This window comes from Mytilus galloprovincialis, chromosome 4, assembly GCF_965363235.1.
Source record: "Mytilus galloprovincialis chromosome 4, xbMytGall1.hap1.1, whole genome shotgun sequence".
NCBI classification, from domain to species: Eukaryota; Metazoa; Mollusca; class Bivalvia; order Mytilida; family Mytilidae; genus Mytilus; species Mytilus galloprovincialis.
The window spans coordinates 88675383-88747471 of NC_134841.1; the positions used below are offsets into that span (position 1 = coordinate 88675383).

At 31.9% G+C, this 72089-nt stretch overlaps 2 protein-coding genes and 2 long non-coding RNA genes across 4 annotated transcripts; all 4 read right to left on the reverse strand.

Annotated features, from left to right (window-relative positions):
- Window positions 1–734: 734 nt before the first annotated feature.
- LOC143070828 (uncharacterized) lies at window positions 735–5620 on the reverse strand. The gene is made up of 3 exons (XR_012976728.1): window positions 5553–5620; window positions 3906–3977; window positions 735–1166 (listed from the first exon to the last, which is right to left on the reverse strand). It is a non-coding gene; the product is annotated as an uncharacterized LOC143070828 (long non-coding RNA).
- Window positions 5621–15772: 10152 nt separating this feature from the next.
- Window positions 15773–21383, reverse strand: LOC143070827 (uncharacterized). The gene is made up of 2 exons (XM_076244952.1): window positions 20813–21383; window positions 15773–16525 (listed from the first exon to the last, which is right to left on the reverse strand). Exons 1-2 carry the CDS (start codon window positions 21336–21338, stop codon window positions 16140–16142), a joined length of 912 nt encoding a protein of 303 aa, XP_076101067.1. The 5' UTR covers window positions 21339–21383; the 3' UTR covers window positions 15773–16139.
- An 11326-nt stretch (window positions 21384–32709) lies between these two features.
- LOC143070829 (uncharacterized) lies at window positions 32710–38654 on the reverse strand. Its single transcript, XR_012976729.1, has 3 exons — window positions 38544–38654; window positions 34584–34655; window positions 32710–33132 (listed from the first exon to the last, which is right to left on the reverse strand). It is a non-coding gene; the product is annotated as an uncharacterized LOC143070829 (long non-coding RNA).
- A 17883-nt stretch (window positions 38655–56537) lies between these two features.
- Window positions 56538–58501, reverse strand: LOC143070830 (complement C1q-like protein 3). The gene is made up of 3 exons (XM_076244953.1): window positions 58417–58501; window positions 57393–57461; window positions 56538–56966 (listed from the first exon to the last, which is right to left on the reverse strand). The coding sequence occupies exons 1-3, from the start codon at window positions 58475–58477 to the stop codon at window positions 56581–56583; spliced, it is 516 nt and encodes a 171-aa protein (XP_076101068.1). The 5' UTR covers window positions 58478–58501; the 3' UTR covers window positions 56538–56580.
- Between the last annotated feature and the right edge of the window lie 13588 nt (window positions 58502–72089).

The window sequence follows — 72089 nt, forward strand, 5'->3', positions numbered from 1 at the left end:
TACAGAAACCACAACAGAAAAATAAAAAATAAATACATAAATTTTGGATGCATAAAATAACGAGTCGGGTCGTAGAGCCATGCAAATGCACACTAGGTAAAACAGTAATTTTCGGAAATAGGTCGTGCTCGGTACTTAGCATGATCGGTTGTGTGCTGACCATTGTCTTTCTGGAATTACTTTTTTTTGTTACCTTTGTCTTTTTAATGTCTTTTTGCTAATGTTTGTACATGTGATTGATTATGATTATAATTAATTGTGAACTGACGTTTGTCTTTGTGATTAAACGTGTGATTGCCAGAAATCTAGGTGAATCATGTATGCTGAAACTTGAACGTTTAAAAACAACCGTTATAATATTATTATATCAAGTATTATGCATGAGTCAGAAATTCTTGATTTTGATAGGTTTTTCATCATATTTTGAAAAATTACTACAAGCTACATATACTAGTATGCTTGAAGGTCATGAACAAAATCGTAAATTCGACTATTTGTTTAAACATTACTTGACGGATAATAGTCTTTGACAAGTTTTTCTTGTTCTTGTTCTTGTTTAGTTTTAGTTAGTATTTTCATATTTTGAGACAAACGTTGACTTTTACTGAGATAGCTGCAATGCTTATTGACCCTTTGGACATTTGAAATCAACCGATGAATAAAAAGAAATCTAAATAATTTGATAACAGCACAGCAGTACGAAACCAACAAAAGAACAAAGAACAACAAGCATCTTAAGATCTTAAATGTTATTTACTAATATTAAAGTAAGACTTTTTAAGCAATGAAATAACCAGAAAACATCGACCAATCACGTCCAAGCATAGATTCTCCACTGCGATGATTTTCCTTCAGTATGAAAACCCTGTCTCCTTTCCTCAATTTTAAGACAGCGTTGGCAGTTCCTGTCGAGGAATTGGTTCCAACGAGTTTTTCTATAACAGCATCATTGACCCGTAGCTCACAATGCAAGTATTGTCCACCGTTTGACCTTATTGTAGCTGATATCATATAAAGTCCGTCCCTTGGTGGCGTAAATATTCCAGTACTAGATGAGTAATGTCCACCAACATTTGTCTTCACGGAGTCAAACTTTATGATTTTATTGAGAGGCGGAGTAAAATCCTTCGATAAAGTCGCAGTAAAAGCTGTTATAGACGTTGGACCTGAGATTAAAGAATAAAGACAAAAGTCATGATAGTTTAATTAGTATATTCTCTTAGTGTGCGATGATTCCCCTATGAAAACACGTCTTAAACTTCAATGAAAATGGTGAAAATAATTTTTTATAGCTCCAAATTCTCGATAAATAAATGAGGGAAAGGTGTTTTTAATGGATATTGTATTCGTGGTTTTGACAAGTTTTGCAAAGAAACCTATAGATAATTTGGTCTTCATTAAAAACAAAAATTAATACATTGTTATAAATTCTGCATGCAGATGTACGAAGATAAAGAGGTGTTATTGATGTGCTCATGAGAAAGCAAGTGAGTGACACAAACAAAGCAAGAGGTCAACACACATTTTCTTCAGACAAGTGTTTATCATTCCTGGTAAAACGTTTTAAAATATATCTTTTAATCAATATATCACGCCAGCAGCATGGATGGTACTTTTTAAGCAATTAAACGTAATTTGAAACCGTAACACTACTCAAGCAAATAGTTCAAATCTTTCAAATATTCGTTTTGAGCGTTGCCGATATAGGTTTACCCAAAAAAGCGCTGCGGACGCATATTATTCATTTTCAAAGTAATGCGAAAAGAAAACATATATGGCCAAACTGCATTCGATGCAAGTGAAAGAAATAAGATAAGATTAAACTTAACATATGCTTCAAACGTTACAAATTTACTAGAAGTTCAAAATGCATATATAATAAAACTGAATGAATAAACCAGTTTAAAGATTGTATTCGAGATGTTTCGTGCCTTTTATAAATAGTATATACAGATCTCATTAGTGAAGTCATTTGAAATTATATTAACATACACATATACCCATGTTTTTGAAGTTGTGTTTAATATTTAAAATCACTACTAACCTGGTGACCGATGTTTATAATCATTTATTCGCACTACAATTTGACAATATTAGATCAAAGATATTCACTAACTTACTATTTTAAGGTTTTTTAATTGAAACCAAACTATAAGGGACCGTTCAATATTTATCAGATGGATAGGCCGGTGAAAATAGGGACGGGGCAAGCACTATTTTTGTGGCAATATTTGGATTGGCGAGAACTATTTTTAATATGTATAGTGGATGGGCCAGAACTTATTTATAGGAAAAAAAATCAATTTTATCTGTGTGTAGGAAATCAACTTTTTCATAAAACTCTACTGTAACAGCTATCTCATTTATATATTCATCTTACAGAATGCCAGGTTGTTTGGTAGTTTAATGTATTGCTGTCATTTTTATGAATTTAATAAATAGGCAAAAAAAAAAGCTAAAATTTTTAGTTTAGGCTGAATAAAGATAGTCATCTTTAATATTTTCTTGTATAACTTTTTCAAATCACCTTAGATTTTCATATAAATCTACAGCTATCTCATTTTTATATTGATCTAACATAATGCCAGGTTGTTTGGTATTTTGGTTTATTGCTGTAATATTTGTTTATGGATTTACATAATAGGTAAACAAAAAACTACTATTTTCAGTCTAGGCTAAATTTAGTTACCCTTAAAATCTTAGATTTTCATATAACTCAACAACGTGTCTGCCTAAATTTCTTTTAAATAAAGACCATAATTTCTTTTTGAAAAGTAGAATGTATAAAGGAACATTGCATGTTTGAAATATAAACATGGTCTATTATTAAGACAATTGTTGGTAATTCAGCATATGCTATTATGTTTAGTTGTCAAAGAGTTATTGTCCCTTAATTCAAATTATTCCTTTTATTTTAGATCAATAGGATGTTTTGAAAATTGTATACAAATTGGATATTTAGTTATTTTTTTTTTCATTATTAACAGTAGTTTGAAAAAATCTTCATTTCCTATGGTCACAAAAGTGGAAAAAAGTGGTGACCCTCAATTTAATAGAACAAAGACGTAAAAAGAGATACATTAAATTGTTTCAAATTTAAAATGAGCTCAGATTTCAGAAAAAATATAACCTTAGAACATTTAATAGTATGTTTAATATTCCTTCATTCGTTTAATGACTTGCATGAATATTGTTAGCACTTCTTAAGCCTCTATGAAAGGCTGGCCGATATAGTATGCTATTACTTAGTATGTCTTGTGATTTAATTGTGATATTGTATCTGAAGCTGCACATATAAAATCAAATCTATACATATATATTCATACTATTTTAAAAAACAATAAAATGTATGTTTCTTATACACTCAAAGATAAATATATAGAATTAACTAGTACATTTTGAATATTGTATTTACACACCAAAGTCTATTAGTCTATTTGATTTTCAGACATAAACATGCAAACATTAAAATAGAAAAAGAACCTAAATCACTTTTATCGTCTTTAAGTTTAAGAGGGGCAAGGACCTTTTTTGTAGATCTTTTTAGATGGGCAAGTACTTTTTTGTAATTTTTTTTAGTTTGCCAAGGACGTTTTTTGTAGATTTTTTTAGATGGGCAAGGACTTTTTTGTAGATTTTTTTAGATGGGCAAGGACGTTTTTTGCAGAATTTCAAAGGATGGGCATCAACATTTTTCATGAAACAATATTAAGAATGCACCGGCCAATCCATCTGGTAAATATTGAACGGCACCTAAGAAGATAATTAAATCTTTTATTATACACATAGACATAATACATAGGCCAAGCATATTTTCCATCTAGCTCAAATTAATTTTTTATTACTTTAATGATTCTCTCTGTATTGTGTAGAACAATGATACTGATAAATGTACAACAAATTACCTGGTCCAAAGTCGTCTCCACTTTTCTTTATTTTATAGATAATGTTTTTTAGATCTTCAATAATCTCTTGTCCTGTTGGATAGGAAAAAAATCGCAACATTTAATGGCGTAATAAGAGGAGAAAATTATTAATTAAAAAATTCAACAAAAAAATTACAATACTGTATCAACCCGTTTGCCAATCTTATCATGGAAGAAAGAAAGAATCAAACAAATAACATAGATGTTAGTTTAGCAAAAATGTATAGCGATTTTCCTTATAATATAAAATAAGAAATCGCAGCTTATTGGCGTATTAAGAAGGAGAAAGTTTTTAATTAATACATTCGACAAATAATGACATTACTGTGTAAACGTGTTCGGCAATCTTATCATAGCAGAAACAAACAAACAAGAAAACAAGATAAATGTAAAATTCAACAAAGAAGGAATCGATTTTGCTTAATTTCGTAGAATACGGAGATTTGGTATGATTGCCTATTAGACAAATATCTACCAAAGTTCACATGAAGTGAATATCAGCATAGATAGCCAGCCGTACGGTCTTCGACAATTAGAAAAACGCATACCCTATAGTCATCTAGTAAAGACCGTTTATAAATTCATAAATTCATAAATTGAGCCAAAGTTGATAGTAGTGATATTTCTGCCGTATTTTTAGTCTTTGCTGTTATATTCGTATGTTTGAACTTTATATCAATGTAAAAGAAACGATCTATAGTGATTTAGGAAATGCGAGAATTAACAAGACATTGACCGTGCAATAAACATTACGTCAGCTGTTAAGTAGCATTCTACGACACTATTTCATAAAATCATTATTCATATGTTGGCCATCTTGCTTATCTGGATAGCTTTCAGTATAAAAAGTTACATAGCCCAACACGACGTACACAATAATATCGATATTGCATGTTTGATTCCGTTGTAATAGTTATGCTTGTTACTATAAAGAGACGTCAACATGACAAACAATTGACGAAAAAAGACATGAAAAAGTAAAATAACAAAAATAACAAGTTCCAAGGAAAATCCGCAATCAGAACGGAACAAGTACAATCCCTGTACACAACAGATTAACCCTGTTTTAAATTGTCTGTCGCCAGTTAAGACGACACTGTGTCTTTTACCTTTTGTAAGTTGACAGTAAGCACCGTTCCAATCTGAATAGAGACCTTATCAATAGTTTGTTCATAAATTGTGATTTTTCGTTACTGTCAAAGGTTCGGTGAATAATAAGCGCTCGAAGACAAGTTTAACATTGGAATAATATGTATGTTCATGTCCACAGCCGAGAGCCTTTGATTCAGTGAAAATCGTTGATTACTGTTTGTCATATGTGCTATATAATAAATGAAGCTGTTGTTTTTATTTTGTTTTACATTGAGTCATGTCGATGCATTTCGTGGCTAACTGTACGGTACGGGGTTTGCTCATTGTTGAAGACCAGAATGGAACTCTTACATCCACATATTGGGTCCAGGATGGGTTGTTCTAAAAGGCAATCAAACCACAGTATCACCTTTTTTACATTGTTTGCTTATACTGACATTTGAAAATACATTGACGCGTAGAACACTTTCTAATATTTGTATCTGTCTTTTTTTTATAATTTGACTGTTAAAATAAAAATCGATCTTAACTTACTATTGCTTTGAACAAGATTTCCATTCCAAATCAAACATGCAATGAGAACACCAAAATTCATATCTGCAGTCAGCTCAGTCAACAAAACATAGACCCTTTTACTAACCACGAAACAATCTATTTGAGGTATAGAATTGGAGCAGCTGTTACGGAATATAATATGATTGCATGTTTACTTATGGACGTTGCGTGATGCAGAAAATGTCAAATTATCAGCCGGGTTTTATTCAACGTTTTGTTAAAATATCTGTCCGACGGGAAAATAGCGTACAACTAAACCAAATCTGAAGCATTTGCTAGATTGGTTTAAATTTTCAACTTTCATATCAAATTGTGCATGAAATAGATTTTAATATCTTTTAAAATATGCAATGTTATCTTGTCAAAATGTATGCATCTTAATCAGATGGTATATGTTTTTTTTTAATTTTACAAATCCGAAAATGTATAAGTACTGAAATCGTTGAAGAGCTATATGCCGAAAATACCTAAAATAAATAGCCAAATTCATCTAAAGCCAACTTTGCCTGAGAGAGTTGAAACCTTAGTTTCTTAATAATTTCAATATCTATAAACGGACAATTTTAGTAACGTTTGTTAAATCATGTCAGTACCAAAGTACTGACTACTGAGATGATGATACCCTCGGGGACTGATAGTCCACCAGCAGAGGTATCGACCCAGTGATGTAAAAAGAAATGAAAACAACACGTTTAATAATTTCTTGATTCGGAAGTACTTTGCTGGACTTACCTTCATCAGGAACGCTCAAAGCCAAACATTTGAAATCCGACGATATATAAGTACCGAAATCGTTGAAGAGCTATATGCCAAAAATACCTAAAATAAATAGCCAAATTCATCTAAAGCCAACTTTGCCTGAGGGAGTTGAAATCTTAGTTTCTTAATAATTTCAAAATCTATAAACGGACAATTTTAGTAAAGTTTGTTAAATCATGTCAGTACCAAAGTACAGACTACTGAGCTGATGATACCCTCGGGGACTGATAGTCTACCAGCAGAGGTATCGACCCAGTGATGTGAAAAATTGAAAACAACACGTTTAATAATTTCTTGCGTTCGAAGCGCTTTTCTAGATTTACCTTCATCAGGAACGCTCAAAGCCAAACATTTGAAATCGGACGATGTATAAGTACCGAAATCGTTGAAGAGCTATATGCCAAAAATACCTAAAATAAATAGCCAAATTCATCTAAAGCCAACTTTGCCTGAGGGAGTTGAAATCTTAGTTTCTTAATAATTTCAAAATCTATAAACGGACAATTTTAGTAAAGTTTGTTAAATCATGTCAGTACCAAAATACTGATTACTGAGCTGATGATACCCTCGGGGACTGATAGTCCACAAGCAGAGGTATCGACCCAGTGATGTAAAAAATTCAAAACAACACCTTTAATAATTTATTGCGTCCGAAGTGCTTTTCTGGATTTACCTTCATCAGGAACGTTCCAAGCCAAACATTTGAAATCTGAAGATGTATAAGTACCGAAACCGTTGAAGAGCTATACGTCAAAAATACCTAAAATAAATAGCTAAGTGTTATGTAACACCATTTAAAGTAACAGACTTCGTACAATCGTTCACAGTAGGTACAAGGATAATTAAGTACTTCACTTTAAGATGTAAAATCTTGTAAAATGTTGATGATACGAGAAATAAAAATACTACTGATTATCGGGGGAATGGGAAATTTGATCAATTTACAGTAGAATTTTCAAAGAAAGGAACCCTCGTCTTACGACATCAATTTCTCTGACTGTTTTTTTTTTTTTTTTGTAATGTAGCATATTTTTTTACCAAGTGCTTTCGAATTTTAAGAAGTATTGTATGTATACATTGATGAAGTGCTCCAAGCGATAAGTGTTGACATTTTGAGATACATTATATTATAAAAAAATACGTATTCTTTAGTTTTATTAAATTTTTTTATACAAGTATTCCAATAAATAAAACAAAAAGTTATTATGTTGGACTTGAAATTAAAACCCCGATATTGAAATATTTCAACATTGCATGTCATACTTTGGGCTAATTATTTATACTCAAAGTTACAGACTTTTGATTAATGTATACGCACTTGAGAACCCCTGACAAGGGAGAAATCCATACCCGCATAAGTTGCATCTGACAAGGTTTATATTGTAACTATTTATTGTGTGTACCTCAGGAAAATATACGAAATTATATACGGCATTCTTGAGTCATTTTCGGTAGATATTCTGTGTTATTTCATATATAAGGTCTCGATTAAAAGTAAGAGTTGAAAAAAAGCAAAGGAGCAACAAAATTAAAAGAAACGTAAAAAAAAACCAGATCAGCAAATAAATGAAAAGAAAGTAAAATATAAGCTTTTTTTCTAAAGTTATTTCAAAGCTATTTAGTAATGGAATGTGGGAAGATGTAGATGTACGACTGGATAGAATTATTCGTTCTTACACTGATAATGGAGGTTGAAAGATACCAGACGAACAGTCAATATACCTATCAACATGATAACTGTATACAAAGTAGTGAAATCACCATTGAGAATCAAAATGAACAAAATCTAGCACAAATGAGTCAATGTTCCTAATACTTCATGTTCAATAGATATTTAACTGGAGTAAGAATTAAAGACACCCCAGCTGGCAACGCAAATCAAAAGCAAAAGATATACAAACTATACAAAGGACAAACGAATAGAACAACATTACAAAAAACTAAAGATTTAGCAACACTATTCTAGGTCATAGCGAACACATATGCTCCAGAATGTAAGTGTAATGTTATCTATCTTTGTTTGCTTAAAAGGAGTTCGTGATACACTTGTCGTAGTTTTCAATATTGTTCAATATGCATTTTAATTTTGCAATGTTTGAGGTGTTTCTATTGATAACAATCTTGCATATCCTAAAACATGTTTCTATTTTAAAATTTAATGTTTGGTCAAGTTTTAGCGTAAAGGTTTAACATAACCGAATTCTATGATTCTTAGGGTCGGATACATAGAGAATAATACATGGCAAAATCCTTATCATATGTCGTATCATCCCGAGACATCAATATCAGAACAAGGGCCTTTGCCATGTATTATTCTCTATTTATGATATATGCAAAACTACTGTTTTTACTACTAAACATATGATAAAAGTCAATTACCAATCCGCGATAGCGTAATACTTATGTCTTGATATAACTTATATCTTATACTTAAGAATAACACGGCGGATATCACTAGTGATATAAGGAACGGCTGTCCCTTCAAGAGCACCCAAAATTCAGGGTTTTTTTTCTGTGGGGGTTCATGCTGCTTAGTTCAAATTTCTTGATTGTTTTTGTTGTCATGTTTGTCGTTTCGTCGTTTTATTGTGTTTTCCTTCGTATGGCTATGACAGATTCTCAAATTATCAATGTTTGATGCAGTCTTCTTATCTTCTGCCATTTTTCTATGTTCTTCTGGAACTCAAATCATGAAGATGAGAATGTGTTTCATTGTTTTTCTTTGATATAAGCAGAATGTATCTACTTAAAATGCTATTTAACCAACAAAAAACCTGAATAATTGCTTTTCGTTTACTTCAATAGCCAACTGACGGACTGTGTATATATAGACAAGAAATTGTAGATATCGCGGGTTTCTTGTAAAATAGATGAAATCATTTAGATATTTCAATGTTTATACATGTGATTGTTTTAATTTATTTTCAATATGTCATGGTCTTATTTATCCCATGATGCAAATCTACAAGGAGAGTCATTCAATTAGTTAAAGTTGAATTAATTTTTGTTGTTTTGTTTCTGTTTTATTAAGCAATCAATTGATTCTAATCAATTTCACATATAGAATTTTAACGGACGAAATAATTGCTGTTCTATGATAAAGAAAAATGTTCTAGTTTAAACTGGGCACTTAATTTTTTTGCGTTCAAAGAGCATCTGTAGATTTGCCTATACCAGGACACCCGAAAATAATCAATTCGAAAGCATAGTTAAAAACGAATTCCTTCGTCGTGCAGTTTTGTAATCGACTTCAACTTTATCACACGCGACATTCAGAAAAAAAATCCTGACATTTTTTGTATCTTTTGAATATGCTTTTCCCTGGAATAGTTTTTTCAAATCTACATGTGTATTTCTGAGTATTTTCAAATCATGACTCTCTTTGAATAACAAATGTATCTAGCCTTAAGATGTGTTACAAAATTCCAACGTCAACATCAATTTGCTAATTACAAAATACAACTAATTAGATCAGTAAGATGAATAACATATGCACAATAATTTTATAAAATAGTGTCGTACAAAGCTATATTACAACTGACTTATGTGTAGTGTTTTTAAACTGTATTGTAGGGTGAATGGTTGTATATTCCACATTTCCTTTATAACTATAGATCGTGTCTTGTACATTGATAAAAAGTCAACAAGTCTTCTTCACTTCATCAATATCCGCTGATATATATAGATTCTACCACTGCATCGAGTGTAATACGATATTTATCCACTCGAGACAGTTAAATTTTCATATTTAAAACGCAAGGCTTGACCGAGCGTTTTAAATATTTAAAATTTAACTGTCGAGAATGGATAAATATCGTATTATACGAGATTTGGTGGTGGAATCTGTTTCTATAATGATTTTCTAACATTATGCAGGCAAACTTATTCCTTCTTTTCGAATGATCTCCAAAAAGATGTGTTCTTTCTATATGACGTCATCAGGCATGGTCGCCTTTTTTGTAACGTTACCTGCTGACAGTTAATATTCATCAATTGTTCCCTGCGTTGCATTTTTTTTTTTTAGTTTTTGTTCCAAAATTGAGTCAATCGAAACAGGATATATGCTCTCGCTCCAAATGAATTCGTAACTCTAACAAAATTATAATTATAAAATACACTCACATCCATTTTTAAAGTAACTTATTTCTGTTGCTACTAATTTCTATTATTAATCAGATTAATTTCCATTAACTACACAGGAAAGTTTGTAAAGTTTACCATGGAAAAGTACATTGAGAACCATCATGTTCACACCTTAATATTTTGGACAAGATTTCATTATTATGATACGTTCTCCGTTTCTTTAAGTTATTACTAAAATACTAGCTATTTCAAGGCATTAAGGAAATACTCATGTGAATGATATCATATAAAAGATTTACAATATTGAGTGATTTTCAAAATATCAAGACCGAAGTTGCATAGTATCAGTTTAACAAAGAAACGAATTTTATATGATTATTCACAATATGTAGCCTAAAAGAAAAAGGGACCTCTTAATTGGCCCTTTTATATATGAATTACAATTAAAATTACACAACCATTAACAAAAACTTTAAAGATAATAAAAAATAAAAGTCTAAATCAAATACATTTGTGATAAATTTCAATTTGATAACTTGTTTAAAAGAATAACACGGTAGTTGTGTTTCGAGATATGTTTGAATGGCGTTACTTTCTGTCGTCATAACCTTTAATTAGCATCTCAATGTTGAAGAAATACCAGATTTATTAGTTTATAATGTCAAAAGCCTTGGTCATGTCAATCTAGCATGCTATTTAAAGTTAGGTTGATAACAATTGCTACATTCCTGTCTATCTTTATTCAATCAACTTAACTATAGGCATACCCTCTACTCCATTTGAAATTTGGTGGATAAATGACTCATTGGCAAACATACCACATGTTTACCTTAATTTTGTATACAAAGGCAATGTTGAATTTGGTTACTTTTTTGAAGTCCCTTTCAGTCATACAACTTACATTTTGAAGTAAGCATAAATCCATGACTTTTAAATCTTTGGTTTGAGTAATCCTGAAGGAGGTTTATCAGGAACGCAATTTAAAAAGCTTGATTTATTTCCATTGGAGTAGCTTTCAGTATCTATGATTACTAAGACTGTCCTTTGTCTTCGTGTTTGATATTCTTTTGTGCTGCGTGCAATTTTTATGGGGAACGCCTTTCAAAAAGGAGGTGGAACATACAAAGGGTCTATCAGATTTCAAATGTCATTAAGAGAGAGAGAGAGAGAGAGAGAGAGAGAGAGAGAGAGAGAGAGAGATGATGAATCTTCAAAACACTTCATAATAAACTTCAGATTGAGAAACAAAATAAGCCAACAAAACCCAGAGGTGAAAGTAATAAACCTGAGAATGGAAATGGGGAACGTGTCAAAGAGATAACAACCGGAATAAAGAGCAGACAACAGCCGAAAACCACCAAAGGGTCGTCAATGCAGCGAGAAACTCCCGCACCAGAAGGAGTTCTTCAGCTGGCCCCTTAACAAAAATGTATACTAGTATAGTTATAATGGACTCCGACATTTACACAAGAAACTAAAATTAAAAATCATACAAGACTAACAAAGGCCAGAGGCTCCTGACTTGGGACAAGCGCAAACATGCGGCGGGGTTAAACATGTTTTTTTTCATATTTCAACCCTCCCCTATACCTCTAGCCAATGTAGAAAAACAAACACACAATAATACGCACAGTAAAACTCAGTTCAAAAGTTGTCCGAGTCCGATGTCAGAAAAGGTAACAAAAGAAACTAAACAAAATGACAATGATACATAAATTAACAAAGGACTAGTTGCAGTTACTGACATGCCAGCTCCAGACCTCATTTAAACTGTTTGAAAGACTATATCTTCATCATATGAATACCAAGTACAATCAATCCCTCTCGTTATGGGTTTAGCATTATACCATCATAAAATATATGAGAAGAACATCAGCCGTATCTAGCCACCAAATGGTGCACATCCTGCTACACAAGACAAACCCGTCATGCTTGAAATGGCTACAACATATTTGATGACAAAAGCTCATTAGGTGACGTAATAAGCACGGGGAAGGGACTAGTTAGTGTTTTTGTCTTTTTTTCGAATTAATTTTTATTTTGCACTTATTTCGTGAAGTTACAACAGTGACCAATGAAACGAGTTTGTTGAAAACTCAAAAAATATGTTTTAAACAATCTATATTCTTGATGTGTCTGTCAAAAATTATCTGCTACCTGCAGAGTTTTTATACAATTTTGCAGCATACATCAGATTTTTCGGAGAACGGTTGGTAATGTTTGAAATGAAGAAACCTCTGATTGGAGATAGATACCTCGTCTGTAAATTCGGGTCAAATAGACTGGTATTCAAATTGTTATTTGCCCATACATGATCAGAAAAAGCTAATTATTTTGTTTGACAAATATCAAAATAATATAGTCAAATTCCACATTTTGCTGGATAAAGTGTTATAATTATGCAAAAAAAATGCCTCTCATAGGAACTTGAACTTTTTTTCAGTGTATATATGTAGGACTCTAAAGTGCGATGGTATACGTTAAAGTGCGATGCCTCCATACGCTAAAGTCCGATGGTCCGCGAAAGTATAGACGTAAGAAACGTAGTTGGATTATGACGTTAACAGTCGTTTATACGAACTTAAAATGAACACGCCGGAAGACAAATAACAAATATTTGATTAATAAGAACTGTACATCCAAATGTCAATGACTTAATTAATTAACACCTACCTGGCTTTGTCGACTGAAGCAAATGTGTATTTGTGTCGGGTGATGGAAGAAGAACTTGTATCCTGCTGTCGATCGTTTTACTAAAGGTCCTATAGATACAAGTAGTATTCTGATAGATGTCTTTACCCTGCTTTTATTGGAAGCGAGCGGATGCATTTAAATCATTGCTTATGTTGAAGTTTATTGTGCGGTCCCGTTTAAAATTAAATTAAACAAATAAATGTTTCATATTTACAATAATCAAATTTTGTATCTGTAATGTAAAAAGGACGATTATAGGAGGATGTGTTCCCATTAGTTATAGACTACAACGTTTGAACGTTAAGCTACACCAATCATCACAATATTTAATACGCCCGAATTGTCAAAAATTCATTTACAAGAAATATAGTATTCTGTGACACCCAAATTACTTTTCAGCAATTATTTCGTGGTCGGTCTTTTAGAATCATCCACTTTAGACTACGGTTAAATTATAATGCCTTTCACATATGGTATACCTTATAATACTAGATTATACAAAAGGACTATTTTTACATTAAGTGTTCTTTAACATTTTTTATAAAGCCCTCGAACCTTACCCTATTGGTCCATCGCACTTTAGCGTGATAACACCATCGTACTTTAGTGTAGACCATCGCACTTAAGCGTGACAATCGCACTTTAGAGCACCATCGCACTTTTTAGAGTCCTACATATATAGTTATATTATAAATGTGACCGGATAAATGATCTCTGTAGCATTGCAGATCGGTAAAATTTAGACCTGTCTCCAATTTCATGTTTCATATTTTCGTTATAATTGTATGATCGAATGAAGAAATAAAAAAACAAACGTAATCTACTATTGTGATGTTACAGAAATCTAACAATATTTTCTGTTTTTGCCTGAGGTCCGTGTTGATTATTTGTCGTTTTGTTGACTGCTGTTTGTCGATTTGTTTTTATGAGATAATGTTGACGGTTTCTCTAAGACTTATTAGTTTTGATTCTCCTTTTGGTATCTTCCACCTTCTATAATACATAGTGTAGTAATCATTTAAAAATATTAGCACTGGCAGATAGACCTTTTTGTAAATTCTATTTATATTTTCAACACTTTCCAGTATAAGTTAATCCAATTAACGCCAGGTTACTTACCCTTTTCTCTTGATATTAATTCAATTCTATAAGCTTTGATACAACAAATTCTGAACTTATTTATATGAAATGTTTAAAGGTTTCCTCCTCAGCCTAAGCATTTTTATAGTTTCACCAATTAATGACGATGAAAGATGGAAATCAATCTTATAATCACGAAATGGTCATGATCGTGAAGGTAGTTCATTAAAGTTAATATAATTTGTAACTTCAGATTATACATTTTGTTTTTTATTTTCATATTTATATGAGAATAACATCAGCCGTATCTAGCCAACAAATGGTAGCACATCCTGCTAAAAAAAGCCAAATGGCTGCATCATATTTGATGACAAAAGCTTATTCAGTGACCTAATAAGCACGGGAAAAGGACGAGATAGTGATTATGTCAATTGAAACAAATCTTGTATCTTGTCATCTATATCCTTTTTCGTCTTCTTGTAAATATTTAAAGTCCAATATATAAAATATTTATTTAAATTTCTACAAAACAAAGATTTATTGTATCTTGATGGAGTTCCCCTGGAATTTGATAAATACATCATGATAAAAAATAAAAGAGCTAGCATCTATAAGATGACATTTTCGAGGCAAATAATTCTTTAAAACATTAAAAAAAAAAAACAATTTCAAAATACTTGTTTTTCTTGATCGGTCAAATTAATATTAACGTTATCAATTTAATGCACCAGATGCGATATTCGGCAATGAATGTCTCTTTGACCGATACCAAGTCACGAATATGGAAGTTGCTATGTATGTTGGCGTTTGTCTTTGTTGCATTTCAGTGTTTCTATTTTTCCTTTTTTTTCCTATTATAGTTAATGTTCTTCTCTCGATTTTAGTTTGTAACCATATTTGTTTTGAAATTTTGAAAACTGAAAAATGTTTGTCAGACATTTTCAAATGTCATTTGTATGATGCATTTCGAATTCTAACTACGTTTTGTATACTTTTTTAATGTATAAACATTGATAATCAAAATATGTTGATTTACTAAATACTTTAATACAAAGCTATTCATGATGTGATATTTTACTTTCAGGAAATATATGAGATTCTTTAATAACTTTGCTCTTTATAGTTTTACTCTGAAATATCTTGGCCATGATCATTACTAAAGATATATTTTCGTAGAAATGCGCATTTGGTGCAGAAAAATTTGACATTTTAATGTAATTACTATCACTAGTACAGGGTCGACACCTCTGCTGATGAAATGTTAGTCCCCAATAGTATTTCCAGCTTTGGATCTAGTACTTTGGAACAAGAATGAAAATACGCATTTCGTCTTCTAAAATCAAAATTTGCTGTTACAAACATTTTGGAAATTTGTTTAAATTAAGGAAACATATCTCTCTCATGAAAAGCTCTGATTCCTTGTCAAATGTTTGGGTAAACTTTTTGTCCATTCAATTTTATACGCTGTTCTTGTTTTTAAAAAACTTAATATTTTCAAATATTTTGGCATCGAGTATCAAGAAAGAGATATTTCACGTCGACATACTGATCTGGTGTAGAGCAATTGGTACTGAAATGTTATATTTCTTCTTGTTCTGAATAACATTTTTTCATTAAATAATGTAATGATTTAGATCATTTTGTATCATATAGGCTTCTGAACATTTAAATTCAGGTGTGTTTTGATAACTTTCTAATTACGAACAAATGCAGAAGAAAATGTTCATTTTGTCTAGCAACAATATCATACTTAGCAGTAAAGCAGCATATCGATTTCAAGGTCTTTTGTTTGACTCAGTTGGTATCGAAACCCACGACATCCCTGACTCCAGGAGAACACAGTTTGCTTGTCATAAGTGCTTTTGATTGCATTTTTATATTTTTATTAAGCACTAGATATAATGGGACAGATAGTGCATACATCTCTGTAAGTCATAGTAAGTCATTTTTTTAAGCGATGAAATAACCAGAAAACATTGACCATTCACGTCCAATTATATATTCTCCACTACTTTGGTCCTTCTTTATGGAAACCTTGTCTCCTGTCTTTAATTGTAAGACGGCGTTTATCGTTCCAGTCGAGTAATTTGTGCCAAAAGTCTTTACTTTCATACTTTCATTTACCCATAGCTCACAATGCAAATGCTTTGAAGCAGTTGACCTCATAGTTGCAGATATCATATATAGGCCATTTCTAGGTGATGTAAATACTCCAGTACTAGGAGAATAATGTCCACCAACATTTGTCTTTACGGAGTCAAATATTATGATCTGATTGACTGGCGGAGTTGAATCCTTCGACAAAGTAGCAGTAAAAGCTGGGATGGACGTATGATCTGTGAATATTAGATGAAAAAACAATTATGGACATTGAAAGACCAGGGGGTCTCATACTCATTTAAGCGGTATCAGGTAGGTTTTCACTATATATTTTGAATATCCAACTGGCACTTTGGGCGCTCTGTAAACATGAAAGACAGGAAGTGTACCCGAATTCCTTTTAGTCACGTTTGTATCTACCTGTTGACTAAATGTCTGCTTAATATAAGGCAGATTGGGAGATCAGGGGGCTATCACCATTGTCCTGCGCCCTTTGTCCTAAAATTTTGATAATTTTTAGCTGAAAAGTGACAATATAAGCCCTCCATAGATATCGATTATTACATTATTCTGGGAAATCCTTCTAATACAATCTTTATATATACAGAGTCTATGATTTACTTAAATTTTATGGACATTGAAAGACCCGGGGGTCTTACACTCATTTAAGCGGTCTCAGGTAGGTTTTACTATATATTTTGAATATCCAACTGGTACTTTTGGCGCTCCGTAAACATGAAAGACAGTAAGTCTACCCAAATTACTTTTAGTCGCGTTTGTATCTACCTATTGACTAAATGTCTGCTTACTATAAGGCAGATTTGGAGATTAGGGGGCTATTACCATTGGCCTGTGCCCTTTGTCCTAATATTTTGATATTTTTAGCTGAAAAGTGACAACATAAGCCCTTCACAGATATCGAATATGACATTATTCTCGGAAATCCTTCTAATACAACCTTTATATATACAGAGTCTATCATTTACTTAAATTTTATGGACATTGAAAGACCAGGGAGTCTAACCCTTATTTAAGCGGTCTCAGGTAGGTTTTCACTATATATTTTGAATATCCAACTGGCACTTTAGGCGCTCCGTAAACATGAAAGACAGTAAGTGTACCCAAATTTCTTTTAGTCACGTTTGTATCTACCTATTGACTAAATGTCTGCTTAATATTAGGCAGATATTGAGATTATGGGGCTATCACTATTGTCCTGTGCCCTTTGTCCTAAAATTTTGATAATTTTTAGCTGAAATGTGACAATATAAGCCCTCCATAGATATATAATATGACATTATCCTGGGAAATCCTTCTAATACAACCTTTATATATACAGAGTCTATGATTTCCTTAAATGTTATGGACATTGAAAGACCAGGGGGGTCTCACCCTCATTCAAGCGGTATCAGGTAGGTTTTTACTATATATTTTGAATATCCAACTGGCACTTTGGGCGTTCCGTAAACATGATAGACAAGAAAAAACCCCAATTCCTTTTAGTTACGTTTGTATCTACCTATTGACTAAATGTCTGCAAAATATTAGAAAGATTAAGAGATCAGGGGGCTCTCACCATTGCCCTGTGCCCTATGCCCTAAAATTTTGATAATTTTTAGCTGAAAAGTGACAATATAAGCCCTCCATAGATATCGAATATGACATTATTCTTGGAAATCCTTCTAATACAACCTTTATATATACAGAGTCTATGATTTACCTAACTTTTATGGACATTGAAAGACCAGAGGGTCTCACACTCATTTAAGCGGTCTCAGGTAGGTTTTCACGATATATTTTGAATATCCAACTGGCACTTTGTGCGCTCTGTAAACATGAAAGACAGGAAGTGTACCCAAATTCCTTTTAGTCACGTATGTATCTACCTATGGACTTAATGTCTGCTTAATATTAGGTAGATATGGAGATAAGGGGGCTATCACCATTGTCCTGTGCTCTTTGTCCTAAAATTTTCATGATTTTTAGCTGAAAAGTGACAATATAAGCCCTCCATAGATATATAATATGACATTATTCTGGGACATCCTTCTAATACAACCTTTATATATACAGAGTCTATGATTTACTTAAATGTTATGGACATTAAAAGACCAGGGGGGTCTCACACTCATTCAAGCGGTATCAGCTGGTAGGTTTTTTACTATATATTTTGAATATCCAACTGGCACTTTGGGCGCTCCGTAAACATGATAGACAGGAAGTGAACCCAAATTCCTTTTAGTCACGTTTGTATCTACCTATTGACTAAATGTCTGCATAATATTAGAAAGATTAAGAGATCAGGGGGCTCTCACCATTGCCCTGTGCCCTTTGCCCTAAAATTTTGATAATTTTTAGCTGAAAAGTGACAATATAAGCCCTCCATAGATATCGAATATGACATTATTCTTGGAAATCCTTCTAATACAACCTTTATATATACAGAGTCTATGATTTACCTAAATTTTATGGACATTGAAAGACCAGAGGATCTCACACTCATTTAAGCGGTCTCAGGTAGGTTTTCACGATATATTTTGAATATCCAACTGGCACTTTGTGCGCTCCGTAAACATGAAAGACAGGAAGTGTACTCAAATTCCTTTTAGTCACGTTTGTATCTACCTATGGACTTAATGTCTGTTTAATATTAGGTAGATATGGAGATAAGGGGGCTATCACCATTGTCCTGTGCTCTTTGTCCTAAAATTTTCATGATTTTTAGCTGAAAAGTGACAATATAAGCCCTCCATAGATATATAATATGACATTATTCTGGGACTTCATTCTAATACAACCTTTATATATACAGATTCTATGATTTACTTAAATGTTATGGACATTAAAAGACCAGGGGGGTCTCACACTCATTCAAGCGGTATCAGCTGGTAGGTTTTATACTATATATTTTGAATATCCAACTGGCACTTTGGGCGCTCCGTAAACATGATAGACAGGAAGTGAACCCAAATTCCTTTAAGTCACGTTTGTATCTACCTATTGACTAAATGTCTGCTTAACATTAAGAAGATTAGGAGATCAGGGGGCTATCACCATTGCCCTGTGCCCTTTGTCCTAAAATTTTGATAATTTTTAGCTGAAAAGTGACAATATAAGCCCTCCATAGATATCGAATATGACATTATTCTGGGAAATCCTTCTAATACAACCTTTATATATACAGAGTCTATCATTTACTTAAATTTTATGGACATTGAAAGACCAGGGGGGTCTCACCCTCATTTAAGCGGTCTCAGGTAGGTTTTCACGATATATTTTGAATATCCAACTGGCACTTTGTGCGCTCCGTAAACATGAAAGACAGGAAGTGTACCCAAATTCCTTTTAGTCACGTTTGTATCTACCTATTGACTAAATGTCTGCTTAATATAAAGAAGATTGGGAAATCAGGGGGCTATCACCATAGTCCTGTACCCTTTGTTCTAAAATTTTGATAATTTTTAGCTGAAAAGTTACAATATAAGCCCTCCATAGATAAATTGAGAATCAGATCTCGAGAAGATCATAACTTTTTTGTGAACTCTCTCTCTCTCTCTCTCTCTCTCTCTCTCTCTCTCTCTCTCTCTCTCTCTCTCTCTCTCTCTCTCTCTCCAAACACAAGAAACGGTTTGATTTTATAAGTTCATGTCTGCATAGAAGATTGTGTTTTCTTTGTTCATGGTCACTTCATGAATTTGTATGATTTTGTTGATTTCAAATGTATACTGATTATAATTGTAAATTCAGTAGATGAAATTGACATAGATGACACTCCATTTACAAAGATCACTGACAGTTTCGGAAAAGCAAATAAACAAATAGTTTAAACACATAAAACCGTTGAAACCAAATAGGAGGTATAACAAATGATGGTATCTATATACACCACTGGTTCGATGCCACTGCTGGTTGACGTTTGAAAATTACAAAGAAATTGTCCAACATTGACTACGAAGGACAAACAATCCTTCAGGAGTCATTTGATTTATTTGTAGATCCTACTTCGCTGAACAATTTTGCTATTTACAGTTTTCTCTATCTATTATGACATTCAAGATAATAACCAAAAAATGTAAAATGTCCTTAAACTTAAACCAATTACGAGGTTGTCTGATGCGTCCGAAAATTTCAGGGCAGATATGAGTTGACCTAATGAACATTTTCATACCTTTAGATTTGCTTTATATGCTTTAGTTTCAGAGCTATAAGCCAAATACTGCATTTTACCCCGATGTACTATTTTTAGCCATGGCGACCATCTTGGTTGATGAGGTGGGTTATCAGATACTTTTTTCAAACAAGTAACCATAAGTATGATTTAGGCCAAGTTTGGTTCAGTTTGGCAAAGGTGTTTCAGAGGAGAATATTTTTTTCTAAAAGTTAACGGACGATGACGGACGACGGAGTCCAAGTAATTATAAAAGCTCAATTGGCCCTTTCAGGCCAGGTGAGCTAAAAAGAACATTTGCCAATACTAGTATCATGGTATAGCTGAAATATGGTCTTGGCTTGTGTTTATTTACCTGTTATAATCTTATCTAATTCTACTTTCACTAGTTTAACTGCCTTTTTGGTCGATTCCATTTCTATTTGCACTTGTTTATCTTCCTTTTTCGTCGATTCCAATTCCACTTTTACTTGTTTTACTTCCCTTTTCGTCGATTCCAATTCTACTTTCACTTGTTGAAGTTCATTTCTCGTCGATTTTAATTCTACTTGCGCTTCTTTTACTTCTGTTTTCGTCGATTCCAATTCGACTTGTGCTTGTTTAAGTTCCTTTTTCGTAGATTCAAATTCTACTTGCACTTGTTTAAGTTCCTGTCTCGTAGATTCCAATTCGACTTTCACTTGTATAAGTGCCTTGTTGGTCAATTCAAATTCTACTTTCACTTGTGTAAGTTCCTTTCTCGTCGATTCTAATGTTATTTCATATCCGTGTTGAAGTAACTCGTCTTTTATTTTGATTATTTTTTGTTCCCCTATAGTTACATATAATGCACCAAGCAGAACAAATACAGACAGTATTATAACAACTAAATAATTCTCCATTACTGTTATGTTTATATTACAACATACAATGTCCTTATTAGTAACATTCACGGATGACTGACATGTTTAAATATTGTTTCAATAAAGAAGTTTAAAGTCCATTAGGTCTGGCTTGTTGGGTCTTCAGTTCGTTATTCTTTAAATGTTAACTACTTTTACTCTTTTCTTTATTTTCACCATTATTTATTTTATGTTTGAGCAAACTATTACGCTCTATTCATTATTTATATTGTCCTATTTGTCTATATTCTTTTATTTTTAATTCATTATTCTTTATTCTGTAAACTGCATCCACACATTTTCATGGTATGGCTAATACACCTGATTTTTTTCTTTAAATACTGGGTGAAGGTGTGTCACATGTTTAATGATTTTGAAAAAAAAAAACCATGAATTCAAAATAATTGGAGTCACCGACTTCGTAATGTCACTATAGCAACCTCAATTTCGTGTTTTCCCCAAAATTAACAATAATTGGTTTTAATTTGAAATTTCGTATAATATAATAATATCGAGCATACAACCATAATTCTTTTTTCACGTTGAACACACGATTTGTACCTACCAACTTAAGATTCAAGAATTTATGACTTTTGGGTGTTGATCCTTAAAAATATGATTTCATCATGTTGCAAAAAATGATATGCAGGACTGATGTATGCTACCATCACATCAAAAAACGAATCCTTGCAATGTTTGAGTCTACAACTGTAATAATTATTCTAAAGTTACTGAATAAAAATCCCTCTTAATTCAGCCAAACATCATCTGGGCGTGTTCGTACAATTTCAGTTCATAAATAATTGAATTGATGCACTGAAATTGTGGTGTTAACTTTTATAAATTATAAACACTTTATAATAGTAACTATGCAACGATACAAAAGATATACAACGGGTAATTTTTGCGGTAAATCTATTTCGCATATTTTGGCGGATAAATGAAATTTGCAAAAATAAATTCTTCAACAATTTATGCATACGTTCGGTGCAGAGACTATTATACTATCTAATAGCTCTCGCGTTTTGTGAACGATATATTTCTTTTTACAGCTGACAGGTATATGTTAGTTTCAACAAAACTGTATATCCTTATTCATTAATGTCAAATTATATAACATGCACAGGGGTTGTACGTCACTCTTGATTTTATGATATAATTACTAAATCAATTTATTAACTTATCCACCTTAACATTTATAAAAAGTATGTGCTCATGTGACAAATATCAAAATTACCGGTATTCTATTGATCACCTATCTCAGAACATAGTCGATATATTAAACTCAATTCAAAACATGTGTTTTACATTGTTTTACCTCAAATTGCTTTTAATTATTCGTATGCATTTCGTTTTAAATTTTGGTCTTTGTATAGAGCTTCTGCAAATATTTGTTGTAATGTTTTCTTTCTGTCAAATGTTTTATACTTTTTAACTGCAACTATTTTGTAGCCGCCAATATAGGATCTATATAGATTGAATGTTGATTGATGCTACTTTTAGATCTTAGATATGTATGATGGGATGCTATGTACAAGTGTGTATAAATGTCTTAACATGTTAGGTGTGTGGTAAATTATCTAGTTCGTCTCTTGAGAGATGACTCACAAATTAAGTACCTGTGTACAGAAGAATTTGAGGGTGATTTTTTTTAACATTCTTTTGTTAATTTATGATAATTGTGATTTGATCATCGTTGTACCTTTACTACATTTATACCATGTAAAAAGATAAGATATGTAAGTTGTCGGCATCTATGAATAGAATGTACATCTTTGTCTACATTATCGTCTGCAGCTGGTTGAAATCAAAGTAATGAAGATCCTGAATCAAATCAAATACAGTGTATATTTAAAAGAAAAAATGCTCATTAAAAACTGTCGTTATGTGTACTGGATTTGATGTAGTGTAGCATCTTTCTTTTGGTAAACGGACAGAAAGTCACAGGACAAAAAGTCACAGGTCATAAAGTCACAAATTTGATAGGACAAAAAGTCACAAATTTGGTAGGACAAAAAGTCACAAATAATATGTTGACAATTGTTTGAATATGTACGAGAAATATCTTGAAATATATCCTTGTTAATACATATATTCATATTAAAGTTTAGGAAATGTGTCATTATACTTGAAAAATAAAGATTTATTTAGTTTTAATCGTGCAAAAGAAAGATTTCTTGGCACCATGAAGCCATTTAAGTGCCAAGCCACTTTGACATTTTGTTTTTTTAACAAACATTTAATCATCTTTGATATTTTTTTGATACATTTTGTTTACAAAGTTGGTTTAAATACAACAGTTCACGATAAATATAAAAATATTTTTGTAGAAATAAGCGTTTTTTATTCAAAGAAAATAATCAGAAAAAATGAATTGTGACTTTTTGTCCTGTGACTTTTTGTCCGTGACTTTTTGTCTGTGACTTTTTGTCAGTGACTTTCTGTCCTACATTCTTTCTTTTACATGCTTAGTGTTTGGTCGTCGAAAGATGCAAAAAAAAGTTTGTTAGCTCTTTTATCGGGAGATGATTTAAAAATCGAATCAGTGTTAACACATGCAGTTGCGTTTGGTAGTGTGACTTTGTTCTGTTTGTCTACTAGGTCAATATATATATATATATATATAATAATATTTTTAAATTTGCAAACTACATTTCACATCAAATAATAACAGTTCGTTAAAATATTGTCACTAGCGCTTTCATGCCTTCTGGCAATCTTCAGGCGACGTTTTAACAATGTCCTTGACGACACTGCCGTTAGTAACGTTTATTAAAATCGGAATGGAAGCGATTCTTAGACGACTGTTTTATCATTTTAAACAAACTTACAATTTAGAGAAGTTTCATAGTCTGATGAACACATTACATCCTTCGATTAAATTTACCATCGAATCTAGCGAACAAAGACTGCCATTTCTAGATATTTTAATATTAAAGAATGGAACAACCTTAACCACAGATATATATTATAAGAAGACGGACACCCAGCAATACCTGAATTTTCATTCATGTCATCCTTCACATACGAAAAGAAACATCCCGTTTTGTCTAGCACGACGTGTATGTACAATTGTGAGTGATGATTTCACGAAGGAATTACGTTTGAATGAACTAAAGGTGTTTTTGAAAGAACAAAACTATCCAAACCCACTAATAGAAAAGGGAATAGAAAAGGCAAAAGCAATACCAATGACGGAACTCAGGTCCACAGCACGTAAAGAGAGTAATACAGAACTTATCTCGTTTGTTAGCACTCATAACCCGTACAATCCTGACATATTCAACGTCATAAAAGCAAATTTGCCAGTTTTACAAAAAACGAAAAAATTAAAAAAGCTTTTCCCTACAGAAAAATTCCTGAAAAGTAAAAGACAGCCTTTAAATCTTAAAAAGATTTTAACAAGGGCTAAGTTTTATGACCCAAATGGAATACAATACAACGTTTCAAAATGTAATGACCCTAGATGTGGTCTTTGTGAATATATGGCAACCGGCCCGCAAATAACATTGAAAAACGGCCAAACCATTGTTGCAAATGCAGACATGAATTGCAAAACTGTAAACCTTATTTACTGTATTGTATGCATCACTTGCAAGGAATGGTACATCGGACAGACTGGTAATTCAATCTGTCAAAGAGTTCGTGTTCACAGACAACAGATACGAGATCCATCCACACGAATGCAAGATGTGAGCGAACATTTCGAAACGTGCAGTAGTGGAAAATTTACCGTATATCAGTTCTATAAAATGAACGAATCAAACAAATATAAAAGACTGGCAAAGGAAGCACACTTTATAAAGGACTTTCAGCCAAAATTAAACGGATCTACGTAAACACGTTTGATTTATCTCCCCTTACAGTTATTGTAACGTAATAAACGTTACCAACGGCAGTGTCGTCAAGGGCATTGTTAAAACGTCGCCTAAAGATTGCCAGAAGGCATGAAAGCGCTAGTGACAATATTTTAACGAACTGTTATTATTTGATGTGAAATGTAGTTTGCAAATTTAAAAATATTATTATATACATTCTGTACACCGTGTTTATTTACTTTTGCTATATATATATATATATATATATATATATATATATATATATATATATATATATAAGTACGTCTGAGTCAGTGACAACTCTACAACAGATGTATCCATCGGATTGCCATCAATGATGGTGATACATGACTGTGTACATAATGTGTATACAACTCGTCTAAACATCAACCCAACAATGTTAGATCTGTAAATTTGCTTTCGCAAATTTTTGGTTCTTCTCTCGCCGGGATTCGAACCCATGCTACTGTGATATCGTGACACCAAATCGCCTGCACTGCAGCCGTCCCGCTAGACCACACGACCCAGGTGGTCGTGTGGTCTAGCGGGATGGCTGCAGTGCAGGCGATTTGGTGCCATTAATTCTGAAAGTGTTTAGAGAGATATAATGTTAAGAACTCTGAATGATGAGTAGACTAGACAGACAACATTTTTTTAAATGTGTTCCAGAACGTTTAGCAAAAAAAGGTTGATTATACATTTTAAATAATTGCTGTTAACAGAGCGAATTGAGTATTACTTATACTAATACATGTAACTTTCTATCGTATTTCAATAACTTTAAATTGATATAAAGTTAAAACAATGTATGTATTGCTTTGACATATGTCATATTTTCAAAACATTTATCTCCTCTTCATGGCATCCTTCAAGCTTAAACATTTTAAATTAGATTCAATATTTCCTGATAGTATTCCTTCTTTGCTTTGTCTAGTTTTGACGAGTGTTCTTGTAATAAATTTATGTCTATTTTTTCCATGTCATGAAGTCTTCCGAAACAGCGGATCAATATTATCAGTTGTAAACTGATGGTTTAATTATCAATAGAGGTGTTGTTTTCCATTTTTTTCTAAAAGTACGAAAAATTCAATTTTATTCTCTTGTCTATTAATTCTATATGCAGGTAGAATCCTCCTTGATATATATCGAAAATGTTGTGCATGTTCATCAATTATACTGTTCATAAGCAGAGTTACTATAGACTTTTGATGAATAAACAAATCAATTTTCAATTTGCTTAACCATTGGAGAAAAATAATTTGTAACGGCTCATGTACAAAAAAATGACTATTGAGATATAATGAAATCCGATAAAAATATGTACAATGTATGTATTTTGTTGACATTTTTCACTCTTTCAAAATATTTATCTCCCTTTGTTTGGCTTCCATATTTTAAAAAATATACACAATTTCCTGATCGTATTCTTTCTTTGCACTGTCCAGCTTGGACGAGATATCTTGTTACAAAAATGTATTTGAATGAGCTTCCTCATTTGTACATATGTCTTCAAAAAAAGCGAATGAAAATCAGCAGCGATGTTAGTTTTCGAATGCTATTATACCTCAGTATGTTTTTTCTATATAAAAAATAATGAAATGGTTGTGCTATTTCATTCCACAGACTTTTTGAGAGTCAATAGTTTCAAAGATTATTACCCCGGTTAAAGAGATAACAACCCGACTTAAGAGCAGACAACAGCCGAAGACCACCAAAGGGTCTTCAATGCAGCGAGAAACTCCCGCACCAGAAAGCGTGCTTCAGCTGGCCGCTTAACAAAAATATATACTACTTCAGTTATAATGAATCCCGACATTTACACAAGAAACTAAAATACAAAATCATACAAGACTAACAAAGGCCAGAGGCTCCTGACGTGGGACAGGTGCAAAAATGCAGCGGGGGTTGAACATGTTTTTTGTTATCTCAACCGTCCCCTTTACCTCTAGCCAATGTAGAAAAACAAACACACAATAATACGCACAGTAAATCTCAGTTCAAAAGTTGTCCGAGTCCGATGACAGAAAAGGTAAAAAAAGAAACTAAACAAAATGACAATGATACATAAATTAACAAAAGAAACTAAACAAAATGACAATGATACATAAATTAACAAAAGAAACTAAACAAAATGACAATGATACATAAATTAACAAAAGAAACTAAACAAAATGACAATGATACATAAATTAACAAAAGAAACTAAACAAAATTACAATGATACATAACTTAACAAAAGAAACTAAACAAAATGACAATGATACATAAATTAACAAAAGAAACTAAACAAAATGACAATGATACATAAATTAACAAAGGACAACTAGCAGTTATTGACATGCCAGCTCCAGACCTCGTTTAAACTGTTTGAAAGATTATATCTTCATCATATGAATACCAAGTACAATCCCTCTTGTTATGGGTGTAGTATTAAACCATCATAAAATATATGAGAAGAACATCAGCCGTATCTAGCCACCAAATGGTAGCACATCCTGCTAAACAAGACAAACCCGTCATGTTTGACATGGCTACAACATATTTGATGACAAAAGCTTATTCGGTGACGTAATAAGCACGGTAAAAGAACGAGATAGTGGCTATGTCAATTGAAACAAATCTTTTTTTCAAAATAATGTTTACAGTTTGCACTTATTTCGTGAAGTTACTACAGTGACCAATGTGGAACCCTGTTGAATATGACAGAACTTGTCCATTCGTTTTTAATGTGTTTTGTTATTTGATTTTGCCATGTGATTATGGACTTTCCGATTAGATTTTCCTCTGAGTTCAGTATTTTTGTGATTTTACTATTTGAAATTTCAAAAATCTGTTTTAAGCAATCTATATCTAAATAATTCAAGTTTACTTTCCCTCTTCGTTTATTTCACTTTAATTCTTTAAGCTTTGATACTACCAATTTTGAACTTATTTATTTTGTTTTAAATAAAATGTTTAAAGGTTTCCTCTTCAGCCTTAGCATATTTATAGTTTCACCAATTGATGACGATAATAAGATGGAAATCAATCTTATAATCATGGAATGGTCATGATCATGAAGTAGTTTATTAAAATAACTATCATTTGGTACTTAAGATTATACATTTTTTGTTTCTATTTTCATATTGTATTTGTATCGTGGGATTCGTGTCATATGTATCCCCTTTCGTCTTTTGTTAATATTTATTTCTATCTTTTTAGAAATATGAATTTATTTGAAACATTGAAATTCAGTGACATTATGATATTCTTCTTCTTTGTTTGGTACTTTCGGGTTTCTATTAGATGACATTTTCGATGCAACGAATTCTCTAAAACCTTCAAAGAAAACATTTACAAAATTCTTGTCGTTATCAATGTAATTGCACCAGATGCGCCATTCAACAATGAATGTCTCTTTGTCCTGTAACAAGTCAGGAATATGACAGTTGCTATCAAATAGACCGTGTCTATGTATTTTGGCGTTTCATTTTGTTAAGTGTTGCTGTTGTTCCGGTTTTTTCTTTCTCTTATAGTTTCTTGTGTTTCACTCGGTTAACGTTTGTCATCCGGATTTGCTTTTGCTTAATTGAATTATGTCTATTGTACAGCGGTATTCTACTGTTGCCTTTATTCATCAGTGAAACTTGAGCGCAATAGATTTAAATATCCAAAATTTATTAAAACGCAAAAGAGACGTTAAAATAAAAAAGAAAAAGAAAGGAAAACCAAACCAGTACAAGAAATCAGAGCTATGCATACCTTATTTCTATAAGATATATCTATTTGGTAGCAAAAGACTGAAATGTCTCACTTGTCGACTCTTTTTTTTTTATTTTGAAGTTTTTAAAACTTAAATGTTTGTCGGTCATCTTTGAATGCCATTTGTATGATAAATTTTGAATTGTAACTACGTTACGAATACTTCTTTTTGCAATAAAAAAGTTGATGTGATAATTCAAACTTGTTAATTTACACAAAAATAAAAAGTGATTCCTGACGTGATATTTTACTTTTAGAAATTATATGACACTCTTTATTAATGGATTTACTCTTAATAGTTTTATTAGACTGTGGAATTTCAAACACTTGACCTTGAGCATCACTGAAAAGACATTTTTGTATAAATACGCATTTGGTGCAAACAAATTGGCACTGTAAAGTGGTGATTATCACTTGTACTTGAGTTATTTTTACCATTTGTTTAGGGACTTTTCTTGGAACAGTATTTTTTTTATTTTACTTTATGCAGTTTCAATCAAAATCACTCTTTTATTTATTACTTTTTTTATCGTGGTTATTCCACTGGATGAAACGAAATAATCATTTACGAAATCTGAATGTTATTTGAATACAGCGCGAGTCACATTATTTAGCCAATGATCTATGCTGGACAACAGTTAGGTGTTAATGGTGTCTATAATGGACGAACGTATATCTGTTATTGTATGATCATGCAATTTCCAAACTTCTGACATCAGATACGTGTAGATGTTTCAAATGTTTAAACTAGATTTACTGCAAGCAAAGCTGACAAAATGACACATCGCTTCTTGCAAAGTCCATGATTTTCGTGTGGAAACCATAAAAAAGCATTCAGATAATGTAATCAAACATGAGGCGAAAAAGAATATCATGAGAGTAAAATTCAGTTGAAGTTTTGACACAATTCTGTCGAGCGGTTCAGGAGCAGTTATAAAGTAAGGATAAGAAGAACGAAAAGACGTGCAATTCAAGCACTCTATAAACCACCGTTAAAAAAAGAAGATACTTCCCAACTATGAAGGGAACCGATGGCTTTTAACAAAACAACTACTGATGGCAAATTGTATTTTTAGTAATAAAGGCTCGACACCGGGAAAACAATTAGGAGGAAGGAGTGGTCATTTAAGTTGATTGGATGCAAGTCTTTCGGTTATGTTTTATTTTTTTCTATTATTAAAAACTGTCTATGTCTTTGTGATTAATTGTGTGTTGAGCATTGTTTTTAATATGATGAACTAAGTGTTGAATTTGATTAAATTCCGGCTGAAGTCTGTCTCTGTGATCAACGCCAAGCACGTCAGTTTGTCTTTCTAATTAATTGTTTATTGACGTTTGTCCTTGTGATAAACTTTGGATTGGCATGTGTCTTTATTACGAACTGTGTGCTGACATTTGAATTTGGGATTTATTTTTTACTGACTTTTATCTTTCTATTGAATAGTGTATAGACGTTTGTATTTGTCACAAACTTTCACTTATTTTTTTCTGTGATTCACGTAATGGTGACGATTTTCTTTTTAAGTCATGTGTTGACGTTTTTCTTTGTGATAAGATTTGCGCTTACGTCATTCATCATTAACCTTGTGCTGACGTTTGTCTGTACTATGAGTTTTGTGTTGATTATTGGTTTGTAATTTTTTAGTTCTGGCGGTTGTCTGTATGATACACTTTGTGATGCCGTTTTCTTTGTGTTTAGGTACAATGGCCCGTGTATCAATATGAGTAACTTTGTGATGATGTTTGATTTTTTTTAAATTATCTTTGTGCGATACAATAAGGAGATGTGGTATTATTCCCAATGAGACAAATATCGACCAAAGTAAAATATGTTAGCAATTATAGGTAACCATATAGCCTCTAACAGAGAGAAAACCCATACCGTATAGACGAGTATAAAACGCCCTGACATGAAAAGTAAAGGCAACAGTAAAATGCCCCATATCAAAAGTCATAAATCAATTGAGATATATGAAACCGATGAAAACATCAACTATAAGAGGAAATCAACGGTATAACAAGAAACAAAACAAATGCTAACATACATAGAAAAGAAGTATTTGATAACAACTTTCATATCAAACAATGACTTGGTACAGGAAATTTTAAAAATATGGTGGGTTGAACCTAGTAATATGGCTGGCGAAACCTCCCACTTATCTGGCAATGTTAACAAATTTCGCTATAATGAAAACACTACGTGACAGAAAAACAGCACACACACATGCAGGAACACTCATCACAGAGAAACGCACAAATAATATAATGGTCGACACAACATGCAAACCGCAGAACAACAACGAAAACATTCCATCAACGACAGACAGCACAGGACATCACAATCAGTGACGCACTTACGTAACGATTATGAAATCTTGACTTCATATAATTATTTTCACAATATCATTCAATAAATTATCATGACAAGCTATTTTTTTAAAGATTGGGACTACAGACGATAAGACATATTACATTATCCTACCGAAACCACAACAGAAAATCAAAAATAAATACCTGAATTTTGGATGTAAAAAATACCGAGACGGGTCGTAGAGCGACGCAAATTCACACTCGGTAAAACAGTAATTTTCGGGAATATGTCGTGTTCGGTACTAAGCATGATGGCTTTTGTGCTGACGTTTGTCTTTCTGGTATAACTTTTTTTTTTATCTTTGTCTTTTTTAATGTCTTTGTGCTAATGTTTGTATTTGTAATTAATTGTAATAAATTGTAAACTGACGTTTGTCTTTTTGATTACCCGTATGAAGCGAGAACTCTGGGTGAATCATGTATGCTGACACTTGAACTTTTGAAAACAATCGTTATACTATTAATCTATCAAAGATTATTTCCACGAGTCAGGAAGTCTTGATTTTGATAGGTTTTTAATTATGTTTTAAGATGCATATACTAGTATGCTGTTCAACACGCTTCAAAGGTCATGAAAAAAGTTCATAAATTCTACTATTTGTTTAAACACTACTTGACAGAGAATAGTCTTTGGCCAGTTTGTCTTGTTCATGTACTTGTTTAGTTTTAGTAAGTATTTTCATATTTTAAGACAAACGTTGTCTCTTTCTATCATAGGCGGCAATGATTATTGACAATTTATACATTTGAGATCTACCGATTAATTAAGAAATAACTTATGCAAGCTGTACTTGATTGTAGTTTTAACATGGGTAGGCATTATATTCGTGTTTTTATTTGCCCGAGCGAAAGTAAGAGCGAAAATAACACGAATGTAATGCCTACCTATTTTAAAACTACAATAAAGTATAGATTGTATCAATGATTTCGATTCTGATTAGGATAATTTAGGTAATTTCTAAATCCGATGTGTAAAAGTGTAGAGCGTTTGTGTAGGCTCTTCCGTGAACCTCCCTTTTTGTTTGTAAAGAAGCAAAAAGCTGGCACTGTGATGTTTCAAAGGGAGGAGTTTTTGAACAGTCAACATGAACGGTTGCCTTATCTATGTTAAATATGTCAATTTCGGAATGCAACACATTACAGTCATAATAAATGAATTAGTAACAACATGTGCATCATTTAAGAGTTTGGGAGTTTTTAAAGTTAATGAAATATATATTATATGCATGCCAATTTGATAAAATTCATTATTCTGAAGTAGTCAATCTACGCATTTGCAAACAAATTTGATTGGATTTAGAGCTTGGGTTTATTCACAAAGCGATAGAAGCACCTCATATTAGAAATACATCACATTAATATGAGAGCAGCTCAACAGCACAAAAACAGAAAAAGAAAAAATAACAACAAGCATCTAAAGATCAACAATGATATTTAATTATGCTAAAGTTAGACTTTTTATGCAATGAAATAACCAGAAAACATCGACCAACCACGTCCAAGCATATATTCTCCACTTCGTTGGTCTTTCTTTATGAAAACCCTGTCTCCTTTATTCAGTTTTAAGACGGCGTTGACAGTTCCTGTTGTGTAATTTGTGCCAAAGAGTTTTTCTTTTATAGCATCATTGACCCATAGCGCACAATGCAAATGTTGTCCACCTGTTGACCTTATTGTAGCCGATATCATATAAATTCCGTCCCTCGGTGGCGTAAATACTCCAGTACTAGACGAGTAATGTCCACCAACATTTGTATTCACGGAGTCAAATTTTATAATTTGATTGGCTAGTGGAGTCAAATCCTTCGACAAAATTGCAGTGAAAGCTGGAATAGACGCTGAACCTGAGAGCATAGAATAAAGCCAAAAGTTTTGTTAGTTTTATTAGTATATTATCTTATCGTATGATGCGTTCTCTGTAAAAAAAAATCAAATATATCAGGCTTAAACTGCAATGTGAATTCCTCAAAATCATTTATTTTTCTGACCACCAATTTCGAGAATTGAGAATGAATACTATTTTGTGCTTTTGACAAGCATATATAGGTTATTTGCTTTCTGTTGAAATTTAAAAAAAAATCAAAAAATCACTGAAGTTAAATCTGCATGACGATGTATAAATATTAAGAGGTGTTAAAAATGTTCTCAAGAGAAAGAAGTATACGACACAAACAAAGCAAATATTCAAATAGAGCAATGGTCGATCGAATCAAGCAACATTTATACCTTTTGTCTTTTTAAGATGTTTTTTGTTTTATATACAATATTAATCAGTTAAGCCATTTCATTTGGATTTTAACAGTCACTGTTACACAGATATCCAAGTTGTTAGGTTTAACCCGCACAATCACTTCTTTTCTTATGTGTAATGTTTATGATCATTTTGAATTACGTTCTTTAATTTGACGATCTAAGATCACAACGATTTACTTTTATTTTTATTATAAGGTTATTTCTATCGAATCATCATAGTTATATATTTTTAAAATCAGAATAATCATTTTACAAACCCAGTTGTCAGCGCTTCTGTGTTGACATGAATTATCATTGATATGTTTTTGATTATAAATTAACTGTTTACAAAACTTTAACTTTTTATATTAAAAAGGCTTTTGTACCTCAGAATAGATAACCTTGGCTGTATGGGCCAAATTTTTGGTCTTTTTCTCTTCAACTTCTTCTTTATTTGGCCATTTCAACATTATTCGGGCGTCACTGATGAGTCGTTTATGGACGACACGCGCGTCTGACGCAAATATAAAATATAATTCCTGGTATCTATGATGAGTTTATTTACAAGCACCTTATCGATGCCACTTCTGATGGAGTTTTAATTCCCCGAGGGTGTCACAAGCCCAGTAGTCAGCACGCCTGTGTTGGTATTGATTATCATTGATATGAATTTTGATGATAAATTTACTGTTTACAAAACTTTGAATTTTGAAATACTTAGGATTTTTTATTCAGGAATAGATTACCTTTGCCGTATTTGGCAAAACATTCAGGAATGTTTGGTCTTCCATGCTCTTCCTGCTTTATTTGGTCATTTTAACAATTTTTTATTCAAACGTCACTGATTAGTCTTTTGTAGACGAAACGCGCGTCTGTTGGAAATATGAAATTTCAATCTTGGTATAAATGATGAGTTTATTTTCTATACACAAGGAAATAATCCAAAGGCCATTTTTCGATATTCTTCAGATATATGCCATCTTAAAAAAAAATTCTTTATTACTTTAAATATTCTTTCTGTATTGCATAGAACAATGAAACTATTAAATTTAAGACAAATTACCTGGTCGAAAATCGTCTACACTATTCTTTATTTTGTAGATAATGTTTTTTAGATCTTCAATTATCTCTTGTTCTATTTTAAAAAGAGAAATCACAGATAAAAATGCATATGAAGAGGAAGAAAGTGTTTAAATAATTCATTCTACATGAAATAAAAATGCTGTATGAACGTGTTTGCAAATCTTATTATGGAAGAAACACACACATAAGATAGATGTTGATTTAACAAAAAGGAGAAAGTTATTCATTTATACATTCGACAAAAAATGACAATACTGTGTAAACGTGTTCGCAAATCTTATCATGACAGAAACAAACAAACAAGAAAACAAGGGGAATGTAATATTAAACAATTAAAGTATATCGATCTTGCTTAATTTCGTAGAATGAGAAGATGTGGTAGGATTACCTATAAGACAAATATCTACCAACGTTCAGATGAAGAGGATGTAAGAATATACAGCCAACCGTACGGTCTTCGACAATTATAAAAACACATACCCTATAGTCATCTATAAAAGGCCGTTTATAAATTCATAAATTCATAAATTCATAAATTGAGCAAAACTTGATAGTAGTGATATTTCTGACGTATGTTTAGTCTTTACTGTTAGATTCGTATGTTGGAACTCTTTATCAATGTAAAAGAAACGATATATAGTGATTAAGGAAATGCGAGGTATACAAGACATTAACCTTACAATTTCAACAATTAGACATACTGTAAACCAACTTATTTTCTCGGATACTTTATTTCGCGTTTAGCTCTTTCTATTCCACTTCACGTCGATTTAATATCACGATATTCTTAACTATTTTATGTAGTTCTATAAGGAAAGATCCAAGATTTACAAATTTACGACGATTATATTCGCGTTATTTTTCTACTTGCGAAAGACGCGAAAATAAATCGCTCGCGAAAATAAACCGCTGGCGAAAATTAGTTGGTTTACAGTATATTAGTTTTCATGTAGCATTCTACCACACTATTTTATAAAATTATTATTCCTATGTTAGCCATCAAGCTAATCTGGATAGTTTTCAGTATATGAAAAACATTTGCATAGCCCAACATTAAGAGACGTCATCATGACTAACAATTGATGAAAAAAAGACACGAAAAAGTAAAATAACAAAAATAACGAGTTCCAATGAATCTCCGTAAGCAGAAGGGAACTAGTACAATCCCTGTACATAAGAGATTAACTCTGTTTTAAATTGTCTTCAGTCAGCTAAGACAACAATGTGTCTTTTATCTTTTGTTAGCTCATACACTACAAACCAGTACAAGTCTGAAATAGCCTATATCTGTACTCGACTGTACTGATTTTTACCCGACCAGTCTGTATTGGTCTGAATTTTACATTACATTACTAAACCATACTCGACTGAACTGATTTGTACCCTTATCTTTGCCCTTGAAAATAGTCTGAAGTATTGCTCGACCAGTCTAATACAGTCTTAACCCATTCTCGACCTATATTCTCAGTGTAAACCATACTTGACCAAAGGTCTGAACCATACTCGACCAGTCTGAACCAATCTTGACCAAATAACCTATACTATTTTTTTTAAATGTTAACTGTTAAAATAAATATATTTATATATAACCTTATATTAGAAATATATCTATTATTATAATTCGGGTTAGAGGTAGATTCTGGGATATATGATATATAATATATGTCAAAAAGGGACAACAATGAAAGAAATTTAAAAAAAATGTTCTTCTGATTAGTGGAAAGTATAAAGTAATACCTCCTCCTGCTTGGAGCAAACTCAATAAAAAGATCACATCTGGTCATAGAGTATTAACTTCTAAATAACAATCAATCAAAATTGCAACATCCTGTTTAACTTAAATCGCAAGGCCTTTTGAATTTACTAGATAAGTTATACACGAGTTTAGAAAAAAAAATGGCTTTATATTTACCTGTAAAACACACATGTACTGAGGTATATAAACCTTGTTAAAATGCTTCTTGAATGCCAATTCTTTAATTTTTACACAAAAGTTAATTAAAACAAAATTTTCTGTAACTTTGGAACACATTTCTTTTTTCAAAAGTTAGCATGGATTGCTATGGAAGTTCAATTATCATGATAATATAGAATTCTTGGTTAATATCAAACAATTTTTTTTTAATTTATTAAGTTACTTTTTATAATATTTTATATTTATTTTGATAAAAAAAAAGTTCACTGCATTATTAACTACACTCAACTGACACCATTAGTCTATCATAGGCTTAAGTTAATGATAATGGTAAAAAAAATGTCCAGGAACCATACAATACATTTTTTGTATATCTGAGACATAAAAAAATTTGTGAAAAACAATTCAGTTTTGAGATTATTTAATCATGTTTGATTTGAATTTTAAAGTTGATATATATAGAGAATATCATATGGCTTTTTCAATATCGCATCCGTATCAACCCGAGACACCAATATAATCCCAAGAGCTCTGCTCGAGGTATTATATTGGTTGAGGGTTGATATGGTGTGTGATATTGAAAAAGCCATATCATATACACTTTATTATATACCAATGTAATCATAAACTATGTTTCAATATTATTTTACAAATATTTTATCATATTCCATCCAAAATAAAAGGCTGATTTTTCAAGTTTTAAAAAATCAAGGTGTTGCAATACTTTTTTCCATGTGTATTCATATACCTCAAGTAGATGTTTTTTATGTAACATGACGTCATACAGATTATAGGTTTGACATGACGTCATACAGATTAGGGATTTGAAAGCCTTTGCAACAGTGACTGCAATCGATGACGTGACGTCATACAGATTAAAGGTGTGATAAAGCTTTTGCAACCGTGCTGATATCGATATCATCACGGGTGGCTGATACAGCACGCTTGCCAATGATTGTATTACACATACAATTTATCTGTATTTACTACTAAGTATATAATAAATATATATATATATATGTAATACATGTACACTGTATTTCAGTGTTGATGAATGTACTGTTGAAGTTATATTATGTTTATTGAGATGTTTTGGTTTCAGTGATATTTTGAATACATTTTTAACTCAAATTGTTGTTCTAGCCTGTGAAATAGATGTTGTTGAAAAACTTTTTCGTAATTGATGAAATACAATACAAAGTATAGTTAGTTAATACTTGGTCAAGTATGGTTCAGACTAGATCGAGTATGGTTCAGACTTGATCGAGTATGGTTAGAATAAGTCGAGTATGGTTCAGACCAGATCGAGCATGGTTCAGACTAGGTCGATAGATATAGGAAGATGTGGTATGAGTGCCAATGAGACAACTCTTCATCCAAATAACAATTTATAAAAGTAAACCATTAGAGGTCAATGTGCGGCCTTGTTCAGACGCGTATGAAATAGTAAAGTACTAGTCGAGTAAAGGTCCAGTACAAGTTCAGACTACAGTCGAGTATTATTAAGTAAATTTCAGACCAATTCAGACTGGTCCAGTAAAAATCAGTACAATCGAGTACAGATATAGGCCATTTCAGACTTTTACTGGTTTGTAGTGAAAGTGAGCACCTTTCCAATCTGAATACAGACCTTTATAACTGATTTTAACAGTTTGTTCTTAAATTGTGCTAGTACATTACTGTCCAAAGTTCGGGAAATAATTCTGTGAATATTGCTTAATGTTTGTCATACATGTTATATCATAAATGAAGCTCTTGTTTTTCTTTTTTTTTAAATTTTGTGACAAAAAGTACGATACGGGGTTTGCTAATTGTTGAAGACCAGAATCGATCTCTTACATCCACATAATTTGGTCGCGGATGGGTACTTCTCAAAGGCAATCATACCACAGTATCTCCTTATTTACATTGTTTGTTTGTACTGACATTTGGAAATTAAATAACGCTTAGCACATTTTTTTTCTAATATTTGTACCTTTCTTTTTTATCATTTGACTGTTTAAGTTATAATTGATATAAACTTACTATTGCTTAGAACAAGATTTCCATTCCAAATCAAACATGCAATGAAAACACCAAAATTCATATCTGCAGTTCTATTATCTCAGCTCAGAAAACAAAACATAGACCCTTTCCTAACGACAAAACGACAATGAGGTTTAGAATTGTAGCAGCTGTTACGGAATATAATATGGTTGCATGTGTACTTATGGACATTGCGTGATGCAGAAAAGGTCAAATTACCATCCGGGTTCTGTTAAAATACCTGTCCAACGGGAGCATAGTGTAAAAATAAACCAAGACTGAAGCATTTTCTATATTGATTTGAAATTTGAATTTTCATATCAAAATGTGCATGAAATAGATTTTGATGTCTTTTAAAATTTGCATTTCTATCTTGACAAAATTATTGTAACTTATTCAGATGAAAGGTTATTTGAAATTTTACAAAACAAACGACTCCAAATCCTTTTAAAAATTAAACATGTAAAGCTTAGTGTCATTCGTTGTCTACAATTACATGATTTCTACAAATTACTCATAAAGTTTTAATAAGCTGTTAGTCGAAAACGTAAAAAAATTGTGCCGGTATGGTTTTCACCGATTCTTGCTGATTTTGTTTAGCATCAAGCCTTTGTCACTTTATCAATATTCGCAAACAAATAAATCTCTCACATAAATGGAAAATAATAAACAGACAAGTGAAAATGTCTTAATATTCCTTGATTGTTAAAGCTTTTATGACCTTTTTGTACGGACTTTTCCCTAGAGATAAGAGTGGCATCATCATAACTCACCTTTTAAGGATTAACAAAACTTTCAACTTACACAAGAGTCATTAATACGTACGTAATGGAACAAAATTTAAAGTGCCAAAACGTCATACTACATTATACATAAGGTAGAAACATGATTTAGTTAATATACACTTTACGATGTATAATCAACGTTGTTGATACGAAAACACGAAAATATCACAAATTAAGGGGAAGTTGGTATATAATCGATGAGATCATAGAACTCAAACGGCCAAATTCTGTAATTAACCGTTTCTAATCTGAGTTTTCAGAAGACTTTCATTCTAGAAAGACATTGCCATTACTTGACATCGAGTATATACACATTACCCTATGTACATTATAAGTTTTTAAAAATTTGAAGATAACTCAATATTTATATTTTGTTTTTTATCAGTATAATTTTCAAAGAAGGCTTATCTATTATTAAATCAACTGCTGTAGCATGTGTTTGTACCAAGTGCCTCCGAATTTTAAGAAGTAGTGTATGTATACATTGGTGATGTGCTCCAAAAGATGTGTGTTGACATTTTGAGATACATTATATCGCAGGTATGGTGTATTAAATTATAAACATGGAACTTTTGATATCTATTATTCGTGTGTTTCTCTGTCCTATATCTTCTCCCATTTATTTGTATTGTAGTCCTGTCATGTAATGTTGTCATATTGATGTTATATTTAACATTGCCATAAAATCGGGAGGTTTTGATAGCCAAAACACCAGGTTCAACCTACCATTTTTTTAATGTCCTGTACCAAGTCAGGAACATGGCCATTGTTATATTATAGTTCGTTGCTGTGTGTGTTACATTTTAGTGTTGTGTTTCTGTTGTGTCGTAGTTCTCTTATAATTGATGTTTTTCCTCAGTTTTAGTTTATTACCCGGATTTGTTTCTTTTCTCAATTGATTTATAAATTTCGAACATCGGTATACTTCTGTTGCCTTTATATGTCATACTTTGGTTCATTATTCATACTCAAAGTTACAGACTTTTGATTAATGTATACGCACTCGAGAACCCCTGACAAGAAAGAAATTCATATCCGAATATATTGCATCAGATACGGTTTATATTTTAACTATTCATTGTGTTTTAGCTCAGTAATAAGAAATTATGTACGGCATTCTTGAATGATTGTTTCGGTAGATATTCTGTTTTATTTCATTAAGATATCTATTAGGTCTCAATTAAAAGTAAGAGTAAAAAAAAAATGCTAAGGAGCTAAACATTTTTAAGAAATTAAAAAAAGAGAAGAACAGACCAGCAAATAAATGAAAAAAGTAAAATCCAAGCTTCCGTATTCAAAAGACAAACCAAACGTCAAGCATTTTCTTTTGTTCTCTATAAAAACTTAAAATTCATTTCAAAACTATTGGGTAATGGAATAACTAAAATAGTTTCACACGAGAAAAGGCGTTCAAAGCAATCCGGTATCATCACGATATCACTGATATATACTCTGTTTTCAGTATGTAATTATAAGGCTTGTTCCTCGTTACTGACATGCATTCGATATCAAAGCGGTTTACTTTCAGTTTTTAATTACAAAAGTACAAAAGCTAATATATGATTATGGACTTTCCGATTAGATTTTCCTCTGAGTTCAGTATTTTTGTGATTTTACTTTATACTAATTAAACTCATCATAGATACCAGGATTAAATTTTGTATTTACACCAGACGCCCGTTTCGTGTACAAAAGACTCATCAGTGACGCTCGAATCCAAAAAAGTTAAAAAGGTCAAATAAAGTATGAAGTTGAAGAGCATTGAAGACTACAATTCCTAAATGTTTTGCTAAATACAGCTGAGGTAATCTATTCCGGAGGTAGAAAAGCTAATATATAGATATAGGAAGATGACATGTTATCTATATTTGTTTGCTTAAAAGAATATCGTGATGCACTTGTCGTAGTTTTCAATATTGTTTATTGTGCATTTCAATTTTGCAATGCTTGCGGTGTTTATATTGTTAACAGACTTGCATGTACTAAAACATGGTTCTATTTCAAGATTTCGTTTTTGGTCAAGTTTTAATGTAGGAAGTTTAACATGACCGAATTCTATGCATCTTAGGGCTGAATAAAAGTCAATTACCAAACCGTGATAGCGTAATGACTTATAACTTGTAATAACTTATCTACATCTTTTATAGGAATAACACGTTTTTTTTTATATAAGCAGAATGTATCTACGTAAAATGTCGTTTAACAAAAAACGAGCAATTGCTTATCTTTTACTTCAATAGCCACCTGACAGCCTGTGCAGACAAGACAGTGTAGACATTTTGTGTTTCTTGTAAAACACATGAAAACATTTAGATATTTCAATATTATGACATGTGATTGTTTTAATTTATTTTCAATATTTCATGCTCATGTTTATCATACGATGCAAATCTATAAGGAGAGTTCTTCGATTAGAAACAGTTGTTTTTATTTTTGTTTTTTGCTTTGCTACTGTTTATTGAACAATCAATTGATTTTAATACATTTCACATTAAGAATTTCAACCGACATGAAATACTTGCTCTTCCATGATAAAGTAAAAATATTCTCATTTAAACTGGGCCCTATTTTTTTTTTTAGTTTCGTTCTAAATGATGTGGAATCAAATTATCCTCTTGTTGACCATTGAATAAAAACATTTACTACCTCAAAATTCACAACTGAAATACACATTTATCATATAACTTTTATGCATTCAAAGAGCATTTGTAGATGAACCTATACAAGGTCACCCGAAACTAATCATTCAAATGCAGAGTAAAAAACGAATGCATTCGTCACCATGCATCTTTGCAATCGACTTTATCACACGCGTCATTCAGATATTCATGTCATTTTTTGTTCCTTTCTTAAACGCTTTTCCCTGGAATGTTTTTCTTCAATATATATGTGTGGTTGTCGTATTTTATATCTGTCGTATTTGTTTTCATATTTTGTTTTGTTATAAATTATGTCATCAATTTTCTCGTTTCACTTGTTTCACATTTTCATGTCGGGGCATTTTTTAGCCGACTTTAAGTTTATCTCGTTGTTGAAGGAATTATGATTGCGTATACTTAATTATTTTCACTTCATTTGATAGTTGTCTCATTGGCAATTATACCCCATTTTTTATTTGAATTATGCTGTCTTTTTGGTTATTTTGTCGTGTTTCATTGGCGTGCCAAGTTATCTTCGAAAAGTTCCAAGTATCAAGTTAGGAATATCATACTTGTTTTCCATTCGTTTGACGTGTTTGACCTTTTGATTTTGACATTTGTTAGGGGACTTTCCGTTTTAAAATTTTCCTAAATTTCTCCTTTTTTGTTTTTTGCTTTTTTTGGTATCTTCTTCCTTTTTTCTATCTCATGCTCATCTTGGTTTATCTTATTGGCAATAATATCACATATTCATATTTTTATATATCTTCTTATTTAACAATTAATTGTAATTTTGCTTTTCGTTGTTTATTATTCAGCAGAATCAATCCACATACAATTTTGATACACTAAAACGACAGTTATTGCCTTTATTTTTCTTCAATAATTTTGGCAAACGGTGTAAACAAAATTATAGAGATAGTGTGTTACTGATAAAATCAATGAAATTAATTTACCATTTACACATGTGGTTCTTTTAATTTATATTCAATATATTCGGGGTCATCTCAAGTTTCGTTTCACATAATATAAATCTACAAGGAGAGTTATAGGATAAGAAACAGTTGGTTTTATTTTTGTTTTTTGCTTTGCTATTGTTTTATTAAGCAATCAATTGATTCTAATCAATTTCACATGTAGAATTTCAACAGACATGAAATACTTTCATAATAAAGTAAAAATATTCTCGTTTAAACTTTTTTCAAGTTTCGTTCTAAATGATGTGAAATCAAATAATCCTCTTGCTAACCATTGAAGAAAAACAGTTACTACCTCCAAATTTATTTTATAACTTTTGTGCGCTCAAAGAGCATCTGTAGATTTACTTATACCAGGATGCCCGAAACTAATTCAATTTGAAGGCAAAGTACAAAACGAAATCGTTCGTCACCATGCATCTTTGCAATCGACTTTAACTTGATCACATGCCACATTAAAAAAAAACAAATTCCTGTAATTTCTAGTTTCTTTTCATTACGCTTTTACCTAGATTATATATTTTTTTCAAAATACATGTGTGTTTCGGACTAGCTCCAAATCATGACTCTCTTGGAATCACAAATGTACTAAGCCTTAAGATGTGTTAAAAATACCAATGTGTCAAAGAGACAACAACCCGATCAAGGAGCAGATAACAACAGAAAACCACCAAAGGGTCTTCAATGCAGCGAGAAATTCCCGCACCAGGAGGCGTGCTTCAGCTGGCACAAAAACAAAATGTATACCAGTTTAGGGATAATGGACGTCATACTAAACTCCGAAATATATAAAAGAAACTAAAACTAAAAATTATATTACAACCATTACAACTGACCTATGATTATTGCTTGTTAAATGTATTTTAGTGTGAATGTTTTCTTTGTCACTATAGATCGTTTCTGGTACATTGTTAGAAAGTCAACAAGTCTTCTTCACATTATCAATATCTGCAAATATATAAATCTATCAAAGGAACGGAAAATAACGAAGGAACAAATGCAAATCTACTCACATTTTCTGATTGTCAAAGCTTTTATGACTTTTTTGTAGACTTTGTGCAAGAGATAAGAGTTAAAAGTAATATCATTCTGAAACACGTTTTAGCGTTAAGAAAAAATTAACATTAAACTTATATAAGAGTCATTTCAATGTGTTATTTAACTCTAAGTAAAGTAACAGACTTCGTAAAACTTTACATATCAGGTACAAGGATGATTAAATTAGCGCTTCACTTTAAGATGTAAATTCTTGTAAAGTGTTGATGATACAAAGATAAGAAAATACTACTGATTATCGGGAACATTGTAAATTTGACCAATTTTCAGTAGCATTTGTAAAGGGAGCCCTCTCATGAAGTCTACTTCCCTGACAGTTTTTTGTAACGAGAAAAGTCGTTTTTTTTAGAATAAGTGTAGTATGCTTTAGGAATGTTGATATTCTACTTTTTTAATCAAAAATATAGATGTTTTATTCTAATGCCCGCGTCACACTGTCCCGATTTTTATATACGATGGACACCCGAATGCGAAAATTGTAAGTTCGTACGAAGTTGGTCCCGATCTCGTTTAAATACCAAAAAAGTGACCGAAGCAAGTATGATGAATAACGAAGTCTATACGATGGTTCCGAAATTATATACGATAGCAAAAGATGGACATACGAAGGTTAACAGAAGACGGGTATTTAAGCTTCATATCTCAGCCGAAGCCTACACGATGGATCACGAAGGCTACACGATGGATTACGAAGGCTACACGATGGATAACGATGATGGCGCGATGGCCTTACGATGTCTCAAGGACGTCGTGTACAGTTTACGATGCATTTAAATTATATGCCGAACGCATCACTTGTTTTAAATTGTTTAATCAATATTGAATAAATATTATATTGTACATTTAATTTCTGGTTTAATCATAAGACGGAAGACCGTGGTCAAGGTCACAGTGGCATTTGTAATACAAGGCAATATCACCCTTGTGGACACTCTAAAACCAATATGCTTCAAAAGATTTTAACCACATTTGGTATATTGTTCCTCCTTGTAATGATCTGACATTTTTTATGTTCAAGGCCAAAGGTCAAGGTCATGTAGATGGACTTGTTTTTTCTCCTTGAAATAGCATAATACACAGGAAATTGGTTGCTCATTTTTTTAGCTGCTGGTTCTAAAGACAATATCAAAGGTACTTCCAGTTACTGAATGTTTTGGTTGATTTCTAAAAAATTTTATGTATCAAATATGCATATTCAATTTACAATTTTCTGCATGTGTCATAAACAAATACATGTATAGTGTCCATATTTGTCCCAAATATGTTACATACGAGGGGATGCCACGCTCGGCATTGTCTTGTTTGAACTGTAAAATGTTTGCACTAGTCTGAATAATCACCCATAATTATGCCAAATGTTTACTGATCTATCTTAAAGGTCAGGTAATGGGTTCGTTGGTCCCCTTTATTCAAAAAGAGCTCTTTCCAGGAGAATATCATAATAATATAGACAACAGGAAGGATGTGAGGAAAGCAACAAATGCAGCAAAATATGACATATATAAAACAAAATGGTTATAGAGTAAAAATTCGTGTGACAACAACTCAGACGATACATAAAAAAATCAGAATAATGAAGAAAAGTTGGTTTCCCTATATACGTGTACTTGCAGTGTTGGTGTACGAGGCGCGTTTATAATTTTCATTATGCAACTTAATATGAAAAATTGACAAAAAATAATATATTACTTGTAAAAGTAAATCCTGAGCCTGTAATAGCTGCTCTTCTTGTTCCATTTGAATTAATAGAAACAACGCTGTCGCCTTTCTTGTTCTCATAGAATCATATGATATGAGATCCATGTTTTATGAACGTCTTTCTTAACTGTCGTATTAGACTGACCAGTGCATATCGCGCATTGCACTTTAAATGTATTTTAGCGCGAAAATGAACTTACATTTAGCTGGATTTATTGCCGTCGTAGTTCCATCTTGTCGCCTTCGTACTTTTATTCGATGGCAACACGACGGGATTACAAGGTCTTCACGAAGTCGTGTTGCCATCGTAATACCTTCGGGTAGCTTCGTAAATCATTCGTGTAGACACCGTAATGTCCGAAACTGCCCGATGGAAGCGATGGAAACACGAATGCAATACGATGTTCAAAGATGCATTCCCGGTGACATTACGATGGTGAGGGTGGTGGTACGAACTCAATACGAACCCTCAACATCGGATGCACCTTCGGGGATTTTTTAACATGTTAAAAAATTTAGAACCCTTCCCGAAGTTGTCCCCGAAGGCTAGAAAAAGTGGCCGATGGTTTTACGATGGTTAAAGATGGCACTACGAATAGCCCGATCTGGATACGATCAGTCTCGATTTTGAAAATTTCCATAATCTTGTTGCCATCGGCGTAAAAATCGGGACAGTGTGACGCGGGCATAAAGGCAAAGCAAATGCCAAGTTATTTTTATTTGTTCTGTTTTTTGCAATTCTATGCTTTTTCATAACCATAGAATACTGACATTACTGAAAAACGTGCATCTTGGAATATGTCTCTAAAGCAAATCGCTACCTTTTTGAAACCATTAAACTAATTTTCCTTCAGGATTTAATCTATTGCCATCGAAAAGATGTTTCAAGATACTAGTATGTAAGATTCCCGTCCAATCAATTTTATCATAGCGCTTATCATCATTTTCAAAAAATTGAGCGAAGAATATTTAGAAAAGTTTCTTGTAAATGTCATCAAGTCCAATAAGGTGAGATCAACATACTTTTTATACAAAGTAAGTAAACCAGTATTTAGAACACAGATGAACAAAATCTAGCGCAACTGAGTCAATGTTCTGTTTAATTTCTGTTCAAGAAAGATTTATTCGCAATACGAAGTAAAGAGACGTAAGGTGGCTACGCAAATCTAAAGCCAAGCAAAGACAAGCAATACAAAAGACAAAAATAAAGAACAACACTACAAAGAAATCTAGAGATTGAGTAACATGAACCTAGGTTAGAGCGATTATATATGCTTTAGAACTTATGCGATAAGACACCTAGCATTGTTTGTTTTAATGGTGTTTGTGTTGTTCCTGCTTAAGATTTCAAAACAATTTTTTGTGTACTTTAACTTTCAATTTTTATTGTTTTTGCTTGAAAATTTGCTTGACAGAATTCTATAATACCGTATGGTTATAGAGTCAATTGCCAATCCTCAACTTCTATATAAGTAATACTTTCTATATCTTTTCAAAATATTTTATTGGAGTGACATGGCGGGTGTCACATATTAAACATGAACTGCTTTCCTTTCGGAGTACATGAAATCCTATCCAATTTTCTGTAAGGGTTGTTGTTGCTTATTGTTTAGTTTTCTTTATAGAAAAATTCTCTTATTTCAGTGCTTTGTTTATATTAGTTTCATAATAGTTATTTTTTGTGTGATGTACCGATCTTTTATGATAAGTCAATTGCTATCGATATTTACAGTTAATTGTATAGTATTTTTCTGTTACATCACTGTCACAGGTTAACAGCGGGTTGAGTGCGCAGAAACATGTTTTACCCTGTCATATTTTTGATTTTCCTGTCCGTAGTCAGGGACCTTAATTAATGTTTGTCGTGTTTTATGTTTGTCATATTTGATTTTTCATAAATTGTTTTGTTATAGATATCCTGTCAGTTTTCTTGTTTCACTTGTTTAACATTTTTGTTTTATGTCGGGGCCTTTTTAATCGACTTTATGGTATGGGATTATCCCATTGTCGAAGGAATTATAGTTGCATATAATGGCTTACTCTCACTTCATTTGATAGAATCTCGTTGACAACTATATCCCACCTTTTTTAATTTTATTTTCTTGTCTTTTTTATCATTTTTTCATTTGGCATTTTTGCCATAGCGTACCAAATAATCTGCAAAATATTCCCTGTGCCAAGTCAGGAATATATTTTCCATTCGTTTCGCATGTTTGAGATTTTGATTTTGACATTTGTTAAGGAACTTTCTGTTTTAAATTTTCCTTGGAGTTCTCTAGTTCTGTTTTTTACTTTTTGGTATCTTCTTCCTTTTTTTCTATCATTCGCTTTTCTTGCTTTATTTAAAGTCATAAGAAACAAGTTACTGGTGAAAAATAATGTTTATCAAATTCTTGAACCAATGCATGTATCGTGTGTGTCGTGTACAAGTTGCAATTTTGAACAGGTTATAACATGTTCAAAAATATTGTACATGTTATAACTTGTATAATGCAAAAATACAAGTTATAAATTGCTTAAAAATGGTTTTAACTTGTACAAACTTGAAAAATAAAGATATGTTTCTATTATTGCAACAGATGTTATTAACCTCAAGAATATTTTCATCATTTCTTGTTATTCATTCATGTTAGTGTGTTTTGTCCTTTTTTGAAACAGTTAATGTCCCGGGATCGGTATCACGAAGCACTCCTAAGACAAAAGATATATCTTAGGAGTTAGGACATGTTTTATGATCCTCTTATAACTATCTATGGACATATCTCAGACCACGTCTCAAAGCTGTCGTAGGATGATCTTAGCAAAGATATATTAAAGGTGTAACTGTATCGGTTATGGTAAGGTTCAAGGATTAATTAGTGCATCATTGCCTAAAATCAATATATTGAAGGTTGATTTTTGACAACTCATAATAATCCGTCAACCTACAAAGATTTAGCAGGAAATGAGAATTGATGATGAGATTATAAATGAGTGTAATTTATATGAATGTATTTATGACTATCCTAAGACTATCATTAGACACCTCTCGTGTAGTCCTAACTTTATGACCAACTTTTAGACATCTAATATAGGAATACTTTATGAAACCCACTTAGGAGTAAGATATGTCATTAGACCATCATAAAAAGTAAAATAACAAAAATACAGAACTGAAAATTCAAAATGGAAAGTCTCTAATCAAATGGCAAAATAAAAAGATAAAACACATCAAATGAATGGACAACAACTGTCATATTCCTCACTTGGTACAGGCATTTTCAAAAATTTAGTCCTAAGTAAGTTTTGTGAAACTAGTCACAGATGCATAGTTTTTATAATTTCTTTATACCTTTTAAAACACACATGCAGTCAACAAACACTATTCAGTATTCTTATTTGATGAATTATAATTGTGAGTGTCCACTTTGAAGGCCAAAAAAGTTGAAAAGTAGATTCAAAGATAGTTCTGATACAATGAAAACAATTTTAGCTCTCTCTTGCTTTTAAAGAGTAAGCATATCAGACGTTGCTTTAGTTTTTGAATACTATAAAACGAGGGGGAGGAGTAGATTCATTACGCAAAATTTTAAGGCATTGTTCTTAAACATTCAGATGATTTTAGTTACTAGTATGTAATAAAATTGAGAAAGGAAATGGGGAATGTGTCAAAGCGACAACAACCCGACCATAGAGCAGACAACAGTCGAAGGCCACCAATGGGTCTTCAATGTAGCGAACAACTCCCGTACCCGTAGACGTCCTTCAGCAGTATTGTCATTAAGGAAATGTATGCTTTTATTTAGCAGTGTGACACTGATGTAAGCCATGATGGACTGCATAAAACATACAATTACATGAAAACACATTATAATCCAACATAAGTCACGAAGCCTTAATTTTTGAAACTTTGTGATCATTGTCCTCTAAAGAAAACAAATATGTTCTGGCCTATTGATTGTTGTTCTTTATTATTAAACAAATTTAAATGTCTTTTCTGTTTTATTTAGGTTAATCTTAATTTTTGTACAAGTTAAAACCATTTTTAACCAAGAATTCGTACATGTTTAACATGTACGAGGTACTTTTGTACATGTTATAACTTGTTTTTTTGCATTATACAAGTTATAACATGTACAATATTTTTGTATATGTTATAACCTGTACAAAATTGCAACATGTACACGACATATATACCATAAACTTAGTCCTCTGTGCACGATTTTATCATTTTTTACGCAAATATATCGTATAATCGTCATTTTTTTCTCTCTATCTGTTATGATTTAACCATTATGGCTACTCATTAAATGTCGTGTTTTGAAGCCGAAGTTTACCGATTGTCACCTTATAGTAAATAATCAACAAAAAGCATGGGTATTTAGCACGTGTTTAACATATACAATTAGATAATTGTTTATTTTAATGACAGATTCATGCGATTTTTACGAGGAGGATCACGCTTAGGTGAAAATATGTCGGCGAATTGCTTCCTGGCAGCAAGCAATTAAAAATATGTAAACTTCTTCTAAATGTGGACACATTAAAGAATTTTTCTCAGAAAAAAAGTATATGTACATAAGTTGTATAATGAAAACTATACATTTAGTTTTAAAAAACATATGCATAATTTTTTTTAATTTGAGGTTTCATATGACTTTAATTAGCAATCATATCACATTTTTATATTTTTAGATATCTTCTTAAACTAAAAAAATAACAATTAATTGTAATTTTGCTTTTTGTGGATTTTGTTTCACCAGAACCATTCGAAATACAATTTTGTTCAACTAAAATGACAGTTAAAGTTTGTATTTTTTTCATAAGCATTTGTCAAACTGTGCAACAAATATTTGTAGAGATAGTGTTTTTCTGATAAAATAAAACGAAATCAATTTACCATTTACACATGTGGTTGTTTTAATTGATATTCAATATGTTCAGGGTCATGTTTATCGGTATGATATATATAAAGATTTACAATATTGAGTGATTTTCAAAATATAAAAATAGAAGTTACATAGTATCAGTTTAACAAAGAAACGAATTGTATATATAATATGTAGCCTAAAAGCAAAAGGGACCTTTTCCCGAGGTATCACCAGCCCAGTAGTCAGCACTTCGGTGTTGACATGAATATCAATTATATATTCATTTTTATAAATTTCCTGTTATAAAACTTTAAATTTTTCGGAAACTAAGGATTTTCTTATCCCAGTAATAAATAACATTAGCCGTATTTGGCACAACTTTTTTTTTTGAATTTTGGATCCTCAATGCTTTTCAACTTTGTACTTGTGAACTATTTTGATCTGAGTGTCACTGATGAGTCTTATGTTGACGAATAAACTTATCATAGATACCAGGACTAAATTTTATATATACAACAGATGCGCGTTTCGTCTACAAAAGACTCATCAGTGACGCTCGAATCCAAAAAAGTTAAAAAGGTCAAATAAAGTACGAAGTTGAAGAGTATTGAGGACCAAAATTCCTGAAAGTTTTGCCAAATACAGCTAAGGTAATCTATGCCTGAGGTAGAAAAGCCTTAGTATTTCAAAAATTTTGTAAACAGTTAATTTATAAATATAACAATATCAATGATAATTCATGTCAGCACAAACATGCTGACTACTGGGCTTGTAAACGCGCGTCTGGCGCATTAAATTATAATCCTGGTACCATTGATAACTATTTACTGGCCCTTTATATGAATTTCAATTAAAATAACACAACCATTAACAAAAACTTTACAAATAATAAAAAATAAAAGTCTAAATCAAATACATTTGTGATAAATTTCAATATGTTAAAGGGAATAACACATAGTTGTGTTTCGAGATATGTTTAAATGGCGTAACTTTCTGTCGTCATAACCTTTAACTGGCATCTCAATATCGAAGAAATTACCAGATTTATTAGTTTATAATGTCAATAGCCCTGGTCATGTCAATCTAGCATGCTATTTAAAGTTAGCTTGTTAACAATTGCTATATTCCTGTCTATCTTTATTCAATCAACTTTACTATAGGCATACCATCTCCATTTGAATTTTGGTGGATAAACGAGTCATTGGCAAACCTACCACATGTTTAACTTAATTTTGTATACACACTTCGTTAGGCAATGTTGAATTTTGTTATTTTTTTAAAGTCCCGTTTAGTCATAAAACTTTAATTTTGTAGTAAGCATAAATCCATGGCATTTAAATGTTTGGTTTGAGTAATCCTGAAGGAGGTTTATCACGAACGCAATTTATAAAGCTTGATGTATTCCCATTGGAGTAGCTTTCAGTATCTATAATTACTAAAACTGTCCGTTGTCATTATGTTTGTTATTCTTTTGTGCTGCGTGCAATTTTGGTGGGCGTTCGGAACGACTTTCCAAAAAGAGGTGGAAGATGCAAAGGATTTATCAGGAGAGAGAGAGAGAGAGAGAGAGAGATTCATCTGCAAAACACTTCATAGAAAACTTCAGATTGAGGAACAAAATAAGCCACCAAACCCAGAGGTGAAACAATAAACTTGATAGTAAAAATGGGGAACGTGTCAAAGAGATAACAACCTGAATAAAGAGCAGACAACAGCCGAAAACCACCAAAGTGTCTTCAATGCAGCGAGAAACTCCCACACCAGAAGGCGTGCTTCAGCTGCCCCCTTAACAAAAATGTATACTAGTATAGTTATAATGGACTCCGACATTTACACAAGAAACTAAAATTAAAAATTATACAAGACTAACAAAGGCCAGAGGCTCCTGACTTGGTACAAGCGCAAACATGCGGCGGGGCTAAAAAAGGTTTTTGATATCTCAACCCTCCCCTATATCTCTAGCCAATGTAGAAAAACAAGCACACAATAATACGCACAGTAAAACTCAGTTCAAAAGTTGTCCGAGTCCGATGTTAGAAACGGTAACAAAAGAAACTAAATGAAGTGACAATGATAGATAAATTAACAAAGGACTAGTAGAAGTTACTGACATACCAGCTCCAGACCTCATTTAAACTGTTTGAAAGGTTATATCTTCATTATATGAATACCAAGTACAATCTCTCTCGTTATGGGTTTAGTATTATACCATAATAAAATATATGAGAAGTACACCAGCCGTATCTAGCCACCAAAGGGTAGCACATCCTGCTACACAAGACAAACCCGTCATGCTTGACATGGCTACAACATATTTGATGACAAAAGCTCATTTGGTGATGTAATAAGCACGGGGAAGGGACTAGATAGTGTTTTTGTCAATTGAAGCAAATCTTTTTTACAAATTAATTTTTATTTTGCACTTATTTCGTGAAGTTACAACAGTGACAAATGTAACGAGGTTGTTGAAACCTCAAAAATATGTTTTAAAAAATCTATATTCTTGATGTGCCTGTCAAAAATTAACTGCTACCTGCAGATTTTTTAAAAGACTTTTAGAGACTGGTATTCAAATTGTTATTTGCCCATACATGATCAGAGAAAGTAAAATTATTTTGTTTGACATTTAGCAAAATAATATAGTTAAATTTCACATTTTGCTGCTATGAAGTGTTAAAATTATGAAAATATTTGCCTCTCATAGTAACTTGAACTTTTTTAGTGTATATATTTATATTATATATGTGACCGGATGAATGATCTCTGTAGCATTTCAGACCGGTAAAGTTAGACCTGTCAACTTCATATGTTTCATATTTTCGTTATAATTGTATTATCGAATGAAGACATAAAAAACAAACGTACTTCACTAAAGCCATAAAATCATTTCATTTGATTTGAATGACTCAATTTGCATTTTGATGTTACAGAAATCTGAGAATATTTTCTGTTTTGCTGAGGTCCATGTTGATTATTTGTCGTTTGAGTGACTACTGTTTATCGATTCGTTTTTATGAGATAATGTTGACGGTTTCTCTACGACTTATTAGTTTTGATTCTCCTTTTGGTATCTTCCACCTTCTATAATACATAGTGTAGTAATCATTTGAAAATATTAGCACTGGTGGATATACCTTCTTGTTAAATTCTGTTATATTTGCAACACTTTCCAGTATACGTTAATCCAATTAACGCTAGGTTACTAACCCTTTTCTCTTTATATTAATTCAATTCTATAAGCTTTGATACAACAAATTCTGAACCTTTTTATATGAAATGTTTAAAGGTTTCCTCTTCAGCCTAAGCATTTTTATAGTTTCACCAATTAATGACGATAAAAAGATGGAAATCAATCTTATAATCACGGAATGGTCATGATCATGAAGGTAGATCATTAAAGTTAATATAATTTGTATATAGAATATGTATTTAAATTTCTACAAAACATAGATTTATTGTATCTTGATGGAGTTCCCCTGGCATTTGATAAAAAAAAATCATGATAAAAAATAAGAGCTAGCCCTTATTAGATGACATTTACGATGCAAAGAGTTCTTTAAAACATTCGAAAAAAACAGTTTCAGAATACTTTCTTTTCTTCATCGGTCAAATTAACATTAACGTTACCAATGTAATTGCACCAGATGGCGATATTCGGCAATGAATGTCTCTTTGACCTTTATCAAGTCACGAATATGGAAGTTGCTATCAAATAGTCTGTTTCCAATATATGTGGGCGTTTGTGTTTGTTGCAGTTCAGGGTTTCTGTTGTTCCTTTTTTCTCTTTTATAGTTGGTGTACTTCCCTCGATTTTAGTTTGTAACCCGGATTTGTTTTTTATTTTTAACGATTAATACATATGGAAAAGTGGTATACTATTGTTGTCTTTATTTATCAGTGAAGCTTAAGCGCAATAAATTTGAAAGTCCAAAGTCTATAAAAAACACACATTCGTGTCGTCGAAATTAAAAAAAAGGAAGAAAAGTAAAACCAAACTAGGACAAGAAATCAATAGACTAAAATGGTTGACGAAGTTTTGAAAACTGATTTTTGGATGTCATTTGTATGATACATTTCGAATTCTAACTACGTTTTGTATACTTCTTTTTGCAAGTGCAATCACAAACATTGATTATTAAAATATGTTAATTTACAAACTATTTTAATACAAAGTGATTCATAACGTGATATTTTACTTTCAGGAACTATATGATATTCTTTGATAATTTTGCTCTTCATTGTTTTATTTTCAAATACCTTTGCCATGATCATTACTGAAGATATATTTTCGTAGAAATGCGCATTTGGTGCATAAAAATTGACATTTTAATGTAATTACTATCACTAGTACTGGGTCGACACCTCTTCTAATGGAATGTTAGTCCCCGAGAGCATTACCAGCATAGTGCCTAGTACTTTGGTACTGGAATGAAAATAAGCATTTCGTGTACAAAAAAAAATAAAATTTGCTATTACAAGAATATTGAAGTTTGTTTAAATTAAGGAACATATCTCCCTCATGCAAAGCTCTGATTTCTTGTCAATGTTTGTCTAAACTTTGTGTCCATTCAATTTAATACGCTGTTCTTGTTTAAAAAACATAATATTTTCAAATATTTTGGCCTAGAGTATTACGAGAAAGATATTTCATGTCAACATACTGATCTGGTGTAGAACAATTGGTACTGAAATGTTATTTTCCTTCTCGCTCTGAATTACATTTGTTTTCATTGATGTAATGATTTAGATCATTTTGTATCAGGCTTCTGAACATTTAAATTCAAGTGTATTTTGACACCTTTCTAATTACGAACAAATGCAGAAGAAAATGTTCATTTTGTTTAGCAACAATATTATACCTAGCAGTGAAGCAGCATATCGATTTCACGGTCTTTTGTTTGACCCAGGTGGTATCTAAACCCACGACCTCCCTGACTTTAGGAGAACACAGTTTGCTTGTCACAAGTGCTTTTGATTATATAAAAAAGAAGATGTGGTATGATTGCCAATGAGACAACTATCCACAAAAGACCAAAATAACACAGACATTAACAACTATAGGTCACCGTACGCCTTCAACAATGAGCAAAGCCCATACCGCATAGTGAGCTATAAAAGGCCCCGATAAGACAATGTAAAACAATTCAAACGAGAAAACTAACGGCCTTATTTATGTAAAAAAAAATGAATGAAAAACAAATATGTAACACATAAACAAACGACAACCACTGAATTACAGGCTCCTGACTTGGGACAGGCACATACATAAATAATGTGGCGGGGTTAAACATGTTAGCGGGATCCCAATCCTCCCCCTAACCTGGGACAGTGGTATAACAGTACAACATAAGAACGAACTATAAAAATCAGTTGAAAAGGCTTAACTCATCAGATGGACAAACATACAGTGGACGTGGCCCGGTACTTATACATCCCGACACAAAAAGACACAATGAACAGATCTTAGAGCTTGTTTAAAGCCACTAACAACTAATAAAAAAATCATGCAATTAAGACTAAACTATTAATCCGTACACATCCAACCTCCAATGGATTTAGTGTAAAGACGTCATAAACAGCCAGAGAAAAACATGACCTTGTGCAATGCCAAGTTACAGGTATCGACAGATTGTAGTTCCATGAATATGTATATTTAGTTAGCTTTTAATTTACTGATAACAAAATCAATATTTATACCAATAAAAACAATATTCAATGATCTTATTACAGTGTTGAATAGGTAACCTTTTAAAATAAGTTTATTTAAAGGAGCGACAAGTTTACATGGATTGCACTTTTATCGGTTAATATAAGCATTAGATATAATGTAACAGATAGTGCATACATTTACGTAAGTCAAAGTAAGTGACTTCATGCACTTACATAATTAAGACATGAGGTATCAACTGAGTAACAAACTAGGCTATGCGGTAAGTTAAATACTGCAGCCGCTCAAAACCACTACAAAAGAAAACAAACAAACAAAGTCTCCAGGATTCTCAAAAGTATTTATTATGCTAAATTTGTACTTTTTAAGCGATGAAATAACCAGAAAACATTGACCATTCTCGTCCAATTATACCTTCTCCACTATGGTGGTCCTTCTTTATGGAAACCTTGTCTCCTGTCTTTAATTGTAAGACGACGTTTATCGTTCCAGTCGAGTAATTTGTGCCAAAAGTCTTTACTTTCATACCTTCATTTACCCATAGCTCACAATGCAAATGCTTTGAAGCAGTTGACCTCATAGTTGCAGATATCATATATAGGCCATTTCTAGGGGATGTAAATACTCCAGTACTAGGAGAATAATGTCCACCAACATTTGTCTTTACGGAGTCAAATATTATGATCTGATTGACTTGTGGAGTTAAATCCTTCGACAAAGTAGCAGTAAAAGCTGGGATAGACGTATGACCTGTGAATATTATATAAAAAAAAATTGTTATTATCAAAATCCATAAAGCTGTTCTGAGAAAAAGTACCAATAGTACTCGGGTAAATTCAATGTTAATTTCTGGGATTCACTTATTTTTGTGGCTACCAATTTTCGAGAATCGAGAGAAAGTTTTGTGTTTTAATGAGTACTGTATTTCATGGATTCTATAAAAGATTTAGACAACCGTCTATAAATTTGTATCTCATTTATATCTAAAATGGTTTACGTATACCTACTAGATCGAAAAAAAATCAATAAATCTTGAAATATCATTATTCGCTATTATAGTATATAGTATTGAGATTGCTCACTAAAGGTTTTCTTATTACCAGTACATTTAGTTAACTTAGTTTCCTTTTTGTGTCTTGTAGAACAATGCTGTTGTAAAATGTTATAAAAACTTACCTCTCCCATATTCTTTACTGTTCTTCAGTTTAAAGATAATGTTAAATAGATCTTCAACTATCTCATTTTCTGTGTTATAAATAAAAATAATAACAAATATTATCTAATGATTTCATAATCAGAAGTATTGTTAATTTTCATTTACAAAGATGCACTTATTTGTTAAGTAACTATCAGAAACAAACACAAATTTGTAAATAAGAAAGATGTGAGCTCACAAAACACAGGAAAAAAGTCATCTCAATAAGGATTTTGTCCTATAAACTGAATCAAAATTGTAAAAATGAATATAACGTTTTAAGATTATATGCTTGATTCGTTTGTTGAAATGTTTTTAATTCATCAAAACTTCTCTGTGCATGCTGAATTTTGTAAGAGAGGCGAAATACACTTAAGAGATATTTTGCCGATCTCACAAAATTCAACTTGTGACAGTAACTCTGAAATAGGATCTGATCAACTAAACTGATATAGAGGAGTGCAAAGGCGGTATCATTGATAAGAAACTATGGGTCTATAGTGAATTAGAGATAAATTGGGTTGACTGGAGAATTGCAAATAACATTTACGCTTATTAATGTAAGTTGAATCATAAAATCAGTATTTTTTTAAATATATATTCTGTTTTAATATTAAGTTCAAAATATCCTTTAACTACATTATTATACTCACTTTTTATTTTAAATTTCTGATACAAGTAACAATCATGTATGCATACAAATGCAAACCAAATAAAAACATAAAATTTCATGCGTCCGAAGCAATAACGAATACTATTACAACATAAGCAAAATAATGTTATTCCTATCAATAGATCAAATTGCAATTAGTAACAAGAAATAAGAAAGAAGCAGTATTTTAGCCTTAGATAGATTCTCAACTAACTCTAGGAATTGTTTATAGCAAGTCAAGACATTTTTTGAGTATATATAGACTGTTTGAAATTTCATTGGATCTTAATAATGCATTTTCTTATACTTTGCTCTATTATGATACGTATATAAATCATATATGTTTGACTTACTATGGCACTGAATCAGACTTCCAAAACAAGTCAAACTTGCTGAAAGAACAATAAGAATCATGTCTGCAGTTGTATTGTGTCGGCTTCGATCACATAGAATTATATATATATATATATTTGTTCCAGCCACAACAAATACTATGATGGATAGAATTGTAACATCTGTTGGTAAATATGATATAATTGCGTCCAAAATTATGGAAATTGCATGATGCATATAGATGTGTCAATGTTTTTGCTATCTTTTTTCCAAACTTTTAAAAAAAGAAAATGTTTCAAAAAATAAATATATACTGTATAAAAAAACACCATATGTTTGAAATATCGTGATGAACAACATACATTGTAAGTCCTTTTGATAAATGGTTAATTTGATATCGCTGATTCAAATAGAAAGGTATATATGATATAAAAAAACACCTGTGACTCATACCATTCTTCAATTGAGCTAAATGCAACAGATTAAAGAAGCATGGTTAGAGGTAGATTAAAAAAAATATTTATCGAAAATAGAAATTGGAAACAGGAATTCAGAAATGAAAAGTAACCGTCACTACTGTATTCTTAATTTGGTGAGTTCTAACTCATTATCTGGATTGAAAATGTTGATAATTGTCGACGAAGACAGTTGACTTACCAATTTCTGTTATAACAGTGTTTTGGATTTTAACCCTGAGGATTCAGACAACTCGTACATTTCAAAATGTTTCTACATACATTTAGTAATTATATACGTTATGTATCACCATGTATTAACAAAAAGTGTGTGTTTATAATCAAATGGTTTGTTCTAAGTTTCCTATATCTCCTCGATCAAAGTACACGCCCAGTGTTTCTGTCAGGTTTTTTTCTTCATGTATTTCTTTCGTAGTAACATTTTATTCGTGACATTCCTAGTTCAAATTTTTCATGAAGAAGCATAACAAATAATCAATTACCCTTATCACATCACTGCTATACAACATACCTAGTTGATACATCTGAAGTCGAAATAATTATTCAATATGTTATCATCAAGCCAGTTAATTCAGTTATTGTTTTAATTTACAAACAGTATCGTCAGTTAACATGTTATTATTAATGGAACTAATCAAGCCATATGAATCTGATGTTCAGTAATTGTCGTTTGTTGGTGTGATTCATACGTGTTTCTCGTTTCTCGTTTTTTATAAAGATAAAACCGTTGGTTTTCCCGTTTGAATAGTTTTACATATGTCAATTTGATGTCTTTGATAATTCGGTGTTGAAGACCATACTTTGACCTATAATTGTTTACTTTTTTTACAAATTGTGACTTTGATGGAGAGATATCTCAATTGAAATCAAACCACATATTCTAATAATTACATCGGAATCAATGTACGATATCAATTTCAATTATTTAATTGGTTAAGATAAGTTAAAAAACACAACGGAACAGACTATATATATAAGTCTATTAAAGTCATTTAACTCCATGGTAAATAAAGGCAACAGTTGTATGCCGCTGTTCGAAAGTAATAAATCGAGTAAGAGAAAAAAAAATCCGGGTTCTAAACTAAAACTGAGGTAAAACAGAATAACATTACGTAGAAGCTAACGATTGAGCAACCTTGGCCTAGGGAAATTCATACAGAGAGCATGTGGTAAAACGTACATGCCCCTCTTTAATAATAATTAAATTTTCATTTAATGTCAACAGCTGATTCAATTATTTTTATTAGAGCACAATATCTCTGAACATTACAGTTGAACTAAAATGACACTTTTTACTTTCATAGCTTTTTGCAAACTGAAAACAGAACGTCTGAGAAATATCGTGATATAATAAATGAACTCAGTTTAACATTTCACATGTGGCAGTTTTCATTCATTTTCTCTATTTTCGGGTTCATGTTAAATGAAACACATGATGCAGATCAATAAAGGGAGGTAATTGATTAGATATCGTTAATAATAATTGTCGCTTTTGTTATTGCATTGTTTTATTTAGCAATTTATTATCTTTTCTTTGATTTTTATATCCAAATTAATTACATATATACAGCTCCGACATTAATAAAGCACTTTCTATTCCATTATCAAATATAAAGATTCTTATTAAGTACAGGTCAACGAACAACTATTTCCGATATTCATTAAAAATGATTCGAAATCAATTTATCTCTTTCTGATATTTGTGGTTTTAAACGCTCTTCAACATTTTGATTGCCCTTTCAACTGTTTTTTATTCGAGCGCAAATGATGAATTTTGAAATAACCTAAAATAATATTCTTTTGAATAAAGACTTTTTGAAAGAAAAATTATTATCTCCCCATGGAAACTTATCAACAGCATATTGTTATTTCACACATTTTTTACTGAATATATGATGTTTTATTTAAAATGATATCTGATTTTTATGAATATAGAATACTTTTAGAAAGAAAAACTATATGAAAGCTTAGTTTGGACATTTTTATAGCAATTCAAAATAATAACAGTTCCTTCAGCATGGAAATGACTATAATATACCTATACAAACAGATAGGTGAATCTTTTCACAATATCATTAAAGTGGAGATAAATTCTTATAGGATTGTAAGTATGTTTTATTTTATCACCTTGCACTTTAACATTTTGACTAAACAATATGTTCAATATTCTTACCAGTTGAACAATTTGGTTTAATAAAACAAATTGCAATTTGGTCAAAATTTGAACGAGTTGCAATTGGTGGAGAGCAACACTAACAGTGAAGTCACTGTAATCGATTTTCTTTCTGAAATAATCAATAAAATGTGAAACTTTTTGCCGTTGCCTCTTTAAAAGATTTTGAACTGTTTTTGACTTGTTAACTTCTTTTCCGTTTAGTTATGCTAAGAGTTTGCCAAAAGCCCTTTATCCAGACTGCAGAACTGACACCGTAATTGTTCTTTCATCTGCTTTAATGTATTACCCTACAGTCCCCTATGGTTACCTTCATAACCAAGCAGGCAATCAAAAATATATTTCCTTCTATGGTAACGTCTTTTTTATATTTCCTTCCAAAGACGTTAATATAGTCTTATTCATCATTGAACTCGTTGTAAAACCTTTACAACCTTATCAGAGGCATTGAAAGGAATATAAGTTTTACTCGTTTATCATTATACGAGTTTTGTAAGTAGAGAACTGGACAAACAAGCTATGAAATCAAAGAACTTCATAAATTTTATTAATAATATATGTGCAAATTACCTTTTTTGCAGTGTAAAAAAATATTTGGTCTTTTAGATAAATTACGCGCTTTTGATGTTTCTGTTGAATCACAGTCTATGACCACATTAAAAAGAGACTTGTCTAAATTGTACTTTTTGATAAATTCAACAGCACTTACCGTTATGTCGATACTATTTTTTCGTTAAATAATCAATAGTTTTTTTTAAATACTGCCGAATTTACTAAATGTAATTTACCTTAAACAAATCAAATGTCAACGCTAATAACTGTCCTCTCATAGATGTGGATTAATTTTTCTCTTTTTGATGGTGATGTACCATCTTTTGGTGTTTCACAACGCGTTTGATTTGCCGTGTCTGTTGTGAAATTTTAGACTTTAACGAATGCATTACCGGTAAATTATTCGAAGTTTGATTGTACCGGGAGAAAAATTATCTCAAACGAGATAGTCCATCCTCGTTTTTATGAAGATGTTGTTTACCGTGCCTGGAAATTAGTAACGATTCTGGTAAACTTGTCGATCCTTTGAATAAACGTACTTTAAAAGGTTACCACTTCAACACTGTCATTAGATCTTTGAATTTTGTTTTAATTGGTACTAATATTGACTTTTTTTATCAGTAAATTAAAAGCTATGTAAATTTTATTTTTATATACATATACACTTTGATAGATCTACAATCTGTCGACTAAGTATCTAGGCATTACACAAGGTCATGTTTTCTAGGTCTGTTTATAACGTCTTCACACTAAATCCATTGGATGTTGGATGTGAACTAATTGATAATTCTAATGCAACAAATTTGTAACGTTCATTTTGATTGGATAACGTCACATATTTACATGGCATCAATTGACACTTGATGCTATGGGACGTACGCGCAAGCTCAGACGGCATATGGTAAACTTTAAATACATGTGTTAACGTTGTTTTCAGTCAGTTTCATTAGAATGGAGATAACAATATTGTATTTTAAGCTCCGACGGCATCAATTGGGGATTTGATGGTCGCAAATACCCGTTTACTGTTTCCGCTAACGCGTCGCCAGTAAACTTAATTTGCGACCATCAAATCCCCAATTGATGCCGTCGGAGCTTAAAATATAATACTGTTATCTCCTAATTAAGTCATAGATGCTGGTTTTGTTTATTGATTGTTATTAACTTTGAACTAGCTGTTAGCAATTGTAAGAACTTTCAGATCTGTATTTAGTGTGTTTTGATGTTGGGATGTACAAGTACCCGGTCAAGTCTCTATGTTTTTGTTATATATAGTTCTATTTGTATCCATCTAATGAGTTAATAGAGATAGGAAGATGTCAGTGCCAATAAGACAACTCTCCATCCAAATAACAATTTATAAAAGTAAACCATTATATGTCAAGGTACGGCCTTTAAGCCTTTTACAACTAGTTTTTATAGTTCGTTCTTATAAAATTAACGAATATCACGGCCCAGGCCATGTGTAAATTTACAACAAATCTATGGCTTCCATGAATTATTTCGATTCTAATAGGACAAATACGATCATTAAAAACCTAAAGCGATGATGGGTATACCGTGTGTGTGGCTGTTCTATTTCACCCACTGTTCGATAAATATAAAACAAATCTAATAAACCTGCATGAATGATTTCTTAACTAACCGCTAGAAAAAAATGTGATTACTTTATTTACTTCTCAGTAAACCCAACATTTGCAATTTTAAATTTACATTTTTTATCGTAAGCTACCGTCAAATTCACTGTTGACATGTTGTAACCAAGGAGCCGCCGTGTTGACTTGCTGAAATCAGTAAATGCGCGAATAATGCAATACAACAGAAAACAAGCAACACCTACCTCAAAACTTTATTCTAATGCAATTGTATCCGAGTTTAGAAGGTAAATCATTACTGGAATTTCGCGGAATTTTAATTTATTTTGTTTTTGTCCATTTTTCCGTTCTCTAATGTGTAAATTCTTTTTGTTATGCGTCAGAATCAGAATAAATGTTCTGTTAGGTTTTATTCAATTGTAATTGTTAACACAGCGAAATCCACAACCGTTTACACACAGGTTACGATACATGTGGATTTACGTGGGAGGCATATTTAAACAGCCATTTATTTACATCTTGGAGTCTGCGCCAAGTATAGATATATCGAGAATTTTATCACGGTGTTGTTTACAAAGCGAAAGAAGCATATGAAAGGCCGATCATGTCAAAAACCCGATAAAGTAACGCGTTAACATTTAACGCGATAAATACAGTTTTAACGCGTTTAAATAAATTTTAACGCGTTATTTTTAATTGTTTAACGCGTTAAGCACAAAACTACAAAAAATTACCGAAAATACTTTCTTCTTTCGCCATAACAACGTTTTAAGGCGTCAGATTTTACTCGAAACTTACCAAATGAAATGGCCACATGTGTCATAACTTTGTCAATTAACGCGATAAAGTTTATTGATTTTCAGCACATTTTTATTATCATCGTCATTAATTACTTATCGCATTAAATAAGAATTAACGCGTAAAATGAAAGTTTAACGCGTTAAATGAAGGTTTAACGTGATAAAAGAGGGTTAAACGCGTTAAAAGAAGGTTACAGCGTAAAAAGATAAGAAAAATACAACTTTAACGCGTGACAATCATTTTTAACGCGTTAAATGTATCTTTTACGCGTTAAATGCAACTTTAACGCGTTTAAAGCATCTTTAACGCGTTAAAAGCATCTTTAACGCGTTAAATGCAACTTTTACGCGTTAAATGCATCTTTTGTGTTTTATCGCGTTAAACGATGTTTTATCTAAATGATATTTTAGGGACGACATCAAAAGTTCAATGTAGGATAAAAAACTTAATTCACATAGTTTTTCCACTGACCCCCCCCCCCCCCCCCCCCCCCCCCCACCCCCCTCTTAACTTAATTTGGGAAAAATTGATTTACCAATAGGGATATATGTAAAAATCGATTTTAGATATACAAAACTTGCAGAATTTTAACCCCCCCCCCCCCCCCCCACCCCCAAACTATTTGATTTAAGTTTTTTATCCTACATCGATCTTTTGATGTCGTCCCTTAAAGACCAAACAGCCTATTCATTTCTACCAGTGATTTTTCCTTAAAATTTTGTGTGAAGGTATTTCATGATTTGAGGAACAAAATATAATGAAAAAAATTGGGGGTCACCGGCTTAGTTTTGTCACTATAGCAACCTCAGTTTCGTGTTTTCCCGAATATTAACATAATATTTGCCTGTTATCTAAACTCTCAAAAAAATCCTTTATATCAAACTTACAAGCATAATTCTTTTTTCACGTTAAACAGTAGATTTGTATCTATCAAATACAGGTTCAAGAGTTTAAGACTCATTTTGTTTTGATCTATAAAAATATGATTTAATTCATTCCCGCAAAAAATAAAACGTAAAAATGAAAAACGTTTCCAGTATTAAAAAATATCTACCAGTGATTTCTTCATAAAAATTTCAAGAAGGAAAGTGCCATGTGTACGTTTCAAAATAAAGCAAAAAAAAGTGTATGTCACCGACCTTTCAAAAAAGTTATGAGTAATTTTCATGTTTTTTTCTCGCTCGTTTTGAAGAAAAGAGTTGTCTTTCTTCAGAACATTGCATCTGACGTCATAGTGCAAACTTTTTAAGCTGGCGCACTATTTGAAAAAAAATCGCAAAGTGGACGTTTGCAACCCACATTTAAATTTATGAGAATAACAACTATATACACCAACTTTATTAATCCGGTAATACAAGAGATTAAATGCATGTATCAAATCTTAGGGTGTTGTTGCCGCAAAATATTAACCTTCAGAAACGACACCATCCTTCGGAATGGAAAATTGTTTGAAATAACCTTTCATGCCGCTTTTGTTATAGGAAAGTCTGTTATAGACAGATTAGCAAAATTATTGAAAATAAAAAAAGAAATGAAAGATGGCACTTAACTTACATACTATTTGACCATATCAGACTAGATGTGTGTGGGTTTTTTTTTTCGCGTCAATTTCAGAAGTTTGCCGTAACGAAGTCATTCGCTACTGTTGACAGACGGACATACAAAAGCATGGACGGACTTCTTTATACCATTATTTTTCCCGACTAAGACGACTGTATAGAAATTATTCAATCTAGTTTGTGAATTCATTATTTCTGAATATTTAAGATATAAGGAAATTAAAATTATACGTATAATATATGAATTAATAAAGTTTTTGATTCTAAAACGTTATACATCTATCATAAAATACAATCCCTGTTATTACTACCTCACGTGTTTTGAATAAACGAGACAGTAATTACAAGATACAAAAAGTTTTTAATTCAAAAATTAATTTAGAAATAATTTCCGTGGAAAACTACATAGCAAGATTTGTCAAACAGAATAAAATATTATAAATCTAAATCGCTCATATTTTAAATTAAAACAAAGACAAGGTTGTTGCCGGCATTGGAAATCGAAATTTGTTTTCAATCTTTCCGGTCATAGTTGTAGCTAAACGAAAGGGAGAGATTTTATGTTGGATATTATTCTTGGAGCATTAGTTTTTGTCACAAGTTACATTTACAACAATTTAGTTTTAAGCACCGAAAATTTTGATTTTAATTCACATTCGCTGATTAATATGTTTTGCCTTACAGCTTATTTCCTACTGCATGTAGGGTAAAACTTTGGTTGGCTTCCTTGCTTTGTTTGTATAAATATTTATTCAAGCTTTGTAAGTAAGATTGACATCTTCATATATAGGTATGTAAACCTGTATATATAATATTTAAATTCAATTGGACGTTATCAAAATATAATTATACCACATATACAAACAAAGCAAGCAAGTTAACCAAAGTGTTGATCTACATACATTATGAAATTAGCCGTAAGCGTCAGTGAGACCAGGCGAAGAAAATTTGAAATGAAAACAAACGAAAATTACCCTTTGTTATAATTTTATTTTTACTATAAGATTTTGTCAAATAAGCAGTATAAATAAATTTTAACTTCATTGCAAGATCGTACATTATTTTACGAAAATCATCTCGACATCAGTTAATACATGCAAACGTTGCCAGTATGTCAAAACTTCTAGAAATAATTGTTTATCGACCTGACTTTCTTGAATACTCTATTTTTTAAATTTTTGAAAAATTGACATTAAAATTAAAAGGATCATATCATAAGAAACTTATGTACTAAGTTTGTAGTTGATAGGACTTCAAATTCATCAAAAACTACCTTGACCAAAAACTTTAACTAAAAACTTTAACCTGAAGCGGGACAGACGGACGGACGAACGAACGGACGCACAGACCAGAAAACATAATGCCCATAAATTGGGCATAAAATAACTTTCACCTATCAAATTAACATTTACACAATCGGCGCAAATGAAAGACAAAATCTACGCAAGTGAAAGAATAAAAACAAATGAAATGCAGATCGGCGCAAATATAAGACAAAATCTACGCATGTGAAAGAATTAAAAAATGAAATGCAGATCGGCGCAAATAAAAAAAAAAGTCGATATCAAAATGTATTTTTATTATTTTTAATAGAACAACTGTTAAATATAGTGCAGGAACTTTTGTGTTCATTTGTGTTAAATTTCCACAAAATATCAACGCGACGCTTTATTCCTCTTTTCTTGGGAAAAGTATTTTTAAGCGTACATCATTGGAATCCGTGAAAAACGCGATATAGGACGTTATAATTTGACGTTTTTTTATTGCTAGAAACAACGTCATAGAGCTTTTATGTCACTACCAAGTTGCGTTAGTTGATGCGCATAAACAATAGGCTGTTTGGTCTTTAACACGTTAAAGTAATGAATCGTAGCAACGTATTTGTGTTGAATTTAACGCGTAAATGTGATTCATTATGACACATGTGGCCAGTGCGACGGGTATTTTATCGCGATAAAAGTCTTTTTTCACCTACGGGTTAAATCCCAAACTTGATAATTGTTAAGTTTAACGCGTTAAATATATTGATTTTTTTACGCGTTAAAATCTTGTTTTAACGCGTTTAAACTGTATTTATCGTGTTAAATGTTAACGCGATACTTTATCGGGTTTTTGACATGATCGGCCTTTCATAGAAGCACGTCATATTAGAATGTACTGTTACACCACTGTCCCAGGTTATGAGGAGTGTTGTGATCCCGCTCATATGTTTTACTCCGCCACATTCTGTATGTATATGTCTGTCAAAAGTCAGAAGCTAGTAATTCAGTTGTTGTCGTTTGTTGCTGTGTTACATATTTTTTTTTCGTTTATCTTTTTCTTCATTAATTAGGCCGATAGTTCTCTCGTTTGAATTGTTTTTCATTTGTGATTTCGGTGCCTTTAATAGCTGATTAATGTATGTTTCATTTGGTCTCTAAATGAAATTTGTCTCATTAGCAATCAAACCACATATTCTTTTTTTTATAAATATATATATATTTGAAATTCGTGTTTTAATTGATGTTAAAACGAGGGATCTTTTTCTTGCAAAATAATTGTATTGTGATTTATATCATACGTTTTAGAATAAATTATAAGTAGGGATGTCAAAAGATCTGAAATTTAATACTCGTAAACTATACATAAATAATATATAATAAACAAAAAACAAAAAACAAAAAATGTTTAATGTAAAATCTTGATTCATAAATGTGACTAGAACACAACCGTAAAAAATCGCGGGCATATACAGCTTGTAAACTGTTGTAGGATGAATTTTTGTAAAAGATTTAAGACTGGAGAATTTATATAAGGTATCAAAAGCTTCCTTTTTTTCCCAAAGTTTGTTATGTGTTTCCTTTCTGTTAAGTTCAATTATTTTTCGTGTTTCTGACCTTATACCACAATTATTCTTCCCCTTGGCTACAATGCATTTTTAAGTAAAAGTCAAATTAAATTTAAGATTTGCACCGCTTCAAACATGAAATAAATGAAACTGCTTATAGACCATTATTATTCTTATAAAATGTGCTTCTAGGACAATCCATCAGTGCTTTTCCCTTTGAGAGCCCTATTAATATGCCAATTGTAAGATTTGAATCTCGTATAAATGACTCAGGCTCAGGGCCCTGATCCCGAAATCCCGGGCTTAAAAACATGAAATCCCTAGGTGCGTCTTTTAACAAAATTCATATCCCGACATCCCGAAATTAAAAAAAAATATTCCCGTATCCCGTAAAGATCAATCCCGAAATCCCGAGCTTAAAAAACCCGATGCCGACGTCCCAAAAAAGTCCTGCCTCCCTCTAAGCTCTACCCTACTTTCATTTTGGCCAAATCACTATTTTCACTTTCAACAATAAATTTTTATGCCCCCATTTATGGAAATTATGTTTTCTAGTCTGTTCGTCCGTTCGTTCGATCGTTCGTCCTTCTGTCCGGCTTCAGGTTAAAGTTTTTACCTTCAACAATAAATTTTTATGCCTCATTTATGGGAATTATGTTTTCCAGTCTGTTCGTCCGTTCGTTCGTTCGTCCGTTCTTTTGTCCGGCTTCAAGTTAAGTTTTCACTTTCAACAATAAATTTTTATGCCCCATTTATGGGAATTATGTTTTCTAGTCTGTTCGTCCGTCCGTCTGTCCCGCTGCAGGTTAAAGTTTTTGTTGACGTAGTTTTTGATGAAGTTGAAGTCCAACCAACTCGAAACTTAGTAAATATGTTTCCTCTGATATGATCTGTCTAATTTTAATGCCAAATTAGAGATTTTACCCCATTTTACGGTCCACTAAACATAGTAAATGATAGTGCCGATGTGACATCCGTGTACTATGGACACATTCTTGTGTCCACATGTTTTACTTATTTCAATATATATGCAACTGGTATGATTGTAAATATTTCAGAAAAAAGTAGACAGAATACAGATAGTCTCTGTGTATTATAGTAGTGTTTGCAGGTGTTTACAGGTGGATAAACGCGAAAACATAATGGTCTCTAAGGAGGTATAATAGTTGTGGTTCTTGCGATCTAAAAACCATGATATGGAGAACACTCTGATTGGCTTATTTATTTTTGTAATCTATCATACGATTGGTTGTTCTTGTGCATGTTAAAAACCGGAAGTCTTATCTATGACTAAAAGTCAGTCTTATAACGGAAACAATACCCGGACACTTATTTTGTCGTTTTTCTCCCAAAATAACTCAATCTGAATAATCATAAGAATGGATGACAAATGCGACTATGCATGTTATCAAAGAACACAGAGGCATGATGGTTAATTTATTGTGGAAGGAAGAGAAGCGACACACAAAATGAGGTCGTCTCGTTTAATAGTATAGATGTCAATCTATTATCGACTATTCCGTGATTCTGCTACTGTTTTATTATCGTCACACCTAGATAAAATCTTCTCAACGATATCAGGGTTATGATATATTACTCAAAACATGCAGGTCGTCTTCTTATATAAGACCCATTAGCGGCGCTCAAATCAAACCAGTTGGAAGACCTAAACAATAACAAAACTGAGAATTAATTGAAAATTATGAATAATAAAGACATTTATTTATTGACATTCATGGCGGAAAACTTAGGATAGTCACTCATACTTGTGCAAAACTACCCTCTTTACATTTGAAGCTCCCTTTTAAACGTCAGGGTGAGAAACTCAATTAAAACTAATGAAATGTTTTTTTAATCTAAGAGTCATTCTATTTATACATAGCTTATACGAAAAGAACGACCATGACAATCACCTCAATCTTTGCCGGGATCACTATTTTTTAATGGAGGATCTCGATTTAAAATTTATTTACTGAATGTTGTATTCCGAATTATTCATCTCGGCTGATCCTTTGTCATAGCAGAAACAAACCAGACGAAATGTGAGCTAATGTTCACTTGTAATACCTCCGCTACAAGTATTCGGTAAACTCGGTGATAAGTGTTGGATGTGAAAACGCATCTACAAGGTTAAGCATGCTTACATCACTAATTTTATCAATTTCAAGAACTTCCGATTCGTAGTGCCTCAGATGGTAACTTCATTCACTGCCATGATATGTCAAATATATGTTAGTATTTGATCGTTCACACTGTATAGTTTGTTCACAATAAACTTGATACCAAATGTCTGGAAGTGCTGCGTTTCAATTTTTCTGAAGCAAGTTACACAACATATGTTCACTTAGTTCAGAAAGTTGACTATTGCATATATATGTTTTAAAGATAAACAAAGGCAACAGAAGTATCCGCTGATTAAACTTTATATATCGGTTGAGCGAACAGAAATAGGAGCTTCAAACTAAAACAGAGGGAAAAACGTCAACTATAAGAGAAATCAGAAACACTGTGAAGTTCAACAAAACAAACGCCAACATACCACGAAACGGACTATTTGTTAACATCTGCCACATTCCTGACTTGCTACAGGAAATTTTAAGAAATAAATTGTGGGTTGAACCTTGTTAAAACAAATATCGCTGCAATGACAAAACTATGTGACAGGAAAACAGTACAAATATACGAGAGAACACTTAGCATAGAATAACGCATGAATAAATAATATAATAGTACATTTCAAATCAAACCCGTAAATTTGACAGTTAAGGACGCATAAATACTTCCATTGTTGAGAAAATATATGAAAAAAAGGGACAGACAGTTACAGACATATACCTGGCAGGCAACTTAGCCGAGAGAATTGGAACCTTAATTTCTATACAATTTTCTTGTTTTCAAATTGCCAAAGAGACAAGCCTTATAAATAAATACGCAATACTCCCTTATGTTTTCGAAGACTTGTGATTGAACATTGCGAATTGTGTTTGCTTAAACTTGTGAGGCAAACATTTTACATGGAAGTTAAGGCAATGTGCAATTTATTTCAAGGAGCACATAATAAAACAGGAGAAATTGATTAAAGACTCAACAACATAAAAACATTTGTCGGTACATTTTACGAAAGGCAAGTGTTAATATGTTTAGTGTGGAGCGGGCACGTCAGTTACTGCTAGTAGTCCTTTGTTAATTAATGTATCATTGTCATTTTGTTTACTTTCTTTTGTTACATATTCTGACATCGTACTCGGACTCATTTTGAACTGAGTTTTACTGTGCGTATTATTGTGTGTTCGTTTTTTCTACAATGGCTAGATGTATAGGCTGAGGATTTAGATCTAAAAAAACATGTTAACCCCGCCGCACTTTTGCGCCTGTCCCAAGTAAGGAGCCTCTGGCCTGTGTTAGTCTTGTATATTATTTAATTTTAGTTTCGTGTGTTTATTTTCATTATCGCTGAACTAATATACCGTTCTGTTTAGGAGCCAGCTGAAGAACGACTCCGGGTGCGGGAGTTTCACGCAGCATTGAAGATCTATTGGTGGCCTTCCGCTGTTGTCTGCTCTTTAGTCAGATTATTGTCTCTTTGACACATTCCCCATTTCCATTCTCAATTTTATTTAGATACGCGTAATCACGAGGATTTTTAACAATATCGGGAAATAACGGCTTATAACTGAGAATTACAGATTCAAACAGGAAGGACGCTCATC

Coding starts and splice junctions, on each gene's coding strand:
- LOC143070827 (XM_076244952.1), bottom strand. CDS start 21,338: ATGGAGAATTATTTAGTTGTTATAATACTGTCTGTATTTGTTCTGCTT. Junction 16,526..20,812: donor ATTAGATAAGATTATAACAG/GTAAATAAACAC, acceptor TAATATTCACAG/ATCATACGTCCATCCCAGCT.
- LOC143070830 (XM_076244953.1), bottom strand. CDS start 58,477: ATGATTCTTATTGTTCTTTCAGCAAGTTTGACTTGTTTTGGAAGTCTG. Junction 57,462..58,416: donor AAGTCTGATTCAGTGCCATA/GTAAGTCAAACA, acceptor TTTATAACACAG/AAAATGAGATAGTTGAAGAT. Junction 56,967..57,392: donor CAGTAAAGAATATGGGAGAG/GTAAGTTTTTAT, acceptor TAATATTCACAG/GTCATACGTCTATCCCAGCT.